The sequence below is a fragment of the Colias philodice genome, chromosome 15 (genome assembly GCF_061535455.1).
Source record: "Colias philodice isolate Cphi_HAF_F1 chromosome 15, ilColPhil1 Martin Lab GWU primary, whole genome shotgun sequence".
Classification (NCBI taxonomy): domain Eukaryota; kingdom Metazoa; phylum Arthropoda; class Insecta; order Lepidoptera; family Pieridae; genus Colias; species Colias philodice.
The window spans coordinates 11082086-11132833 of NC_143100.1; the positions used below are offsets into that span (position 1 = coordinate 11082086).

Below are 50748 nucleotides of genomic sequence, written 5' to 3' on the forward strand. Positions count from 1 at the left end.
ATTTTATTTTAAAACGGCAATGGCCATTAATAAGCCGTGCTAAATCTTCTCTTTCACTCTCACGTTTAAAACAAATTACACGAGTCGGGCAATTACCTGACTCTCCTATTGTCATTCTGAACACAACGTATGATCTATAACCTTAAACATATTATTTGGATGAGACACACATATTCTGAACTAACTTATTCTTGGCACCTGTGTGTTTCCGGCTTAATTTTGAAGATTTACACGTGTATGACCCATTTGGATTCAAATTCTCTTTTAGTTTGTCAAAGAGTTGTCCATGTGAAATTACTAATCTAAAACATTAACTCTAAAAGGGTTTAAAGGTCACTGGAGCTATGTCAATAATGTAATGAAAGTAGATGAAAGTGCGAAATGAGATATTATGTCGCAGTAAAATTGTAAAAACCGCCACATTTTTTGAAGTGAAACGATGTGTGCGTGTACAAGTGTACACACGTAAGAAGTGAAACTTCTTTATGACCTTATTTTTAAAAAATAATTTACTACATGCAACTTTACAGAAAAACGTCGAATCACGCGTGGTAGGGATAAGAAAAAGATGGCGCGTAACGGAAAAATGTCACGCGTAACGAAAAAATGTTACACTAATTTTTTTTCCAGCCCCGATAAAGAAGTTTCACTTCAATAATTGTTTCAAAGTTTATCTATAGTGAAAATTATACTAGAGCTAGCAACCGAGTTGTTAGTTTTGCCTTATGCTAAAGCAATCACCACCACCCATGAAGATTAACAAATGCCTTGGCTGTTTTAACCCATTGAGCCCCGAACGGCCAGATCCGACCGCGACACAATAGATTTTCTATTGTGTCTGTGATTCCGGGGCCTCATGGATTAATGGATAAAGAAACAAATGACGACGATAATAAAGTAATACTAGAACATCAATTAAACATAATATAATATATAAACTTTTTTATCAATTTTTTAAATTAATCAAGATAGATAATTATTTTACAAGTTCGATTTGTCCTGAAGTCTAGACATAAATATAACAATTCTAAACATTAAATACTAAATAATATTCACGATATGTACACATTAATAAAAACCCCATTAATATCCAAACATTATGAACCAATACTCAGATTAATAGCGAACTTAATGACGTAAAGCATCCAATGAAACCAATGTAATCTTTTCGATTACGACCTTCGTAAAAAAAGTTACGTCACTTTTGTAGTGTTATAAACTTTTACAGTAAGTGTACTAAAAGCCAACGTAAGGGCGTATTCAGAAAGAAAGCTTGAAACTTATAAGCGCTTATAATCGCTTATCGGCGCTTGTCAGCGCTGGTAACCCGCGCAGGAAAATATATGAACATGACAAGCGCCGATAAGCGCTTATAAGTTTCAAGCTTTCTTTCTGAATACGCCCTAAGGAATGTTGGGGTAATTCAGTTTATATCTTAGTGTTTGATTCGTTTTTGCCCACGGCTTTTGTCTTATGGTTAAAAATCACATGATGATTTAACATAGTTTGCTTAATTGTAATAGGTCCCTTATATTATGTGTATTTTACACACCCTATCGAATTGCACGTAGAGCTCGAGCGTGGAAAATAAAAGGAAAATGTAGGTGATTAATTTTTAACATCACAACATAATACCTAAATAATTAAACATAACATAATAATATTTTGTACCTAAAAATATTTTTCCATACTCCAGGAATTTGGGACTATTCCTATAAATACATCGCTTTTAGAATACATTTTATCGAAAAGTTATATGTACAAACATTCCGATTATGAAATTAATCATTTTCTTTGGATTTCCGTAAACAGGAACGAAAGATAAAGATGTTATTCCATCCATCCGTCTGTCACATCCTTTGAACCATTGAATGTTCTTTTATTGATTTTTTTTTTATTTTTACACAGGGAACAGGGAATATCTTTAAAAAAATATGAATGTAACGCATAAAAATAAGATTTTAAAGTACCTTATACTAATTAATTAAATCGATTTAAATTTTTATAGTGACAACTTTATTTTATTTTTAATTTGTGTTTTAGTAAAACGAGAATACGAAGAGAAGTAGGGCTTGTCATAAATTCGTATTTACTTTCATGGTACCTATGTACTTATAAACTATATTGATTCAAGTGTCATGTTATTAAGCCGTTAGAAGTGTCACCATAATATCACTTCACCACACTAAACATTTTATAGAGACCCTCGTCTTTGGAGATATATTTTGATACAGGATGAAAGGTCTCGGTCATATTTATGTTAGACGATATATTTCATTAATTTCCGATATCCCATGATTATTGTTTTTCTGTGGTTGGTTTGGTATGTTTTTCTTTTCGTGATAGATGTATGGCGTATCAAAATTATCGACGTAACAGAGATTCGTATTTTGCTAATGTTATCAATGTTTTTGATATCAGAAGGAACTGAAGCATATATTTTTAAAAAATATTAATAAATTATTAAATTGCTTTTACTCTGAATTATTCAATTTGGAATGAAAATCGATGTATTTGCATGAATGAGATAGATTCAATAATTTTAATGAATGTGTACTTTAGTTTTGTGTTATTGTAGAAGTATTACTTTGTTACCTTATAGATAGGTATGTGGATATTCTGTATATTCATATTTTTCAGAAATGAATGGGATAAAGGGCTTATTTTCTGCCCTCTCAAAACTTTTGATCCAAATATACCTATAGGAAATCACTTACGAACTCATGTTATTGAACAATACCCGATAAATCAATAAAGGAATACTTATATTCATTATTAGTTGCGTGTTTAAATAGAGTGTAAATCATTGTTGTGTAATGAATAGAAAATGTATTAAATTAACATCACAATGACTTAGAAAACCGTTCTTTGTATAACAATTTATCGCGTGGAACATTATTAATCTATACTAATATTATAAGTTGAAGAGTTTGTTAGTTTGTTTGAACGCGCTAATGTCAGGAACTACTGGTCCTGTTTGAAAAATTATTTCGGTGTCAGATAGCCCATTTATCGAGGAAGGCTATATAGCCTATAGCTGACCAACAGTAGCGGAGCACTGCGGGTAAAACCGCAGGGCACAGCTAGTATGAAATATACAGGGTGACTTGTTATAGAGGTAATCGTTTTAAAAGGATGAAAGTGTAAATCATTTGGAGTAATAAAAAGTATACGTTACTTGGCCGAACCCTTAGCCGAAACTAATTGTTTTCAGAAATATTTGACATTTTAACTTTTTTTGAAAGCCAAATTCTTCGTGAAAGCGATAAAAAGTAATAAAAACGTAATAACCTAATAATTTTGTTTATTTTCGCGATATTCTTGATATAATCAAGCATTCACTATCTTCGTGACTTATATTATTGTTCATAACATATTACAATATTTACTTAGAAAAATATTTATCAACACCTGGTCTGATGGCTTAAGTAAGCCATCATTACATTTAAAACCATCAACCGTTTCAAATCTATTCGACTTAATACAATCCACGTAATATGCGACACGGTAAATTGTGTTCCTAAATGACACGACAGACGAGCTATATAAACCTTGACAATGAGAGGAAATAAATTATTGTCTATCAACAGGTCGCTACTGCGAAGCGACAAAATGATCGCTCAATTATTCATAGCATTCATTTTTCTTTGTTCCAGAATCAATGCATCGAGCAACTTCTACCCGAGATACCATCTCGCTCCGCCAAAGGGTTGGATGAACGATCCCAATGGCTTTTGCTTCTTCAATGGTGAATATCATCTCTTCTACCAGTACAACCCTGAAAGCAGCTATGAACCTGGAATTGCCCACTGGGGACATGCCAAAAGTGTAGACCTATTTCATTGGAAACATCTCCCGATCGCTATGTACCCCGATCAATGGTATGACGTAGGAGGAGTGTTTTCTGGAAGTTGTATAGTAGACGACAATACAATGAATCTGTACTATACAGGAAATGTTAATCATAAAGGTGAAACACCAGATCATAATCAATACCAGGCACTGGCAACGAGTACGGATGGAGTCACTGTTACTAAATTTGAAATGAATCCTGTAATTAATGGTAGTGAATATCAACCAGACCTCCGAGACCCCAAAGTATGGAAACATGGTGATAAATATTACATGGTATTAGGCAATTCATTCATAGGTAGCAATAATGAAAAACTTGGACGAGCTCTCCTCTGGGTATCTACTGACAAAATAAACTGGGAAATGGCATCTGTTCTGTTGGAATCAGATGGTAAACTAGGATATATGTTTGAATGTCCCGACTTCTTTGAATTAGATGGCTATCATGTTTTACTGTTCTCACCGCAAGGCATAAAACCTGAAGGAGATAAATATAGAAATTTGTACCAAACAGGTTACGTAATAGGTAATTTTGACTACGATACTAACGTATTTACTCCAATTTATTCATTCAAGGAATTTGACCATGGTCATGACTTGTACGCTACACAAACAACTTTGGATGAGGATGGAAACAGAGTAGTTGTTTGCTGGATGGATATGTGGGATCAAAACTACCCAGAAAACAATGAAGGTTTTACTGGACACATGACCATCCCGAGAGTAATCCGACTTACAAAAGACGGAAGGATTCTTCAGAAACCTGTCAAATACATATCTGAAGCAAGAGGCCGTACGATTCACTCTGGTAAAACACGAGGAGACAAAGTGATTGCTTTAGATGATAATACTGGTGAGATAATAATTGAAACGACAAGAATGCGGGACCTAGAATTAAAAATAGAATCAAACTCAAGTGTGGTGAAAATAAGTTACAATCAGGCAAGGGGTCTTATCACACTTGATCGAGGTGGTAATGATGGAGTGCGCCGTACTAACTGGAAACCTAAAGGCAAATTGATTTGGAAGATCTATATCGACGGCAGTTCTATTGAACTATTCTGTGGTGAGGGTGAGGTTGTCTTTTCAAGCAGATTCTTCCCCACAGGGCCAGTTAGCGTACGTTTGGGAAAGAGAAGCGAAGCTGACAATATGAGAGTTAGTAGCATGAAACGCACAGTTGATATAAAACCCGAAGATGTTCCAACGGATGATGTTCCTAACGAATCGACTTAAAGAAACCAAAAATCTTTACTTATCATAATTACATTATTATGTATCATCGTACAGTGATAGATAAATAGTTTTCTTCATGCCATAATAAATATTGAAATTTCTAGGTTATTTTTATTTACTTCCCATATTTATTTTTATATTTTATTCAATTGAAAGTATAAGATCACAATTAATAAAATACCTATATTATAGGGTATATAAAATAAATGAGAATTTGTCTGCACTATGTATAAACTATTATAACTTAATATCAAGTTTATTAACATCGCCATATAAGTGATAATAGTAATTTACACTATACTGAATAGTGAATATGTATTGATTCTATTTTAAACGCAGTTTTTATCACCTCTTTAGGTAATAGATCATCATGATTTTGATGAACTGCATTTTGAGCTATTAATAATATAATTGTGATGTAATTATCAGAAGAAACCTTAATTCTATTTTATTTGTAGGTTTTCCCTTTATCCGTGACCCTGACATTGAATACTATGAAGAGAATTCGAAATTAAATTACATGAATTTGCAATCCAATATGATCATGATTGTAGTAGAAGCTTCTAATTACTACACTTATCTCTTTGACTATGAAATATATAGAATAATAATTCTAAGCTAATTTAAGCCGATCGGTAAAAAATCCAAAAATTGTAGGATATTTCAGTCATTTAGAATTTCATTATAATAATATAATCATAGAATTTGAAATATTGTATGCTAAATCTCAATGGCATAAAATACTCTTGATGTAAATTTATAATATAATGCATTATATTAAAAAGCTTAATTGTCATATAAAGATAAAGGTCGCTTGCTAGAAGGCTATCTTCTTCACATACCAACTCAGTGCATGAATGCATGATACCTGATTTAACTGGTTGGAACTGGAAAAATGGAGTCGTTGATATACTAAAAATATATTTTGCACTATGCAATATCTTATGATAATCCATGAATAATTAATGACCACTTGGTTAAGCGAAATAAAGAAATATTAAACTTAATAAATCTATATTATCTATGGTCTATAATTTTTCAAATATTGCAGTGTCAATCGCTTTAAAATTGTAACTTCTTAGCAGTTCAAAATATTTATTTCACACAATGAGTTTTAAAAACACTGAGAAAAAGTAATAGGTACATGGGTTACGTAGTCAGAAAGACTGACCTGTAATTGTAAAACTATTTTTCCCTAGATAGGTTCCCTTCGTAACACAATCACCACCAAATACTTCCAAAGGGATCCGTACCGAAAGGATAAAACGAGACTCTATTACTAGGTCTTCAATGTCTGTCTGTATCTCATGAACAGTGATAGTTAAACAGTTGAAATTTTCAGAGATGATAATACTCGTATATCTCTGTTACGCCTATAAAAAGAAACCGAGGTAAAGAAAGCAACGGTTCACACGATCATAAATCGAAAAGGTGACTTTTTTTTTGCTCTTTAGCTTGTACGGAACCCTTGGTTTCGTTAGTCCAACTCGTACTTAATCATTTCTATTTTATAAATGTGACGTGTTTCAAATAAATATTAAGTATGCCATTAGCTTTATAAAAGGTCTTGACTCTACCACTCGTGATCTGCATTCTAGTCGTCTAAATTAATATTTTAATTTTATAATGTAATGGATACAGTAACAACGTGTTATAAATAAAGACATTCTGTATTTTCTCCCCTATAAAACGTCATAGCCAGTATTTTTGGTTTATCACAACTCTATTTATATCTAAAACGTATTATAATTTAAGCTGTCGCTATACATGTTGGCTTGATTGTAAAGGTTGTTATAAAGTTACCTTTGTTTGATAATAATTATAGATTAATCCCACGGCACCCATACGACGTCTGGACATCGTCTCAGCGGTCGAATTGTAAAGGTCAAAGAGATTGTTATGGTAATATTCAAAATATGGAGTAATAATTTTACAATTTACATAGTTTAATTTTTTATCTCAAGTTGGTTAAATCCTGTAACATAGAATGTGAAAACTTATACCTATTCAATTCAATCTGTATATAATATTCGGTCAACCCGGGAAAATCCAGGCAAGCATCTAGATTCTATAGTGCCTTATAATACTACAAATGTGCTTATATTACTTATGTAGTCTTGAATTTTTTTATTCATGTTAGGAAAAGGGGGTTTTCAAGGGTTTTTCGCATTGATTATGCCGATTTACCTTATGGATAAATGAATCTACGTTTCCTATATGGCATGACGTTTAAAATTTATGATATTTTGAATAGTTATTAAAAAAATATTTAAAAAAAATATAAATTTCATGGAATTTATCAATGAATTAAAATTTAAAACATAGGTAGTAAGAAAATGATGATACCATATAGATTTTGAAATCATTTCAATACATACATACATTCTACATTCTACAAAACAAACTATACCTGCAAATAGAAAAAAAGTTTCCTCACAATGAGGAGGAAAACAATAAGCAATTACTATAGGTACTGATTTAGAAATATTTAACTAACAGCTTCCTAGTATTTATATGAGTATTCCGGTGATTTACTTTGAGGAGAAATAAGAATGGAACTATATTTTGTATTAAATCTTAATATTACAACCTACCTGCATTTATCCAAGTCTTAATATAAATTTTTCATACTTCATGATGCATAATAAGTATTAGGTATCTAATAAATTATTTCAAAAATCGTTTATAAATTTTTCTATACTAGTTCAATAAGTAACATACTTTATTACATAATATAAAGAACACATTAAATTAAAAGTGTTATATAACGAAAGTTGCTGTATCGAAAGATAAAAAGCAATTACGGAACGCTAGAAGATTGCCAATAAAAATGGACAGGCGCTCTAAAATATTTTATCGCTCTATTTGCACAGTATTTATTTTTTATCAGAAATAACTTCTTACTTAGAAGTTTAAATACTCAGACATAACAAAAATTTTGGGTAAAAAGTTGAAATGAAAACATAAATAATTTACGCATAGGAAAAATAATTATTACTTAGGTACCTACTTTTTAAATTAGCATGGTACTCACAGTTAAAATGTATTTTGTATGAATCAGAAATGTTGAAATGATGCTTACTGATAAACTTCGTAAATCAACGAATATGCAAAATGGATTCGTCAAAAAAGAGACGCTCTTAGCTAATTTGCAATATGAAAGTATCCAAAGTTAATCCATCTAACAACAGCTATCTGCCTTCGGATCTTGCCATATCCAAGATTAGACACGCCACAATTTCAATAGGTGTGTTTTATACGATATTCTTTCATATATAGTAATAATTAATTATTATATATTTTATAATTTTTCAGGACAAGCAAAAATAATCGTTTATTTTTGCTACGAAACTTATCTAAGGAGGTTCCTAAAATATTGAAATAATTAGGTACATTCAATTATTTCATTTATGAATTTTCAAAGCTATTAAATAATAAACGACCTGTTTTTATCATTTTTGGTAAATATGCCAGCGGTACCTTTTCCACTTTTATTAAAAAAGTTATAAAAGGCTTTTCCCTCGTAAAATAAAAAAGTGTCATTTATAATGAAATTATGTATATCTTGTTTTATTTTTTAACATTAACAAAATTGTAATGAGTGAAACATGATTTAATCATAAAACTTTGAGAAATTGTTTCCTTGACCTCGAGCAGGTTTTCTAAACAATAATAATCTTAATTAAGTATAATTTTATCCTAAACAACTCCAATTTTGTCGAAGTATAAGATGAATAATTTTTGAAAAAAAAACTTATTATTATATTATATATCATCTAAAAATAATCCTAAGCAATTACAGTGCAAAAGTCAGAAAAGTAACTATTTTTAAGATTTATCTTCACGCAGTATTTATCTCAAGTGTTTACACTGAAACACTTAGCGGAGATTTTAATATCCGATACACTATTGCTATGTCACTATTTCGTGATCATGGAAAGGTCAGATCTTATCAAAGTGTGAGTTTAACCTGAAACACCTCAAGGACCTTTTCTTTGCTAAGTCAAGGACTCCATTTACATTAGGTTTTAATATTTTGTTTGTCATTGGATTATGATAGTAATCTATAAAAGAAAGTCGTGTTAGTTACTCCACTTATAACTCAAGAACGGCTGAACCGATTTAGCTGAAAATTGGCAGGGAGGTAGTTTAGAGCCAGGAGAAGGACATAGGATACTCAATATTATGTACCACGGGCGAAGCCGGGGCGGACCACTAGTTTAATATAAACTTGATATTAATAATCGAAAATATTTGTAATAAAGAGGATTAAAATACTTGTACATGTTATGAACATTTCATGCGCAATATTTTAAGAAAATCACGGATTTAATATTAAATAATTCAAGTGAAACTTCTTTTGGCGCGTTAAGAGTAAAATTTCAAAGTCACGTCAGGGTAATACCGTCACGTCATGCAGTAAGGCGACAATTTTGATATCTTTGAATCTTGCCAAAGAAGTTTCACTTCTGATACGTGTGCTCAGCACATACACTTTTTTTAATTTAATAAAGCAAACAATGTACATAATTATATATGTAGGTACAAACAAAAACTACAAAAGTGGATTATTCTAATAAATAAGGCTTAATTAAAAACATTTCATTATTTTTGCATATGGAATTACTCGATAATCTTTTAATATACAAGATATTGGAATAATCGTTTAAGTGGAGCTCAATAAATTATTCTAAAAGAAAAAGTTTTATAGCATTACTTCACTGCAGTTGTTTATATTATTCAGTAAAATATAAATGTTTTCCAAACCTACTCATTGATTACTTAGGTTTATTTTTCAATGTGTGGGTAGCTCTTTTAATTTCAAATTTACATGATTACTTACATAATATTTGAAATAACTACTTTGTAATGTACGAGCACACCCCGGACACTCCATACAAAATGATCGTTTTGACAGTCACACTGTAGAGACTGCAAATGTGTGTGTTAACGCTTTATGGTTGGCACATTTGTGACTAGCGTAAAAAAAATTCGCGTTTTTTCTGATGAAATACATCCGTAAACAGCACAATATCTAACCATTTTCTACGAAAAACGATAATCACAAATCCAAAATAATAAAATTACTTTAAGTCAATTTGATTAATGTTGTCAATCTTCGTTGCGTATCGTCCTTGCAGAAAAATATGGCCCATTTTATGTCTGATCGCGCGGGGGTGAGGTAAGTTTAATTTTGGCGGGAGGCGGAGAGTGGCCGTTCTGTAGCGTTTAGCTACTATTATGTATTCTGTGGTACGAGTTTAAAATTGAAGATAAAATATCTTTATCTTATCTTCTTCTTAATATACAGGGTGTACCAAAAAGTAGTGATGAACGGAAGCTGAGAGGTAGAGGACCTAGAGGGCTATCCGAATCACCCCCATGTATGTTATGCGATTTTTCGTATTTTCGGAGTTATGACGTTTTTTTTCAATTTTTCACCTATCGCCGAGTACGATGATATTTTCACTCATGCTGACGTCAATGATTGCGGAAGATTGTTGATTTTTTTTTGTGTGCTAAGCTGAAAGATAGGCCAATTCAGTATGGTAACATTTACTAACGTTAGATCTTTGAATGGAATAAAAAAAAGAATTAAATGGCAAGAAAGATAAAATTACCCAGTATGTTCACCACTTCAAGGGCCCGTAAAAAAATAAAATCACATAAAAAAAGTTTTCCGTTTGACTTTTAAAAACTTGCTCTATCTATCAGATAGCTACCCTGAAAATTTCATTTAATTATTGAGAAGGCTTCAATCGAAAAATTTAAATCTAAATGTGGTAAGTGCAAAAATTGAATTAACATGATGATCATTAAAACCAATAAATAGGTGTTTAATTACCAGAAATTTTTAAAATAACCCCGCTGTTGCTCAATGCAAGTGCGACATCACCGTAAAAAGTTGTCTTTTAAATGTCTGAATACCCTTTTATCATTTTAATGGTTTCTTCTGCTACTATGAATTTCCGGGTTATTTCGTCCAAATTGTGGCAGTCTCTCGTCTTTGTAGTATCCCCACGGAAAAAAATCAATAGGGTTTATGTCCGGGGACCGTGCAGGCCAGGCTAAAGGGCAAAGATACCCTGAAAGATGGATTGGTCGTTGCAGCCTGCGCATGCGCCGGTGACGCCTGCCTTAAAGCCTGGCCTCCACGGTCCCTCGACCTAAACCCTATTGATTTTTTTCCGTGGGGATACTACAAAGACGAGAGACTGCCACAATTTGGACGAAATAACCCGGAAATTCATAGTAGCAGAAGAAACCATTAAAAATGATAAAAGGGTATTCAGACATTTAAAAGACAACTTTTTACGGTGATGTCGCACTTGCATTGAGCAACAGCGGGGTTATTTTAAAAATTTCTGGTAATTAAACACCTATTTATTGGTTTTGATGATCATCATGTTAATTCAATTTTTTCACTTACCACATTTAGATTTAAATTTTTCGATTGAAGCCTTCTCAATAATTAAATGAAATTTTTAGGGTAGCTATCTGATAGATAGAGCAAGTTTTTAAAAGTCAAACGGAATACTTTTTTATGTGATTTTATTTTTTTACGGGCCCTTGAAGTGGTGAACATACTGGGTAATTTTATCTTTCTTGCCATTTAATTCTTTTTTTTATTCCATTCAAAGATCTAACGATAGTAAATGTTACCATATTAAATTGGCCTATCTTTCAGCTTAGCACACAAAAAAAAATCAAGCATCTTCCGCAATCATTGACGTCAGCATGAGTGAAAATATCATCGTACTCGGCGATAGGTGAAAAATTGAAAAAAACGTAATAACTCCGAAAATACGAAAAATCGCATAACATACATGGGGGTGATTCGGATAGCCCTCTAGGTCCTCTACCTCTCAGCTTCCGTTCATCACTACTTTTTGGTACACCCTGTATATAAATCTCGTGTCACAACGTTTGTTGGACTCCTAAACCACTTAACCGGTTATAATAAACTTCGCACACCATGTGCAGTTCGATCCAACTTGAGAGATAGGATAGTTTTAACATGTAGGTACCACGGGCGAAGCCGGGGCCGACCGCTAGTATATATTTTATAAAAATGAAACCCGTTTTCCTTGGTCACGGCATCACGCGTGAACGGGTGGACCGATTTCGATAATTATTTTTTTATTATATTGCTTGAAGTACGAGGATGGATCTTATGTAGAGAAAACGTAAATATGTACTACGGGCGAAGCCGGGGCGGACCGCAAGTATTCAATAAATAGCTTAATGTAATGTTCACATAGCTATTTTTTGTTATACCTAGAGCGGTAATAAAAATGTTTTTATATTAGAGCTTTAGTAGATAGAGCTCTTAGATGATTTACAGCAATTTCCTTCATAGTTCATACCTACTTAATTTTTGGTATTTGAGCTATGAAAAAATATAGTCACAGTGTAACTTAATTCCTTCCGGCTATGCTACCGATTTTGACGAATTTTTTTGTGAATATTTCGTAGGTCAGCTTCGACAAAAAATCGTTACTACATAACAGCTATGAATTATATCTCTGATTTCCAAAATGCGTTGTGCATTTTTTAAAGAAGTTTTCACTTCAATAAAACCTGAAATTTAGATTCTAGAAATAGTATTATTCAACGCAAATTTACAGAATTATCTTACAATTGTTACAAAGAAATTGCATTGGGTCAGTAATACATATTAACGTTAGTACTAAAATGTACAGTGAATATCGAAAACTAGAATGCTTTAATTTTCAACCTTCAACCTCAATAAGAACTTACAACAAATAATAAAACCAAAAAAATATTAAAACGAATTCTCTTTAAATTGCTAAACCGCGCTTATTTTCTTTATTTTTCATCTTACCTCTTGCTTCATTATCAGATTAGTTCTACGACAATGTCAAGTAGAAATTGTTTAGCAAGATTCGATAAGGCGATAAACAAATATATTGGGAAATGAGTTAAAAACATTTAGATTTCAATAGATATTAGATACTGATGACAAGAACTTTCCGTTGATTATTTTGTATCTAAGACGTTTCTCTCGCTCATATTACTATTATTATTTAACAGTATCGTCTTTTTCAGTAGTTAAAATTACTCATTTAATGGTATTACAATGATATTTCTTTTTAAAATATTTTTTATAAAAATTATGCGTTTTTTCATTCTGTTTCACGCGTTTACATTTTTACTGTTTCGAAACGCTTTTAAATTAAAGTTAGACGTTCAATATTATATTCGAATGGCTACATTTTCGTCTTGACATAAAAAATATAATAATAATCTGCCATTATTTTCAATTTTTTAATATTGAAAAGGCAGACGTCTTTAGTTCCCATAGACCCAACCTACCAATCCATCGAACACCCCCTTTCCATAGCCCAGATTTTTAATTCCCATATTTTGCAATAGTCCTACACTGGCCACGGACTGCCCAGGGCTGTATCTCTATAGTGCAGTCATGGGCAGCCTGCGGCTGGTGTCCCAGTCCCACAACACATTAAATTCTCTAAAGGGCCTCTACGTGTTGGACCTGTGTCCCCACGTAAGCCTTCCAAAGGACCGGGTATCTCCCTTCTGGTGGTACCCGTGTATGGATAGAGACATAATAATAGAGCAGAGGCGTGGCAGGCTTAAGTTTCTGAGATAAGCGCGTTCAACTAAACAAACAATCTTCAGCTTTATATTAGTATAGATTATTTAGAATTTAGTTTCAATTTTGTATGATTTTTAGAAATTAAAAACAGTGCTTTGAATCCATTCAAACATTGAATAATAAAATATTATACCTTCATTAAGATGTTATATTAAGAAGGGGTAGCCAACTTTGTTGTACATTATGAAGAGAAAAGGAATTACCCACTGAATTTATCATTATGTCGATGCGATTTGCAAAATTAAATGGCAGTTTATTTTAGTGTAAACATTTAGTTACCTAGCTTTAATATTGATTTAAAGCAATTATTCTTATAATTTGCATTATGTTATTTCTGAAACTCATCTTCGCAACAAAATAAGGAAATTTTGTTGATTTTATCATGATATAATAACGGAAATGACTCGATGTAACACTAAAGTAACAAACGTTTTCTCTCTCTACATACCTACTAATACTCACAATGCATTATGTAGGGCATGCAGAACCGGATCCGGTTCCAAGTTTTTGAAACCCGGTTCCAAATCGAGCTCAGAACCGGGTAGAACCGGGTTACCCGGTTCTTTTATAATACTTCGGAAAAAATACGAAATTAAACAAAAGTAACTGTAAAAGTACCTGATAGGCCTTTATTTTACGCGGCTTGTGTCTTATTTTATTAAATTAATAAAGAAACAAAATTTCAATACTTCTCTTTATTTATCAGTCTTATAAAAGTACCTTGGCCCTTAGTCAAACGTCAGTATCGCCGAGGAATAGAAATTGCTAACGCTAATTATTGACATAAGCATTAAGCTCATGATATTTTGGTAATGGTTCGGACTTCGGTCACACTACCAACGACGATGACGACCACGACCAAAATTCAAATCTTGCCAAAATTTATTCAAAATAAAATATTTAAATCTCCCGTCATTACGGTACTCGGAAAAAAATTAATTCAAGGTCAATTAATAAAAAAATAGATTTTTTGCGATTTTCGCCGAGACGGTAAGTTTATCATACAATCACCTGGAACCAAAATTGTACATCATAAAATTATCTATAAAAAAGGTTAAATACATTTTTTTCTAGGAGCTACCGTTTCTACGAAAAACCTATTTTTTTATCCATTGATCTCGAAAAAAATTTTTTAATTGTGTTTTGCACAATTTATTTAATTTCGACTGGATGAAAATTTTGTTCGTGGTCGTCGTCGTCGTTGGTAGTGTGACCGAATCCTTAGGCAAAACATCATACGCTTATGTCAATTTGTATCGATAGCGTATTATATTCCTTAGCGTTTTGATGGTTGTCTCGGCGCTCTTGTTATCATAATATCACATAAAAACATGAAAAGTACCCAGCTGTTGGTTTTGAGTCCCATGCGAATGTCGAAAATTTTCAGCATTTACGGCTGTATCTTTTGATGCGTTGCAGGCTTGTGAGTTCGACTTTTTCACATAAAAGGGACCGAAGACGTATTCGATATAAATTTCAGCTTGATACCAAAAACAAAAACATGACGATCATTAAATATGAATCAGTAAAATTAACAGCTTTTCAAATTCACGAGAAATCTAATAAAAATATATCTGTAGCCTAATTTTTGTCATTTTCGAAGCCTAATTTTTTTTGGTAATACAACCGTAGGAAACTTATAGCATCTAAGGACCAATCGGAGCCACGTTTGAGGCGTGGCACGAAAATTCGCGATGCACGTGAGTCTGACGTTGCCAGATAGAATAAATTTGTTAAAATAATGCAGCAAAATATAAATAATACTTTATATTTTAATATTTTGGTCGGAACCGGGAGAACCGGGTTTCATACTATTCAGACCCGGTTCTCAAGATCATCAAAATTTAAAACCCGGGTAAACCCGGGTTTTTCGGAACCGGGTAAACCCGGGTGCATGCCCTAGCATTATGGGAAAAGGAGAAAAGCTAGACGATTTGATAGTTAAGTGTGTTAGAGGTGGATATAATAATACTGTTATCTTCTCTTTCAAAAAGTCAGTGATGATGAGTCTCTCGTTTTTTATTTTTATAATATAGGTACCTCAAGGCTCTATGTTATTGTACATCACTGCATAGTATAAAACAAAGTCGCTGACTATGTCCCTATGTCCCCATGTATGCTTAAATCTTTAAAACTACGCAACGGATTTTGTTGCGGTTTTTTTAAATAGATATAATGGTTCTCGAGGAAGGTTTTAGTTGACAATTTATTATATTTTAGACAAAGCGGGCGAAGCCGCGGGCGGAAAGCTAGTAAATGTATAATAGAGCACAGAGGAGACAGTTGCGTGAATAAAATTAAATTGCCATCATGCACATATTTTGTTCTCCTGGTAGAGAAGAGGTTTAAGACTTTATCCACGATAGGTTCATGTTTTTTTTTTTATTTTGGATTTGCAATCAAATATTCTGTGAAATCCACATAACAACCGATCTTGAAAATAAATAGATTATCACAAATCTATCTCATGAAGGGTGCATAAAGCCTTGACGAGCTGTATAATGCAATATCAATTTTATCACTTTGAGTTAAGGTTGAAATTGATATTACGCAATTAACGGTCATTCGACAAACTCCGGCGCACGTTCTTAGCCAGTCGGTTCGCAAATGTCGTTGTTGTCACACTGAGAGTGATTTTTTTATAATGTTCATGAAATCGTGATTATTTACGTGATTTTTTTAACGGTAAGTTTTAACTTTTAATGATTTAAAAATATTATAATAATTGTGTGTTTCGGTACTTGGTACGTAGTAATTAAATAATATAGTAGTAATTTAATTTTAATGAATTAGAATTCAAACTCAAATATTTAGAACAACACATATTTGTACATATTTGTGTAATTTTTCATTATTACCAAAAATAAAACAATTCGTTCGCATTGTATTCTTTACACAAATATTTAAAACATGCATTCAAAAGCATAAGCGATGGCAACAAATAAGAAATCATATGAAAATAAATAAATTTAACATAGTTCAATTCAATTTAAAAGAAAAATATTATCAGGCAGTTATATACATATAAACTTGCCTTGTGCCTTTCAAAAGTCTAGGTGAACGAGAAACGCTATCAGCCCTTAAAATCACATACCTAATATTATGGTCAATTATTATGGGTAATTGCGAACAGGGTGGAATTGGCGGTCGTGTCATTGGAAACAATTCCACTTACACTTATTAATACCTATTCTAAATAACTTTTCTTTTATAACTGCAAAATGTAATATATAATTTTATTGATCCTATTTCGGTTTTTCAAACGTTTGGAAATTCATCTGATTTGAAAAAAACAATCTTGCTAGTTGATTCCAATCACCCCTGTTCACAATTACCCGGATTTACTGTACCTATACATAAGTACTCAGCAAAGATGAACATATTATTTGGTTCTATTAAAATTTGAAATACATGCTGCTTACAATATATGAAACTAGCTTTCCACCCGCGGCTTCGCCCGCGCAGTCAAAGAAAAACCCGCATAGTTCCCGTTCCCGGGGGATTTCCGGGATAAAACTTATCCTATGTCTCGGGGTAAAAAGTAGCCTATGTCCTTTCTCGGGTATCAAAATATCTTTATACCAAATTTCATGCAAATTGGTTCAGTAGTTAAGGCGTGATTGAGTAACAGACAGACAGACAGAGTTACTTTCGCATTTATAATATTATTAGTACTACATTTAATTATATCTATTCAAATGCCCATTATTTTAATTTGCTCTCATTTCTTTCTAATTTTCTGACAAATTATCTATTACAGATAAGATAACGATCTTATAATGAATTGCTCATTTAATTTTGAAATTAATTAATTTAGGAACATTTCAATGAATAACATCAAATCATCAAAATATTAATAAAACTAGTCCTCCAAGTACAATAAGTTTATATCAATTTCAAAGAATTGATTCTTCTAATCTACTATTTACGAGAAATGAAATAATAAGTTCGGAAACTGCCAAAAAACAAAACCTTATCTATATCATTGTCTCCATGAAATCATCAGAATTTATTCGATAAAGTTCTCGGAAATCCCTTTTGAGAATGCTTTCATATTCCAAAATTTAAGGAATGTGACTCCAGGTCGAATAAAACTTAACAACAAAGGTTACCGATTGCTTTGACACTTAATAATAAATATTTTGAGATCTTCAGAACAAAGTTGAGGCAGATGAGATAACTTTGTAATAAAAGTTAATTAGTTGGAATTGTATTCTTCCGAAGATTCCTTTTTCCTATATTTAACCGATATTGATGTAGGTCAGTGTGCGAGTAAACTTACTCCTTCAAAGTTAGTGTCTGTATGTGTGTATAGACACATACACATACACCCATAGACTAAAATAAATTCTAAGTTAACTAATAATAAAACGCTGAGGTTCTGAACCTTCCGAGGCTTAGGAAACCTCGGTTAAAAATTGAAATTTTTATTTTCAGGATATAAAATAAAAATTGCGTCAATGTAACATGATCGATGGTTACTTAGTCTCAGTCTATTAATAAACTCAATTACTTAGAATTATTTTCCAAATTGAGCAAGTAAAGTAATTGAAATAATCCTAAATAACCTGATGTAATGAAGTGTATTTTAAGTTATGTTATTTGTCAAAACTTTTCAGAGAATCATAACAATAGCACACGGTATAATTTTCTAACAGTGTACTAGAATTATTTCTTAGAATGTCTAAAAACTTTAATTAATAACCTTCATTGATCTTCTAGTAAAATTTACGTACCAATAATATTACAGAGAAATGAAAGACTACAGCTAATATACAAACTGTTTGTAACCTACCTATCATACCTATGGGCGTATTCAGAAAGAAAGCTTGAAATTAAGCGCTTATAAGCGCTTATCGGCGCTTGTCAGCGCTGGTAGCCCGCGCAGGAAAATAATATATGAACATGACAAGCACCGATAAGCGCTTATAAGTTTCAAGCTTTCTTTCTGAATACGCCCTATATCACACCCCGGACACTCCATACAAAATTATCGTTTTGACAGTCACACTGTAGAGACTGCAAATGTGTGTGTTAACGCTTTATGGTTGGCACATTTGTGACTAGCGTAAAAAAAATTCGCGTTATTCTGATGAAATACATATCTGATGAAAAATCAAATCTGACATCTAGAATCGAATGCATCAAGATTACTTGTGAATAAAAATTATCATAAACTAGAGGTCCGTCCGGCTTCGCCCGTGGTAGGTACGTAAGTACATATTTCGCAATAAAAGGTAGCCTATGTCCTTTCTCGGGTATCAAAATATCTCCATACCTAATTTCATGCAAATTGGTTCAGTAGTTTAGGCGTGATTGAGTAACAGACAGACAGACAGAGTTACTTTCGCATTTATAATATTAGTATGGATTAATAAATGCGTTGTGGTTTCGTATTATACTTGTCTTATTTTGCTCCTTAAATTAACGAAAGAAAGTATATTACTGGGACAGGGATTCGCCTGATAAATTTTAAAATTGACATGTGTTTCAAGTTCGATTGACAAATGTTTAAATCCGTATCGATTAATTCACTTTAATCGATGTTTTTAAGCTGGTTACCTCTCTTCGAAGATAAAATTGATAGACGTCAAATGTTGCTTATTAAATTGGCCTGACTATAATTGTAGGTATTTAGCTTTCATTTTTTTAATACATAGTTAAATTAAATTAAGAGAGTTAAAGAAACACACAAACCTCAATAAATATAATATCACATATCCATAAAACGAATTTCTTGTATTATTATCTTAACTATCATCTCCCAACTATCTTCAGAAGCAGATAAAGTGATATCAATATATTCTTACATAATATTATTTATGCCTATACAAAGATACAAAGATTCTGGAACAATTGATGAGCAATGATGATAAATCGCTTGCATAGATATAGAGATTAGAGATTATAGTTCCTGGAAGAAATTGTATTTCAGAAAAAAAATAATTTGAATACGATTTAATCTTTACTATAATATTATAAAGCTGAAGAGTTTGTTTGTTTGTTGGTTTGTGCTACTCTCAGGACGCGCTAATCTCAGGAAATACTGGTGCAATTTGAAAAATTCTTTCGGTGCTAGATAGCCCATTTATCGAAGAAGGCTTATAGACTATATTATTATTATATTATCACGCTGACCAACAGGAGCGGAGCCACGCGGGTGAAACCGCGGGGCGCAGCTAGTAAATTATGATGTCATGATTGAAAAACGTCATTGCGACAAACAGATTGATTAATTATAAGTGTACAACTTTTTCGAGATGTATCATGAATAAAATTAATATAAAATTAAATGCTAATTACGATAATTAATTTCATTGAATAATTAATAAGTTTTATATTCAGAAAGATGGCTGCTGTTCTGTTGTATTTAAATGCACTGATAATTAAAATATTTTAAACAACTACACATTAATCCTGAATAATCTGTTATAGCCACTGCAATAGATTAAAACTTAATACTAAAAGGTTATTTTAGAAAAATGACATGAGATTAAAGAAAGTACAATGAAAGGCAAATTACGATCGCTTCCGATTCAGTCACTTCAAACTTCAAAGTACCTTGGATCTAAATTAAATCCAGTTTAAATTGAGGTTAATATAAAAAAAAAACTTATTTCTTGTTCAATGCTAATGTAATAAAGGAAAATTAATTAACACCAATGGCGTTAAATGCTGGACAGTTTTATCATAATCAACACTTTTTTTACATTGTAATTGGCAAATATTTCCTTATAAAATATTAAATAATTTATGAATAATCTCTGCAAAAGAGCCTTAATTATATAATTAATAAGATTAATAATGTATAAAGCTTAAAGATCTTTATTTATAATAATTCATAAATTCTTGAAAATGCTAAAAATTCTATGAAAACTCAAAACTCAAAAAAAATATCCAAGTGCTGAATAAAAAATTATTGTTGTATGTCAAAGTTATTTATTCGAAACAACAGTGGGATATTCTTTAAAAATTCTAGAAAGAAATTATTTGCAGAAGAAAATTCTAACTTGATCTCTGTTTATGTAAGCGATGTGATACAACAGAGGGGTCTATTTTAGTGGTCATTTATCACAATATAAGGCTTTTGTGAAACAAAGTACTTAGTCATTATAAAATTTACGGTAAATATTTTTATTGCATCCAGCGACTTGCACCTTTGATATAATATTCATCAAAAATTCAAAAGGAAACAATAAGTAATCATAACACCTGAACTTTTATTTTTATATCGCGACGTGAGGCAGCATGATATAACTAATTTCTAATTAATTAATCTTTTTTTGTTTCTTAGACATTATCACTATAGCTCATAACTACATAATATAAATCACTACATAGGTAGTATAAAACAAAGTCGCTTTCTCTGTCCCTATTTCCCTATGTCCCTTTGTATGCTTAAATCTTTAAAAATACGCAACGGATTTTGATGCGTTTTTTTAATAGATAGAGTGATTCAAGAGGAAGGTTTTAGTATATAATTTATTAGGTTTTAGACAAAGCGGGCGAAGCCGCGGGCGGAAACCTAGTAAATATATAAAACAAAGTCACTTAGCTCTGTCTGTCTATATTTTGTCCCTATTCATTCTAAGAACTGAAAAACGCAACGGATTTTGATGCGACTTAACAGATAGAGTAGTTCTCGAGGAAGGTTTTACATAATTTGTTAAATTTTAAACAAAACCACTGTCGAATATAGAGCTATTTAAACTATAGGAAAATAACCAATTAAAATCACCTTAATGTCCATTGTCGCTAATTATGACACACTTAAAATGTTGTCTCGAATATCTTGACCTCAGGTGTGAGTGGACCTTGTAACAATTCAAGTTGCAGTTATCTAATTAGTGAACTACATTGATTTATGTTTAGCATACTTGAATATCTATTTCAGGTGTATTTAAAATGCTCATAATTGTTGTAGGTCTAATTATTCAGTACTATCGATATAAGATCGTAATTCAATTTATTTACGAAAAAAAGAAATAGATTTACTTAACTGTTTTTAAGTAAGAAATTAAATAAGATAGATTTCACTATAAAAAGTGTTTATTTGGTCGCACACTAATTCCTGAGTCCCTTCGTTCACAATTATTCCTGATTTGCGAAGGCTCTTTTTATCCCGGGCGAATCCGGATGAGCAGCTAGTATTTTGTGTTTTTGAAGATGCATGAACAAACCCGTTTTTTGGTTAAATGTATATTTCGTGTTTTTACTTCTTGATAAAATAACAACTTAACTCATTAATTAAAACCACACTTCTCATAGAGTTGTATAATTAATTGATAGTAAATTTAATTTATCTTGTGTTCTGATTGTAAATTAATAAGCATTTATAATCCATACCTAATATTATAAATGCGAATGTAACTCTGTCTGTCTGTTACTCAATCACGCCTAAACTACTGAACCAATTTTCATGAAATTTGGTATGGAGATATTTTGATACCCGAGAACGGACATAGGCTACTTTTTATCCCGGGAAAATGACGCAATCCCGGAAATCCTACAGGAACGGGAACTATGCGAGTTTTTCTTTGACAGCTTTGAAAGCTAGTAATCCGATATGTTACGTTATTGAAATAAAGTTTAGGTAGAAACATTTTTATTTTTATTTTACAATCGATGTTCAGCAGACCGAGACTAACGGCAGAGAATAGAATAAACGCTAAGGAATAGAAACTGCTATCGCTAATTATTGACACAAGCTCATGACATTTTAGTAATGGTTCGATCACACTACCAACGACGACGGCGACAACGACCAAAATTCCCATCCAGACAAAATTCGTTCAAAATAAAATATTAAAATTTCCCGCCATACTGGTACTCGGAAGAAAAAAAATTCGAGGTCAATTAATAAAAAAATTGTTTTTTTTGCGATTTTCGCCGAGACGGTAAGCTAATCATATAATTACCTGGGACCAAAATTGTAGATCATAAAATTATCTATAAAAAAACTTTTTTCTAGGAGCCACCGTTTCTACGAAAAATATATGTTTTTATTCATTATTCGCAAAAAAAATCCAATCACCAGAACGACTGGAAATTTTAATATTTTATTTTTAAGTGTGTTTTTCACAATTTTGTTAAATTGCGACTGGATAAAAATTTTGTTCGTGGTCGTCTTCGTCGTTGGTAGGGTGAACAAATCCTTAGCGAAATATCGTACGCTTTTGACAATTAGTATCGCTAGCGGATTCTAGGTATTCCTTTGCGTTTTGACGGTTGTCTCGGCGCTCTGAAATTAATTACTTTAGTTAAGGAATCACTTTATTTTAGGTTTCTAAATATTGTATGGTACATACTTCATAATATAGTGTGCGTTTTATTATAAAATATAACTATTCTATTTTAAATGCAAAAGTTTGGGAGTTACTCTTTAACAAAATAATATGAAATATTAATGATATTTTTGAGAATAATAATTACGGTTTAAACACGAAAACAAAAACAAAAAGTCACACGCATTAAATATAACAAGTTTATCTTTTGTTATATTTTACAAGGAAGTTTGTAAATTAAGTAATTTTTGGTTTGTTTTAATTGAACATGCATTTTAATGTTTTCATTATTATACAAACAAACAAATACCAACATTTTTTAAATATAATAATATGCAAACATTACATAACTTGATATAAAAATTTTGGATATTTCCTGAGCCCCTCAAATTCAAATTCAAAATCAATCACTTCAAGACAAATCCTTTAAATCAGACACTTCAAGTACCTACATCGTACTATTATTTCTAATCGTACATCATATTATTTCGAAATTCGTAGGCACATTAGCAAACCTACAATCAAAATGGCTTTAGTCCAGATTATCCAGATTTCAGATCTAATGACTAAATTCTAGCATTACGCACAAGCTGACGAAAAACCATTTCAAAAGCAGTCATTATCCACACACGCCATTTATAATATTGTCATAGTCAAACAAAAGCTTTTGCGAATTTACACACATTTACAACTCATTCCTAGAATTACTTGGAAGACTGATTGTATTTTAACTCTTAATTAATTGTTGAAACTCATCAATCAGTTATGATAAGTTATTATAGAACTAGCGGTCCGCCCCGGCTTCGCCCGTGGGATTAATTTACGTTTTCTCTACATAAGAATCATCCTCGTACTTCAAGGAATATAATAAAAAAAGAATTATCGAAATCGGTCCACCCGGAATGGAAAACGGGTTATATATATATATATATATATATATATATATATATATATATATATATATATATATATATATATATATATATCATAATATACCTCTCTACACCCCTAGCCGTTCAGCTGATGTTGCCCCCTTGTTGCCATTCTCGGTAACCTTTTTGGGAGCCCATCGACCGAACTGGCGAGTCACCGTCTGCCATTATTTTCAATTTTTAATATTGAAAAGGCAGACGTCCATAGTCCCCATAGAACCAATATACCAGTCCATCTAACACCCCATTCCATAACCCAGTTTTATTCATTTCCATTTTTCTGCAATAGTCCTACATTGGCCGCGGACTGCCCAGGGCTGTATCTCTATAGTGCAGTCATGGGCAGGCTGCGGCTGGTGTCCCACAACACATTAAATTCTCTAAAGGGCCTCTGCGTGTTGGACCTGTGTCCCCACGTAAGCCTTCCAAAGGACCGGGTATCTTCCTTCTGGTGGTACCCGTGTATTATGGAGAGATTTATAATATTATATAGTCTATACTATATTATAGTCTTTGCGTTTTCATGATTTCGATCTCTACTTTTATAAAGTTTGGTATAGAGCTCCAAAATTCTTTATGATTTAATTCGAGATGTTTTTATCTGGATGCTAATGATATTTAAATGTACTCATAATAAATATTATATACATGATTCTGAAAAACAGTTTGTTACTATAATATAAGGAGCCTTTTTAATTGTAATAATATACAAGTAATACAAATTAAGAGAACTAGGTATAACATAATATTTTGCTAACTTTAAGTATCGACAAACGCACCATTGCGTAGATACATAAGAAATATAATATTATAACACAATAGTAATTTATGCATTCTATATTGTTATATTATCTAAAATATGTATTTTCTTATTTTTACTTACATTTTTAAATGCCAAGTTTTAACAATATCTGAAACATTGAAATATACAAAATTATCACAAACTATGTGTTAATCACCACGTTATCTTCCTCGTGGACTATTATAATTACATTTAAATGCTGGAAAATGGTACATAGTGTTACTTTGAGCTATTTCTACAGGTGATTGTAGTTATCACAATTGTAGGTAAAATACTTAATTTATGGAATACGATTTAGGTATCTAGTAAATGGCAGTATTTACTAGATACCAATTGTATTCCAGCATCGTAGCAATACGTAAGCTATAGACACTCTGTTTTATCTGAAAGATAAAAGAATCAATCAATATATCTTAAACTTACTAGGAGGGCCTTACTACTCCATATTGTGTAAAATTTTGAAACGAAATAAAAGTAAAGTTCCAGGTATTGAATATATTAAAAACTCCTTCATAATAAAGCTTTCATTTCGTCGAATATACTAATTATATGATAGGTATATTAGAATAATTTTAAACCTTATTTAAATGAAATTAAGTGTTAATAATATTATAGAACTTAGATTATTAAATTAATTTTTTTTTGTGATTAGAGCCTATCTTTAATTTTTCGTATATATCATACAGAAGTTAATTTTAGTTATGATTAACTACTTTCTATGTAATATAAATTAAAAAAAATACATAGTAGTAGAGAGAAGTAGTGGAAATTTTTCATCAGGTGATAGTAATTTCCAACATTCCTTGGACACTCGACAGATTGACAATGTTTTCCTTGATAGCGGATCCTTCCATATTTATGTTGTCAATATTATTTATTTGCTTTACAAAAATATTTATTCTATAATCTATGTTAAGTGTAAACTACTAGTTCGTTATTATGAATACAAACAACGAGTTTTTCAAAACAGATCAGTAATTTCGATTTTCGAACAGATTTTAAACTTTTTAAATCAATATTAAAATATTAAAGCCAACACTACATAAGGTTAAAAAAATTATCGTACAAGTGACAGAAAAGATTATTATAATTCAATATTACAATTGCTTTAACCAGGTAAAAACTTCACACGTCTGTATTCATAATTATATCAGTCAATATTATTTGTAAAATAAGGCGCAATTTTAAAAATATTTGACTATACTCAGTGTAGTAGGTAACTCAAATTATAACTTAGGGTCTTCTTACGAACTCTGGATTCCTAGACTTCTTGGTAAGAAGATATTATACTTAGAGGCTGGCAGAGCACAGACGGCATTCGCCTGAAAAGAAAATCAATCTTTGAAACACATCTCCATTTTATTTCAGTTCATTATTACACTTGTGTTTAAGCACACTTGGATATTTAATTATAAAATTAACCATTTTAGCGAAATTTTGGTGAGTCGTCTCATGTGGTAAAATATCATCATTTCAATACATCAGTAATTATTTAAATACGTGACCAATTGAGTATTTTTTAAAATAAAAATAAATTCAATAATAGTCACGTAAAACGATTTAAGTAACTGAAGGTTACACTTAAAATAATAAGATAAGTTATATTTGGCAAGAGAGCTACCAGTTTTTAGATAAAAATTCTGATAACTTCTGATAGAATGCAATATACAGTTCAAGTACCATATCATTTTCGAAATACCACGTGTTGGTGCAGCCATTTAACCAACTCCTTAAGGAAGCTATATTTATTTATAAAATTGTTAATTTAGGTGTTAAGCGAAGATATTTGCTTTTTGTAATGCCAATGAGGGTGGCATGATCAACAAAGAGAGGAGGAGGCAAACCCTCGTTAATTAATAAAATAAAGATTAAAAAAAAACTAACTTCTGGTAGATATTATATGCAATATACAGTTCAAGTACCATATTTTAATTTCGTAATACCGTGGGTTAGCAAAAATGTCACTATCACCAGTGAATTGTTTTTTAATCAAATTGAAAATGGGAGTATTTTCTCAAGTCGACTCTATTTTTTTGTGTTTGTCAGAACTTTCGACTGGACGAACCAATTTTGATGATACTTTTTTTATTATTTAAAAGCTAGCCTTGCGGTTGTTCCCTTGAAATTTTGACCCGTTCTGACTGTTCTGATTATTACAAAATCATAATAATATACATCATCGCTATAATGTACTGTACATTATGTCCCCAAACTTCCGAAATCTCTGTATTCAATAAAGTTTATTCGCAAACTAACTTGGCACTAACTGTAGCATAATATATTTTAGATATTTTCCGCCCAATATAAGAAAATATATTTAACATGTTAGGCAAATGCCAAATTGTAGGTCACTGGAATAATACATTATAATATTATCCTAATCACATAGTTCGCATTAAGTACACGTTCAAATAGTGCATTTTTTTTGAAGTGAAAACTTCTTTAGCGGCGTTGGGTATAAAATATTAAACTCGCGTCAGGACACGTGACCTGATCGAAAAAGCGTAAAGCGCGTCACACACGGTGAAGATACTATAATATTTTATCATAAGATACTGTAATATTGTATATTACAGTATCGTAAGGTATCCGGTATCAGCGTTCTGACCATCATTTTTCTTTTTGTCATTGCGTACTAAGACCCCTGTAGAACCGAAACACTGACACAAAATTTCGGGTCATTTGTAACAGGATGGCGGTTCTACAGGGGTCTTAGTACGCCCCGTGTGGAGTTTCTGGTCTCCCATCGGGCGCGTCCCCAGGTGGCGGATAGGGGCAGGCCCCCCAGATATGGGGGGTACCGGCTGATCAGCCGGCGCGGACCAAAACCAGCTGGCCGGAGGGCTGCTAAATAATACTCCTAGGTGATGGTATGTGCGCAGCATCACCTAGTACTGGGGTTGGGGCCGATGAGGCCGCTGTGGAGCTGAAAGGGCCCAGCCCTAGGTAGCGGCTGGCGGGTTTAACCCGGCAGGCGTACTGCAAACTAGAGGAAAGAGGAGGAGATGATGGAGGTAAGTTTTAAAAATAAACTACCCCAGGAGGGTACCACCAAAAGTGGAGAATCCCTCCCTGAGTCCAACTCAGGCTGCCCCACGTATTCTGGGGGGGGCAAAAACTTACGCAAAGACACTGAGGAGGTGGGTTCCCAGGCCTCTTCGGTGCCAAAAGTTACTGGACCGACCGACGACTCTGGCAAACGGATAAAGGACAATAACGATATTATGCAAAGTGATACGGATATTGGGGAAGGGACGCGCGCTCAAATGGAGCGTATGAGAACTAGGGGGAGGAAAGCTGGACCCAGTGGACTGTCTGCGGCAACGTCTGTAGACAGCCTCATGACGGTCCAGTCATACGAGGAGGACCGACTGTGGGCGAAACGGAAGCGGTCTTCTGGAGCGAGCTGCTCGGGCTCCTCCACAGAGGGACGAACGCGCACGGCCAAGAAGAGTGCCAAGAGGGGCAAGGGACGCTCGTCAACATCGCGCACACCTACGGCTGCAAGGAAGACTCTGGCGGAAATGATTGCCGCAAGGAAAGCTCTTGAGCTTGTAGGCGGCAAGCCCGAGTCTGAGATTGAGCGAGAGACCCAGGTCTCGAGAAGCTCTCTGGTCGCGGACGCAGAAGCCGGCGGCGGGCGAACCGACGTCAACGAATCAACCGCAGCCCTACGGCGCCGCATTGAGGAGAATCTTGCGGTCATAGAGGCTAAATCCTCAAACCTGAAGGGGACGTCGAAACGGACCCTAAAGGATGCGTCGGAGGCGATCCAAGAGGCGGTAGCACTACTTGTGCAGCGCACCGCCTCCGAAGACACACGGCGGCTCCAGGCCGACAACACTCGGCTGCATGGGGAGATTGCAGCCCTCCGCAAGGAGATGGCGGAGATGAAAGCCGCGCTTGGGGGCGCACAACATGCGCAGCAGCAGCAGACGGACTCTGAACTGACCGCGAACATCATGCGGCAGGTCGGAGAAATGGTTAACGCCCGGCTGGAGGTGCTGGAGGAACGCCTACCTCTAGAAAGGCGCGTGAGGCCGCCACTGGCGGCGGATAATAGGACTGGGGGGATGGCGGTTAGCCAAGTGCTAACCGAGGACTTCCCTCAACTCCCGCCTTCAAAGGCTACTAAGAGGGCCAAGGCTGCGAATAAAAACCAGGGTGAAACGCGGGCTGTTGCACAGCCTGTGGGTACCGGTCTGGCCCCAAAGGCCAATCCAGGAAAAGAAGGAAAGAAGGCGGAGCGGCGTCCCGAAAGGGTTGCCCCGTCTACGTCATCCGCTCCCCAGCAGCAACCGCCTAAGCAAGGGTGGACTCTGGTGGAGAGGAAGAAGAAGAGGAAGAAAAGCAAGGCGGAGGCTAAAGCACGAAAAAGGGCTCCTAAACTCCGCTCTCCCTCGTCCTCGGCTGTAGTCATAACCCTGCAGCCGGGTGCGGAGGCGCGCGGGGTCACGTACGCCTCTGTAATGGCTGGGTCCCGGCAAAAGATCAACCTCACGGAGATCGGTGTCAGCGCCCTACGCTTTAAGCGTGCCGCGACTGGGGCCCGAATTTTGGAAATTCCGGGCACTACAAGTGCGAAGGAGGCGGACGCCCTTGCTAGTAGACTTCGTGAGGTGTGGGACGAGGATACCATAAAGGTATCCAGACCGGTAAAGTGCGCGGAGGTGCGGGTCACTGGTCTGGATGATTCGGTGGCTGCCGAGGAAGTTGCAGCTGCGGTCTCCCGGGTGGGTGAGTGCCCCGCGGACCAGGTTAAGTGCAGTGGTCTGCGCGTGGGATTGAGAGGTTCCACCACGGCGTGGGTGAGCTGCCCAGTTGCTGCTGCAAAAAAGGTGGCGCAGGTTGGGCGCATCCTTGTTGGATGGATCTCCGCGGGGGTCTCACTCGGTGCAGTGAAGCCGCAACGCTGCTTCCGGTGCCTGGAGGTGGGACACGTAAGGGCCATGTGCTCGTCGCCCACAGACCGAAGCAACGTCTGTTACCGATGTGGCGAAAATGGGCACAAGGCTGCAGGGTGTACGGCAGCTGCTCATTGTGTTCTTTGCGCCGATGCAAAACTGCCCGCGGGACACCGGCTCGGGGGCCCGGCCTGCAAAGCCCCGAAGCGGAAAAGAGGAAATCGGGGACGCGATGGTCCAGGTACCGCGCCGTGTCCTTGTCCCGCGCCCGTCGAGGCGAATGTGACGGTTAGCGAAATGGAAACGCAGTAATGGCTCTCCTCCATTTCCTCCAAGGCAATATCAACCACTGCGCCGGAGCTCAGGATCTTTTGCTCCAGAGTCTGGCGGAGTGGCGGATAGATGTGGCGGTGGTGGCTGAGCCCTATTTCGTGCCGTCCCGGGACAACTGGGCGGCCGACTTGGATGGACTGGTGACGCTAGTAACGCAGGGCGGCACAGTAATGGAAAGGGTAGTCCGGCGGCAGGGTTGTGTCTCGGCCTCGATCAATGGTAACACAGTGATCGGGGTCTACTTCTCTCCCAACCGTAGCCTGGATGAATTCGAGCGGTTCCTGGCAGATCTTGGGGAACTGATTGACCTCGCTCCTTCGCAGCCCGTGCTTCTAGCCGGAGATTTCAATGCCAAATCAATGGCATGGGGATCATCGGTGAGAAATGCGCGGGGTGCGGTGCTGCAGGACTGGGCGGTCGCAGCTGATCTCTCGGTCGTAAATCGCGGGAGTGAGCTGACATGCGTGCGGCAAAGAGGGGGCTCCATCGTCGACATCACCTTCGCTAGCCCCCCCCTTGCAAGGCGAATTAGCGACTGGAGGGTTGTAACTGATGTGGAAACGCTATCGGACCACAGATACATCCGCTTCAGCGTCTCTGCGCCATCCGCGTTTCGCGGTGAGCCTTCCCTAAATGGTGGACGTCCACGTTGGTCGATTCGTAGTCTCGATAGGGAACTCCTAATTGAGGCTGCCATAGTTCAGGCATGGATCCCTGCACCGCAGATCGCAACAGTAGAGGACGATGCAGCATGGATGGCTGATGCCATGGCGCAGGTGTGTGATGCGGCCATGAGTAGAGTTCGCTCTAATCCGCGCAGAAGACCGATGTATTGGTGGTCCGCCGAAATTGCCCAGCTGCGCGCATCCTGCGTGGCTGCGAGGCGGGCGTACACCAGGCACCGGCGCCGGAGTGCACGGGACGAAGTGGAGGAAGCGCAACTGTATGCCTCCTACAGGGAGTGCGTTACCTCTCTGAAGGAGGCAATCAGCAGCGCCAAGGATAGAGCATGGGAAGAGATGCTCGAGGGTCTGAACCGAGTGCCGTGGGGTCGGCCGTATAAACGGGTGAGGCAGAAGCTCCGCCCGTGGGCTCCGCCCCTGTCTCAGTCTCTCGAGCCCCGTCTGTTAGAACAGGTTGTGGTATCTCTGTTCCCGGACCGGGGAAGATATTCTCCTCCGCCGATGGCGGCGACACCTGCGTCACAGGAGGAGCCCGCAGAAGAAATCCCTGCCGTTACCCATGAGGAGTTGGAGTCGGCAGTTACGCGGCTTAAAGGGAAAAACACTGCTCCTGGACCTGACGGGGCACCTGGCCGAGCGTGGGTGCTAGCGTTGGAAGCCCTCGGGCCCCGGGTGGAGCGGTTGTTTTCGGCTTGCCTTGAGCGGGGCCAATTTCCCCGTAGGTGGAAGACAGGGAATTTGGTCCTGTTAAGAAAGGAGGGGCGCCCGCGCGATTCGCCCTCAGCGTACAGGCCCATTGTATTGCTTGACGAGGTGAGCAAGCTTTTTGAGCGCGTTTTCGCAGCTCGCCTCGTCAACCATTTGGAGGGAGTGGGACCAGACCTCAGCGGGAACCAGTTCGGCTTTCGCCGTGGTCGGTCCACACTCGACGCAATATCTCGCGTGAGAGCCACCGCAGAAGATGCGGCCGCTAGTGGAGAAGTCCTCCTGGCGGTGTCTTTGGACATCGCAAACGCGTTTAACACCCTACCGTGGGGCAGTATCCTGCAAGCTCTCCACTATCATCGCGTGCCGGGCTACATGGTGCGACTGCTGCGGTCATACCTTTCAGATAGGACTGTTGCCTATCCAACCCGCGATGGATGGAGTGAGAGGGAAGTGTCGTGCGGTGTCCCACAGGGGTCGGTCCTCGGGCCTCTTCTGTGGAACATCGGGTACGACTGGGTCCTGCGCGCCACTAACCTCCCAGGTGTTGGCGTAACTTGTTACGCCGACGATACTCTGGTGACTGCGCGTGGGGCCACATACGAGGAGGCAGCTTTATTAGCTACCACGGGAGTTGAGCAGGTGGTGTGCCGCATCCGGCGGTTGGGACTACGGGTGGCGCTGGAGAAATCCGAAGCCATCTTCTTTCCCGGTCGCCGGAGGCTACATAGCGCAGGCGCAGAGATCCGGGTGGATGGGGTAGCAATCAGGGTCACCACCACCATGAGATACCTAGGCATCGTGTTGGATAGCCGATGGAGGTTCACGGAGCACTTCCGTCGCCTCGCCCCCCGTCTTGTAGGGGCGGCCGGAGCACTGGGAAGTTTGCTGCCAAACCTTAGAGGTGCTGGGGGTGGGTGTCGCCGGCTATACACTGGCGTAATCCGCTCCATGGCCCTCTACGGGGCCCCCATCTGGGCAGACACCCTGAGCGCCCGTACCAGACCCCTCTTGCGGAGGCCGCAGCGGGTCATGGCGCTCAGGGTAGTTAGGGCATACCGCACGGTGTCTTTTGAGGCTGCCTGCGTAATGGCCGGAACGCCGCCATGGGATCTGGACGCCGAGATGCTAGCGGACGTGTATCGCCGCGTCTCGGCGTCTAGGTCACATGGGGTGAATCCTTCCTACGAGGAAGTAGAGGAGTGGAGGGCCGAGGCTGTCGAGCGGCGGTTCCGAGAGTGGGAACGCCGGCTCGAGGAGCCCAGCGCGGGTGAGAGGACGGTTGCGGCCATACGTCCAGTCCTCCAAGAGTGGTGCGACAGGCGGCACGGGGCCATAACCTTCCGCCTTACGCAGATACTGTCCGGGCACGGCTGCTTCGGACGGTACCTGTGTAAAGTCGCGAGGAGGGAGCCCAGCATGGTCTGCCACTGGTGTGCCTGCCCGGAGGACACGGCAGATCACACTCTTGCCGTGTGCCCCGCGTGGGCCGAGCCCCGTGCTCGCTTAGTCGCGATAATCGGGCCGGATCTCTCTCTACCCTCCGTTGTTCGTGCAATGGTGGATGGCGACAGATCCTGGCGTGCGGTGATCGCATTCTCGGAGAGCGTGATCTCGCAGAAAGAGGAGGCAGAGCGGGTGCGCGAGAGGGATCCTCACGCGGACCCGATCCGGCGCAGACGTCTTATTGGGCGTCGTCGCCGTGTTGCGGCCGCTTTACACGGTCGCAACGTGCCTCCTTGACGAAGGGCACCGGGCGGTGGAACGGGGAATGTAATCCATCGTCCGGTGCGGTGAGGCGACTTGAGACGTGTTCCGCTCATGCCGCCAACGGGAGGGAAGAGCAGGCACCTTTCCTGTTCTTGGCTTGCGCCTGGCCTGGAGATGGGCTGCCGCCGAGGGGGTCGCGGAAGAATTCTAACAAATACCCGCGGCCCCATCATTAAAGCGGCTCGACGGAACACAGTGGGGTTTTAGTCGGTAAGAATCCGACATAACCCACGGCTCCTTCCCCGGGGGCCGTGGGTATCTTTGGAAGATTTCCCCACTATAAAAAAAAAAAAAAAAAAAAAAAAAAAAAAAAAGGGGTCTTAGTACGCAATGACAAAAAGAAAAATGATGGTCAGAACGCTGATACCGGATACCTTACGATAGGTACTGTAATATAAAATATTACAGTATCTTAAGATAAAATATTATAGTATCTTCACCGTGTGTGACGCGCTTAAGACGGATAGATATCAAACATGCTCAACGTTAATAATCAAGTTTTCACTTCTGCCGGCACTCCCGGAGTGCAACCCGTCCTTTTTTTTATAGAGAAATTCGCTTATCTTTTGATAATCATTTGAGAATATTTTGAAATAATGTGTAATATTTGATGTAATAAACAATCCGATTATTTTAAGAAAAATTTGTTTTAATATCTATTATCCATAGATTACTTAGTTTTTATATAGAAGTTACTCAAATTTACACGTCTTTGTTTAATTTCAGATTTCATTGAACTGCCACGATGTCGCAAAAAGAAAAGCCCGCCATCGACAACTTTAACTCCACGTAAGTGATTTATACAACTTCTGGGTCGGCAGTTTATCTAAAGGAAATCAGTACTACAATCGGTGATAAATAACTTTGTAAAAATGACATAAAATGTGGTTATGTTCTCTACCCAACTTAACATTGGATTACGCGTGATCAACGGAACCAGTTTCGCAAAAATAAATAAATGCTCTACAACGATCCCAAAAATCAGGGATAATAATCTTTAAAAAAAATCATAAGAACACTGACTTTTGAAAGTTTCTGGCGTACAAATTCGTGGTCAAGTGCGCGTTTGTAGAAGTTATATTAAGTATATTCAAACTATTACAAAATACGTCAAAATGCGGGTTCACACAGAGCAAGCAGCCTCGCGAAGCAGCTCGGTCGAGGAAATCGCGTGTAAATCCTACTAATATTATAAATGCGAAAGTTGTTGTATGGATGTTTGTTACTCTTTCACGTAAAAACTACTGAACCGATTACAATGAAATTTAGCACACATATAGAGGGTAACTTGGATTAACACATAGGATAGGTTTTATCCCGGAAATCCCACGAGAACGGGAACCATGCGAGTTTTTCTTTGAAAACGCGGGCGAAGCCGCGGGCGGAAATCTAGTTCCACTATATACTTGGTAGAGAAACGTCCTCACTGACCGAGTTGCTTCGAGCAGAATTTGCCTCGCGAGGCTGCTCGCTTTGTGTGGACCCGCTTGACGTATTTTGGGTATGAATAGTTTAAATATAATAATAAGCTTGTACACAAACGCAAGTTTGGATGTAAGATGTGTAAGATGATGACCCGAAATTTTGGGTAATTTGTAACAGGATGGCGGTTCTACAGGGGTCTTAGTATGCAATGACAAAAAGAAAAATGATGGTCAGAACGCTGATACCGGATACCTTAAGATACTGTAATATTTTATATAAGAGAATCTTAACATAAAATATTATAGTATCTTCACCGTGTGTGATGCGCTTTACACGAGAATTTTATTTAAAATGTACATTAAAAACATTACGATATGCCTTGGCAAAATTTACAATTAATTTTCTTGAGACATACTTAAAACTACATGCTCTATCTTACAATATGAGACATTTTTGCATTGCATATATTTTAATAGCATTCCAACGTAACGTTACAATGTTGATTGAATTTCTGAAATGCTTGCAAATTACTACAATTTCGAAAAATTTTGAGAATAAATTTTTATATTTGCATTCATGGTTGTATATACATTATTATTTATCTTAGTATCGACATTTTACTTTTGTTAATACCGGAAATCGAAACCGTGTCTCCTCAGTTCTTTCACTTTCCACGTCCATGGAGGTGTTTAAGTTTATGGTGATTAAGTATTTGAAATGTCTTTTTCTTTTAAATAATTATTATAATAAATTTGTTTGTCGCAATTAACTATAACTTGTATACTTAGTATATTATTATTAGTCTTTGCTATAACCAATCATTATTAAAAATAGGTAGACCACTTTTTATTATCCATATCTATTCTAATATTATAAAGAGGAAACCTTTGTATTTTTATATTGAATAGGCTCAAATCTACTGGACCGATTTCAAAATTTCTTTTACCATTACTTGAAGGGATTCTTCCGAATTCGTATAGGCGGGCGAAGCCGGGGCGGACCGCTAGTTATTTATATTTTGGTAGTGTATTCAATGAATTTATTTATATTTTATTAACAATTTAATTCTACCAATGAATCGTTATTTTTGTTGCTTTTTGTTTCCATTCGCTAATTAACAACAGTTAATATATTGCACACAAATATGGTTATTAATTTATTATATTTTAATCAAAATAAAACAGTCGGTAGTGGTCAACCTGGAAATATTATTTGTTGAAGTTTATTTATAGCTTCATTTATTTCTATAATAGTAACCAAAATAAATATTTCAAAAATAATTTATGAAATATTATCATTGCAAGCCAAGCCGAAATAGCGGGTGGCTTCTACCTCATTAGGGAAAATTTCGTTAACACAAAATATCGATGTTCAGAAATAGTGCACATGGCACATGGCCGGAAGGAAGTTAGCGCGGAAAGTTTATTTTTTTTAATTATTAATATCTCAAAAAATTGCTCCTTAAATGCTCCATCAGAATCTGTAATTGCTCCACTTCTATAATTATTAGTTTATTTATAATTAATTTTTTAAAAAATCCAAATACTGAAAACTTGATTTCCCTATAGAATGAAAAATATTCACTTTTTATAAAAAATTTTTTTGCAAAAAAATTTCTCCCGATTTGCTCTATCAATTACAAAAAAAAATTATTTAATTTTGATAATTTTTACAATAGTTGACTGAAAAACTATGTTTGCATAGTAAACTATAACTGCGCTGTGACGTCATCAATTATTGTCGTTGCGACGCATAAGGGCCATATTTACATGTATCAGCACTGCAGCGATATCTGTAGACCTTAATGTTTATGTTTTCTTATTTATATAATTTACTAGATTTCCGCCCGCGGCTTCGCCCGCGTTTTCAAAGGAAAACCCGCATAGTTCCCGCAAATGATAGCAACTTGACACCGAAAGATGAAACAAGCGACTGAAACACAAATTAATTAAAAATGACTTGAAATTTTAATAATACGAATAAACGTAATATGCGAGTTTAGGGATGGGTAGGGAAATGTTTATAAACATACCTATAATAAGAATGATTTTAAATACATAATAATATCTGTTTCTTTCAACTTTTGCTAGATGAAACTCAATAATTAATTTATGTAATAAGTAAAATTTTTATGTAAAACCTATTGTCAAAAATAATTCTTTATATAATTATAAAGAATAATTATTTATACTCTAGTGAAAAATTTTCCGGTGATTATATTATAAAAGTAGGGCTCAATTTTTTTCGCGAACCCTACTTCTAAATAATTACCACTCTTCAATAATTAAAAACTCCTTGACTGAATCCCTTCACACCCTGAAATAAAAAGTGCATATTAATTTTTCTTATAGTAAACAGAAATTCAAATTCAATTATTAATACCAATTTAATACTTTGATGATGATTGACAGTAGAAATATGTATTAATTGTTCATTATTATTGAATAAAATAGTACTTACACTTGTTATTCAATTATACACTCAATCACTATCCATACTAATATTATAAATGCGAAAGTAACTCTGTCTGTTACTCAATCACGCCTAAACTACTGAACCAATTATCATGAAATTATGTATGGAGATATTTTGATACCCGAGAAAGAACATAGACTATCTCGAGAAAATGACGCAATCCCGGAAATCCCACGGGAACGGGAACTATGCGGGTTTTTCTTTGACTGCGCGGGCGAAGCCGCGGGCGGAAATCTAGTAAATAATATAAATAATTTGGAAAATCCAAAAGTGCACGCCTCATAGTTTTTTTTTAATAAATATTTATTAATTATTATTTTTGTTTATTTAATAACAATTAAACCACATCGAATCAGACCCTGAAAAATGAAAGGGTTCTATTCCTGAGCATACTCAAGCGTAAGAGAAAAAAAAAGACTCGATTAGTAAAGTATTTCGGTCGCTATCGTGTTAACAAGAAAAAGGATCCGCACATACAGACACACGGACGTCCAAGACAGAACTTTTTTAAACTGTTTTTTAACTAGTTTAAATAACAAAAATGACATCAAAAATATCATGAACGTTAAAAATAGTGTTTTTTCTTAATATGTGTGTGTATGTATTATCTTACAAGTGCAATGTATGATACATAAAGACATTTTAAGTTTGAAAAATCAGATGTTTTGCGCGAAGTGACAGTAGTACCCACCTCAACGCTTCGCTTATGAGGCGTGCAATAAGAAAACATAAACATTAAGGTCTACAGATATCGCTGCAGTGCTGATACATGTAAATATGGCCCTTATGCGTCGCAACGACAATAATTGATGACGTCACAGCGCAGTTATAGTTTACTATGCAAACATTTTCAGTCAACTATTGTAAAAATTATCAAAATTAAATAATTTTTTTTGTAATTGATAGAGCAAATCGGGAGCAATTTTTTTGCAAAAAAATTTTCTATGAAAAGTGAATATTTTTCATTCTATAGGGAAATCAAGTTTTCAGTATTTGGATTTTTTAAAAAATTAATTATAAATAAACTAATAATTATAGAAGTGGAGCAATTACAGATTCTGATGGAGCATTTAAGGAGCAATTTTCTGAAATATTAATAATTAAAAAAAATAAACTTTCCGCGCTAACTTCCTTCCGGTCAGCACATGCTGCAGCACTGTATGAATTTACGCCAATCGGTAATTATCCGATTTGGGATACACGTGTTTTCAAGGGTGGGCGCTCGCGCATAGCAGATGAACGACCGGTCGAAGGCGGAAGTACAAGTGTCGTGGTGCATGACAGTTGCAAAATAATTTGACAACCCTTGTTTGCATACTCTATGCCAAACATCGATAATAGACACCACGATCAATTACACGGTAACGAAACAGACTCTTTATTAAATCTCAATTATAATTGAATTAATAACATTTATTATGTGGTTCTACCGAAAAACTTTTTCCTTATTTTATAGAATGAAAAAAGTAACATGACAAATAAGATAAAACGTTAAAATTATTATTAATATGATTTACTATCTGTTTATCTATACTAGAATATTAGTTAGTATAGATTTTAGTAGGCTATCTTAGTCAAATACACAATAATATTGGCTTTAGAAAAGCCTCTATTGCAACTGCCAATTCAATCCTGCTATAAATACTTAACGATTACTCATACTAGTGAAATTTTATACCTTACAAAAATTAATACAATTTAATATATTTTATAGGCAATACACTTCCATAATTCCAAAGGTATAATATTATCCTCAAGGAAGTCCATGAGATAACTAATTTCCGCATCACGCGACAAGGAAATGATATTATACTTTCCTCTAAAAATTTGAGGAAAATCGTCATACAATCAATTTATTTGTGATAATATTATGGTAGTGATATGTTTACTGCGCAGCCGTGAAAATTGCGAATGATATTTGAAAAAGATAAGATTCGTGCGTATTTTTAGCATACAATTCTACAAAAAATTAAATTCAATATAATAATCGGGCAAGTGCCTAGCACCTGTATCTTTGTATCGAATTAACAGGCACATCATCCATAAGTTGGTTCTTAAACACTGGGACCATTATTTTATAAAACCTTTAATAGGAATGCTGATGAAATGTGTCAATTTAATGTAGTTTTTTTATGATTCTCTTTCCGTAATATCTCGTTTTATCAAGAAACGCAAGCGAAGAATCGGGCATTAAATAGTAATAGTAAGCATAGTAAATAAATCAAAGTTACAATAGAAGAATGAAGATTTTACAAACAAACAGGCAGTAATCTCAGCGGTTTGAAATTGCGTTACTAATTCTTGATAATATCAAACAATGCTATGCAATGTATACGCTGTGTAATTCTATTGTGATAGCGGACTAACTAAATAGTAAATACTAATATGAGTCTTTTATATAGAAACGTGTATATTTCTGCATCACGTGTTAGTGTCATCGAAAAAGCATTGGTCAATAATTAGCTTATCAAAGGCGAATGCTACGTCATTTATATACTACGGCATTTAATACGAACAGCATTGGACTAAATGCATTTGATTATCTCTTCCTACTTTACATACATAAGTATGCGCTACGTTGATTTTTCCTAGGTAGCAACCAAAAGAGATACCTCTGAACTAAAACTGTATACTGCTTAGTATACAGTTTTATGAATGAACTATTCTGTGGTAAAAGGCTGCTTTGTAGCGCTCAAGAATATACGTAAAATATGTCGAAAATTAATGATCCTAATCTTATATTTTACAAGAAAATTGAACAGTAATAAATAAACAAACGAACGCATTTACGAATAAATTAACCAATTAATATGTTGTATATAATTTTACTAACATTTGTTTCCTTCCTGTTCTACAAGTTATTACGAATTTACGAAGCGTTCACACAAATATGCAACCCTAGTTCCATCCTTTTGAAGTTTTGTTTTCGTGACGAGAATACTGTATCCTTCTCCAAGGCTTCCTTTGAGGTAATTTAGGTGTGATAATTTCATAGAAACTTACCGTGAGGCTAATAGTATACTGTTTCGCAGCTAATTAGGCTACACTATCTACTAGGTGATATAATTGTGTTTTTGGTATAACTATATTATTCATACTGATTTTAACAACCAAAAAATGCAAGCTCTCTTTAGTGGACTGATTTCCAAATACGAAATTTCACGAGCACCATTTTTCATAAATCACATATTTTTTAATTCATTTTTATCCCGTAACAAGCAGAGCCAGGATAAACAGTTAAGTATACTCCATCGGCTTGTACGAGATAAATAAATATAATGTATCATTGATAACACAATGACCTTGTATTGTTATAACCTACGGTAATCTGACCTTCATATTTCAACCTTCGCTCATCCATGGGATTCGATGCAATCACCCGTAAAATGTTTTTTCAATCAACAAATATTCCAATTCACGGTTCAACAAACAAATTGCCAATTTGTATTGTCCATTATTTTAGGTATGCAGTTTGTAACAATTGTAAAAGCACGCTGTTGTAATGCTATGAGATGTTTATTGATACTGGGTCTGATTGCGCTCAATTTGTCAATATTTTATGACAATAACGCAATCTTATTGCCTACACGTTTATAACATATAATATCTTTAACTAAACCCAGTCCTAAGTTAGTCTCCAAATGAGGTTTAAATATAGGCGAGTCTCCACCGAGCGAGCCGCTTCGCGCAGTAATTGCTTCGCGACTCTGCTCGCTCTATGGATACCCGCCTTTTGAATATTTCAATTGCAATAGCAATCAGTGTCAGCATCCAAGAGTCAGGGAGCTTTAAAAAATATATCCCCGTGCTTTGAGAAACACGTAGAAATCTCTGTCGTATTGAATCTTCTCACTCAGCGGATATTTAAAACGTTAGAATAAAATGAACTTGTTTTAATTGCTATAAACTATTCCTACAAACGCCACGATTTCGAGAAGTAGCTGTATTTAATAAAAGTTTCGTCATTACTTTGTCTAGATTTGGTGCAACTTCTGCGAAAATTCTATAGAACAATTTCTGCTATATTAAGCAGTTTTAGGAGTGAAAATCAGTGTTAAAATATGAGAGAATTTGTAACGATTGTCACGTTCCGTAATGTTTACAAGCAAAAGCGTGGGCGGCTTTGATATAAATACATTTTTGGTACACGAAAAAATTATTATTATTTCAGAGCGGAATTAACGAGTAATCCCGGCTTCCAATCGTCACTCAGTATTGCTTCTAAGGATGTAATCAACGAGAAAGCCTACAATCCCTTCGAACATAGACAAGTGGAACATCCTACAACGTAAGTAGTAAAACATAAGGAGTATATTATAGTATCAGTTACTTATAAATGGCTTATTGATACATCAATATGACCTGTTACTGATACTTACAATAACCAGGTCACTTGCCACTTATTCACAGGATCACAAAGGTGTATAGAATTGCTAATTACCTACATCCTTTGTACTGAAATCAAAGGGAGATTATGATTTTAACCTATATCCTTGCATGTTAGATTTCTGAATTGTTCACGACAAAATGTTATTTGGAGCGTATGCTTATAATTAGTATCACGTTACTATTACTCCCATTTTTTTAATATTATTTTTTGGTATGAGAGCTCTTGCTTTTCACTGAAAATTCTTCGCAACATTGCACTAGGAGTAATTAACATATTATAAATAATTAATGTCTTCTTATATCCGAATCCACACTAGAGAGAAGCCTCGCAAAGTAATTGCCGCGTGAAGCAGCTCGATCTGTATATGGATCGCCTTATTAACAACACCACAATTTATTATGACTGTACGGGAATCCTCAATATCCTGAAAGGTTAATGTTTGCCTACTCCCTAAAATCTCAATCTACAGGACTGTAGGTGCAATCGCTCACATACTAAAAGCATGCATCGGTACGGGAGTGCTGGCCATGCCAGCTGCCTTCAAAAACGCTGGATTAGTCGCCGGTGTCATAGGAACGCTGTTCGCTGGTTTTGTATGCACTCATACAGTTCAGATGGTGGTAAGTAAAGCATATTTTTTATAGTATCATTAGGTATCACCTATTTATATAAAGAGACTTCTAATAATTGTGAAAATTGTGAAAATTAAAATATAACTAGACTAGTTTGTCACTTTAAGAATAAGAAAATTATATAATAGTTTTCACTTTTACTATTATAATATTTGATCTTGTACTTAAAACTGTATCTATTAAAAATCGCATCAAAATCGTTGCGTAGTTTTAAAAGACACGATACGACGGGCAGAGGGACATATGAACAAATAGCGGTAGATAGCTTTGTATTATCCTATTTATGTACTTAGTATATAATATGTAGTGATAATTTCAAATTTTCAGGTAAGAATATCACAACAAGTGTGCGTAGAAGCTAAAAAGCCTTCAATGAGTTTTGCGGAGACTTGTGGAGCTTCATTTGAATATGGACCAAAAAGATTGCGGCCTTGGGGCAATTTTGTGACGTAATTTTATTGTTTTATACTAATAATAGTGTAGGCGAGAAAGGATTTTTGTTTAATTTGTATATTAATACTGATTTGGAAAAATTATAAGAATATAATTAATATAAATGGAACAAGTAGATAGATTTATATCTAATTATAATTTATTTTTGTTATATACTGCATATATATGTACCAGGTAGTACAATATTATTTAAATTTAATTTATATTTTGTTTACTCTCCTAATATCAATTTCCTTTAAATCGTCATACCAAGAATTTCTAACGCCTTCCCTTTTTTAATAGCAAAAATGTGTACAGAAAACATTGACTTTATTTTTGGTTGATCGAGCATCTAAAACCTTTTAATAGGTACGATACTATGTTAAGCTTTCAAAAGTAAAACTTTCTTTAACCTTAAACTAATTATCCAATAATCTTTAAACAAATGGCTTTTTTGGGAAAAGTCTAAAGAATAACCAGTTTTAGCAGTTCTCGCGAAATCGTTACTTGTTTGGAAAAGCTTTATCAAAATCTATTATCAAAACAAGAAATTTATAACAAGGAGCGTACCTAACAAACAAGTTGCTTTTATAAAATACTAGAGGTCCGCCCCGGCTTCGCCCGTGGTACATATTTCGCAATAAAAGGTAGCCTATGTCCTTTCTCGGGTATCAAAATATCTCCATACCAAATTTCATGCAAATTGGTCCAGTAGTTTAGGCGTGATTGAGTAACAGACAGACAGACAGAGTTACTTTCGCATTTATAATATTAGTATGGATTAGTATGGATTATGTCAAACCTGCGTCTGTTCTTTAATTTTATTTACTTGTGGGATCGAACAGCAGTAGTATTTTCTAGGTACATATTTTAGAAATAATTAAAGACTTTAACATATTTTAAACACGATTTAATCAGCAGTGCTAATAGAAAAATGGACGTAAACAAGAGGCAGATTGAAGATTTCATTTAGGATAAATTACTTTTAAAGCACGTGCTTATAGAAAGAATAACAAAAAGAGCCAGATAAATGATTTCACATTTAGAATAAATTACTTTTAAAAGCACACTAAAATTTAAACAACAATGCCGGATTTGTATCAAAAGTTTCGTAGAACACAAGGAGGCTTCAGAATTTTGATGATCTAACTTTTCTCGTTTTCAGAACGTTGATAGATTACTCTATGGCCGTGACGTACCTCAGCGTTTTGTGTGTCTACGTTGTTTTCATCGGATCTTCCTGTAAAGAGGTAAATGAACGTTACTGTTGACTTTATGAAGATAATTAAAAAGTAATTAAGAACTGTTGTACATTTTATACGAACTGTTTCTGTAAATGGATAATAATATTAATGGGACTATTTCAATGCTGGCCATAATAAATTGTAATTTTTTTAACAAATTAAGTATATTTTGAGAAATTGAAAAAATAATAATTATTTTTATCTTCGATGATTTTTTATACTTACACTTTTTAGTCATTAAAAATTAGATGCAGCTGTGAATAGTTATTACATTTTATTATAATCTGTGAATTAAAAAAAATTGCCGCATTTAAATCCCACAACATCGATAAGCTTCGTTATTTCTTCTTACAGGTATTGGACTACTACTATCCAGGATATATCCTTTCAATCCAGACATACTGTGTTCTCACCCTGGTTCCCTTGGCACTGCTCTGTCAAATACGAAATTTGAAGTATTTAGTGCCGTTTTCTGCGTTGGCTAATGCGTTGTTAGTTGTGGTATTCGGAATCACATTGTATTATGTGTTCGTTGACTTACCACCGCTTTCTGAGCGTGAAATGGTTGCTAATGTGAATCAGTGGCCCTTGTTTATGAGGTAATTATTAGTTATTAATTAGGGTCGATTAAAATAATAATTGGTATATAGGTACTTAGCCAAAGTATACAATCAAAGAAGATTAATAAAATCTATGCTTGACTTGATTCACTTTCATGTACACATTGCTTTAAACTTTTTTATTTTCACCACTACAAATTTAAGTACCTATAATAGAAAGCCTTCCGAAGAATAAATGCCATATTCACAATCTTGGAGTTAAGACATGCTTACTTTTCAGTACCGTAATATTCGCAATGGAAGGCATCGGAGTCGTAATGCCAGTAGAGAACGAAATGAAGAACCCACAGCGGTTCCTTGGCTGTCCAGGGGTGTGGAACGTCTCCATGGGGATCGTCATCACTCTCTTTGGGATTGTGGGTTTCTTTGGATACCTGCAATTCGGAGATTTGGCTAAGGGCAGCGTGACTCTGAACCTGCCTGAAGGTGACATGTAAGTGATCGAGCAATTTGGCTTTATAATTATTTTATGAAGTTAAAAACTACTGAAACTTATTTATTTATAATCCGAAGGAGAGTTATTAGCCAATAAGAGTGAGTGGATTTTCTAACTAAATTCATGCGGGAAACAGCTAAGGAAATATAATACGATTTCGATTAGGGGAACTGTTATGCCGAACTCAACTCTCCAACAACAATATTATGAGAATATTTATGATTAGTATTCTGTGTAATAAACCTCTTGAAACAGGTCATTATGTTACATTCAGCTATATTATGTTTTATGTGTTGCTAGGGGTATTTTCTGTATAATTTGAGATGGGTATTTAACAACTATAATTTATATTTATAAATCGATAAATTAAGTATTCCTACGAAAACTTTATACGATCTTGTGTACAATAATATTTGCTTCAACTTTTTAAGTAGGTGTTTCAAATTAAGAGAAAACCTTTTAAGATTTTAATAAAATAATAAATTATTAAATGCCTAAAAGCTAGAATCATAATTTTTATCCTTGTATATTATTTCGAGAATAATTATAATTTTAAATAAAAGTATGTTAGGAGTTCTATGATATTTTAATAGAGTATAAGCTTTTATTTATTTGGTATATAATATGTAAAATTAAAACAATTTTAGTTTCGTAACGGTTGTAATGGAAAAAATAATAAGGAAAAAGATAATGTTAAATTCGTCCTTCTAGAAGTATATTGTGTCGCTTCATATTCCTGCTTTATTATAATTTTGTTTTTTACAGGATCGCACAAGCCACTAAAATCATCATGGCAGTCGTAATATTCTTCTCATATGCGCTACAATTCTACGTACCCATGGAGTTTATTGGCAGATTACTTCAGAGGAGACAGTCGAACAGCTATGAAAATGTAATCCAAGTTGGTATCAGGACTACTATTGTTATTGGCACGGGTAAGTTTTCAAATCTTTTATTGATCATCCTTAGATATCCACTAAATCTTCTTACATCTAAATTTGAAAATACCGATATTATTATTATGCATGATTTTAATAATACCTAAGGAAATTGTAATATTTTTGTAAAATTTCATAAAATTTGAACGGTTATAATGATATTCATTCCATCGTAAGCAAATCTGCTTGAGTAAAAAATACAAGAAGTGCACCCTTTCTTCATTAGGACTGTAAAATACCGTAAAAAATGTTACATTTTGCCCTCCGTTTTGATTCTGGAACTTACACGTTTTCTTCCCAAATTTAATATGTTGTGTGTACAATTTATTTCTTAATGCCGTCTTATCGTCATCCCTCGATTTATGACATCAGAAACATTTGCACGCCAAAAATAATGTAACCTCAATATCAAAATTTCAGTTACCATCGCCGCAGCGTTCCCCAACCTCGAATTGGTGATCAGTTTCGTCGGCGCCATTTTCTTTTCCACTTTTGGTCTCTTGATCCCGGCCACCATCGATATAGTTTACCACTGGGAAAAGGGCTTTGGAATATTCAACTATCGCCTATACAAGAACATTATTATCTGTTTGATATCTATCATTGCTTTGATATCCGGAGCTTATGTGTCCATACTTGGTATGATTGAAGATTTCTCTCATAGCGAAATTGAAGTGGATGACCATAATAGTACAGATAGTACATTGATATATTAAATTTCTAAAGTACAAATGTAAATGTTGATACTAGGTATTCTTAGATGTGATAACGACTTTAATAGCTCGAATTGTAAAGTAGAGATATTTCATTTCATCATTATAGAATTAATTATTTAAAAAGTGGAACGAATAAATAATATTTTTAAGAGTAACCTAGAGAACAATGACTAGACTTTTTTTAAATAATTATTAGCACAATTTTATAAAAACAGTAGCTTTACAGTTATATAAACTACCTGTACCTACCCGCGTCTTTCAATTATTTGGAGATGATAGTCTGTCTATGATATTTTTGCTTTTAAGTATTTACCGACAATGTTTTACAAAAGTTATGAAACACGTACCTATACATAATATAAACCAGTGACTTGTATAAGAATAACTGACATTTTTATAAATTATATTTTAATATATCTTAACTACTTAAGTATATTATTTAAATGACGACAAGAAAATAATATAGAGTATAATATAATTAAAATTTTTAGGTGAATTATAGTTGTATACGAGTTATTAAATATATAAGTTTTACTTTTATAAGTGTTAATTTTGTATTCTTGCCGCATGTAAGTAACCAACAGATATTATACGTATATTCAATTCTACTATGACGTAAGCATGAAAATTGTTAGGTACTTCTGTGTATGGAACATGTAAGAGAAACCGCGGCTAAAACTATAGTATTATAATATACTAAACTACATTTGGACAAATTATAAAAGACAGAGGTCATTATAGTGTCTATATTATTTTTATTAATTCATTATTATTTAATTTGACAAAGAATATAATTGAGAAAAAGATACTTTTTATTTCTACTAAACCATTAAAATTTACTTATCTATGAAGCTAAAGACCAATTTATTTATATAGATTCTAGGAAAATCTTTTGTTTAATTAATTTCGCCATTTATATTCTCTTTCAGCTTATATAAATTCATCAAGATAATTAGATTATAGACTGAAACAAAGATAAATTAATATAATAATGAAAACCGCTTAAATTTTATATTTTAAATACAGTTTTTGTATGTTGTTATGATAAATCGTACAAAGTAGAAGTAATTACAATTTAGTTAGTTGTGTAATTATGTACTTAAGATGTTTATTATGTTAGAATGATTGTAAATATAACAAATTAAATAAATTACTGAAACAAAGTGAAACAAATTTTATTTCTTCCATTTTCAGATTTTAATCCCTACTAATATTATAAATGTGAAAGTAACTCTGTCTGTCTGTTTGTCTGCAACCGATTTTGATGAAATTTGGCACAGACAATCTTTAGACTCTGAGAAAGCACATAGGCTACCTTTCATTAAAACAGCACGCAAGCGAAGCCGCGGGCGGAAGCTAGTTTAAAATGCTATGCAATAGCTTAATATTATTAGAATAATATTACTATAACAATATTCATCCTCAATGTACTTCATTCAAGTGTCCACATGCGTTAATAAGATCTAATTACATTTCCTTTCCGTAACTAATAACATACCGCGGTATCTCCCATCTCAAAGCCACCTTTCTAATACATGCCGGTAGTTATTATAAGTGAAAACTCTGTTACAGAATTATATTAGATTATGCAATACATTTTAATGTGGACTGCGTTTCACTTTTGAGGTTTTTGGCGATGTCGCGTTTTGTATGCATTTGATGTTATAATAATTGATGTACTCATCTGGAGGTATTATGTGATGCATCTTGGATACAGATAATATTATGTACCTACATAAAAAGTAGACGAATAGTACGGTTATTTACTATTGGTCTAAGATCCGAATAGAAGTCAAAATGCAACGGCGTGATAATAGAATGAGACCAATTTTATAATAAATTTAGTGTATTAAAAAATGTTTTAAAAATGGGTTGACTGGGAAAATCCTGGACAGGACATTTAATGAATTTAAAAAAAAAACATTTTTTTTAATTAATTGCAGTATCAACATAATAAAAAATATATAATAGACTTAAAGTATGAAACCTACAGAATGTGCAGGCATAGTCGTTTTCTAATATTTACCGGGACAAACGGCTAGGTTGGCAGGTATAAACAGGTATGTCGGTACCAGTTACTTTCACTTGATAGGATGATGGAAAAAAAATTATGTCAGCGCTGTTTTATAAAAAAATTGTTTTATTATCTCGAAACTGCAATTAATAAAAAATGAAATTTTTTTTTTTTAATAATTTATAAAAAATATCCTGTCCAGGATTTTCCCAGTCAACCCATTTTTAATACACTAAATTTATTATAAAATTGGTATCATTCTATTATCACGCCGTTGCATTTCGACTTCTATTCGATCTTAGACCATATAATGTATACTGTATAGTAATTATTATCCTGAATCCAAACTACTACCTAAGGGCCGATTTTTCAATGTTTGGATAAAACTTATCCGTCCAATAAAGTATTACACGATAATATTAAAATGTAACGTAAACTGTCAAATAGTACGGGCAATTAGAATACGTTTTCAAAATAGTAGTTTTATATATTATTCGATTGAAAAATCGGCCCTTAATAAACTATTAATAAATTAAATAAATAATTGATTCAGAAAATTAAATTTTGTGAAAATAGTGTGTTCTATTGATAAATGTGATTTATTCACTGTGTAGTGACTCTATATTTCGTACCTACACTTTATACCAAATGTTTGCATGGGCTCATAATCTTTATATATAAAAATGAATCGCAAAATGTGTTGGTAAGCGCATAACTCGAGAACGGCTGAACCGATTTCGATAATTATTTTTTTATTATATTCCTTGAAGTACGAGGATGGTTTTTATGTAGAGAAAACGTAAATATGTACCACGGGCGAAGCCGGGGCGGACCGCTAGTCTTATATATAAAAATGAATCGCAAAATGTGTTGGTAAGCGCATAACTCGAGAACGGCTGAACCGATTTCGATTATTCTTTTTTTATTATATTCCTTGAAGTACGAGGATGGTTCTTATGTAGAGAAAACGTAAACATGTACCACGGGCGAAGCCGGGGCGGACCGCTAGTATTTTAATAACAATCATATTATTATAAAAACAAATCCTGTTAATTTCAAGGAAACATCTAATCGCCGTAATGAAATGAATTATCTATACTAATATTATAAAGAGGAAAGGTTTGTATGTATGTATGTATGGTTTTCACGCATAAACTATTGGACCGATTTTGATAAAATTTGGCACAGATAATCTTTAGACCCTGAGAAAGAACATAGGCTACCTTTTATTGCGAAATAATATGTACCACGGGTGAAGCCGGGGCGGACCGCTAGTCTATACTAATATTATAAAGCTGAAGAGTTTGTTTGTTTGTTAGAACGCGCTAATCACAGGAACTACTGGTCTGATTTGAAAAATTATTTCGGTGTTAGATAGCTCATTTATCGAGGAAGGTTATAGGCTATATATCATCACGCTAAGACCAACAGGAGCGAAGCAAGTCGGGTGAAACCGCGGGGAACAGCTAGTTTAGAATATAGTTTTTACAACGCATTAGTACAATACAAAGATAGTGTTATTTATTCTCAGTATTTTCCTGGAAATACATGAGCCTGTAACTTGTACTTTAAAAAGCAAATGTTTTCTTCCAGGAATGGACCGTGACTTATTATTTTCCATCAGCTTACATAGTCTGTTTATTCTTTTAAAACTAAAGTAGTAATATGAAAATGTAAAACGCCCTTGTTATTTTTAATTTTCCTTTGAAGTATAAATACATTAAATGAATGTTAAGGATTAAAATTAATTGAGAGTTGATAAAAACATTACATCCAACCCAAATTTTTATTAATTCATTCAAGACTATTAAGACCTCTTTTTTTACCTTGCCTTTCATGGAAAATTAATAAGGTTGGTTTTAGATGGTTACATCCTCATAATGCAGTTTATTCTATATATAAAACTCAAAGGTGACTGATATAGTGATCTATCAACGCACAGCCCAAACCACTGGACGTATCGGGCTGAAATTTGGTATACAGGTAGATGTTAGGACGTAGGCATCCGCTGAGAAAGGATTTCCCGAAATGCACTTGCACGTACAAAGTCGTGGGCGGAAGCTAGTTCAATATAAACGTAAAGATCATAAAAAATCTGCAAGTGAAAGACATTTAGATAACCTTACCTTAATATTTGGTGTTCACTTTCTTGGCATGAAGTTTTTCAGGTGTAAGCTACTGAGCGTAAAACATACGTAGTAAATATTTAGTTCTTATAAGTTGAGATAAGTTGTATGGCAAAAAAGAAGCCTCGGATTAGACAGATTCGATCGATCGAAAGTTT

General features: G+C 34.9%; 2 protein-coding genes across 2 annotated transcripts; both read left to right on the forward strand.

The window, feature by feature from the left end:
- Window positions 1-16338: 16338 nt before the first annotated feature.
- Window positions 16339-47523, forward strand: LOC149482505 (proton-coupled amino acid transporter-like protein acs). The gene is made up of 10 exons (XM_089704339.1): window positions 16339-16414; window positions 33869-33931; window positions 41214-41330; window positions 41902-42052; window positions 42392-42513; window positions 43662-43746; window positions 44095-44339; window positions 44581-44793; window positions 45562-45731; window positions 46155-47523. The coding sequence occupies exons 2-10, from the start codon at window positions 33888-33890 to the stop codon at window positions 46448-46450; spliced, it is 1443 nt and encodes a 480-aa protein (XP_089560465.1). The 5' UTR covers window positions 16339-16414; window positions 33869-33887; the 3' UTR covers window positions 46451-47523.
- Window positions 27756-29963, forward strand: LOC149482506 (uncharacterized). The gene has a single exon (XM_089704119.1). It carries the CDS (start codon window positions 27756-27758, stop codon window positions 29961-29963), a length of 2208 nt encoding a protein of 735 aa, XP_089560245.1.
- Window positions 47524-50748: the final 3225 nt, after the last annotated feature.

What these genes read in the sequence shown, in the direction of transcription:
- LOC149482506 (XM_089704119.1), top strand. Translation starts at nt 27,756, where the DNA reads ATGGAGGTAAGTTTTAAAAATAAACTACCCCAGGAGGGTACCACCAAA.
- LOC149482505 (XM_089704339.1), top strand. Translation starts at nt 33,888, where the DNA reads ATGTCGCAAAAAGAAAAGCCCGCCATCGACAACTTTAACTCCAC. An exon ending in CAGTGGCCCTTGTTTATGAG is followed by an intron (nt 44,340 to 44,580) that starts GTAATTATTAGT and finishes CTTACTTTTCAG; the next exon opens with TACCGTAATATTCGCAATGG. An exon ending in TACTATTGTTATTGGCACGG is followed by an intron (nt 45,732 to 46,154) that starts GTAAGTTTTCAA and finishes TCAAAATTTCAG; the next exon opens with TTACCATCGCCGCAGCGTTC.